This window comes from Humulus lupulus, chromosome 5 (genome assembly GCF_963169125.1).
Source record: "Humulus lupulus chromosome 5, drHumLupu1.1, whole genome shotgun sequence".
In the NCBI taxonomy this organism is placed as follows: domain Eukaryota; kingdom Viridiplantae; phylum Streptophyta; class Magnoliopsida; order Rosales; family Cannabaceae; genus Humulus; species Humulus lupulus.
In genome coordinates, this window is record NC_084797.1 from 91,030,087 (window position 1) to 91,102,175 (window position 72,089).

A 72,089-nucleotide genomic window follows, 5' to 3' on the forward strand; every position below is an offset into this window, starting at 1 on the left:
GTTTTCTTAAACACCCGCGACCCCACTGCTGGAGTACTCGGACCTAATTGGGAAGGACCTTACTAGATTGAAGTAGTCCTTCATCCGGGCACCTACAAACTTGCACGCCTAAACGGAGATCTCGTTCCACATTATTGGAATGGAGAACAGCTGCGCAAGTACTATCAGTGAACAGTCCTTTTTAAAGGACTGGCTTGTATTAAATTTTTTTTACAAGTTTAGCAAAGAGGGTTAGCCCGCTGTATGGCTAATCGCTCGAATATGTAAGATTCTAATTTAGAATCACTCGTAAAGACATGTTTAGTCCATTTTTAATACGAGATTATAAGGGACTGTGCGCAGCCAGTCATTCTTGCCAACCTTTGTAAATTTATATTTACAAGTATTTGTTCATTACATGTGTTGTTTTGCTGTATTACAAGTATTACTTTTCCACCCGAGCAGAAATGTTCGAACAGGTCATGGTCAAGGCAAGTGACCAAGGACCTAAAGCTCCTCGATCACTTGGGAGGCATATAAGGCACATCGATAGCAAAGCGTACCATGAGGTATGTAAACACATGAACAAAATGAGTGAAAGCATGCTAAAGTACTTAGAGTATTTTTCAAATTTTATATTTTGTTAAATCAAGCCAAAGTACTATGCTAAGTTCGGTCATACGGACAGATGTTATAGTAGATGAAAATATTATAACATTATAAAGCAATCTTTTACACCGCAAGCATCACTGCTTGGATGTAACTGTTCAAATAAAAGGAAAAGTTTGCTGCCCATGCAGCAAATTCAAAAAAGATATTGTCTTTACATCACGACCCGTGGGTCGTGTAATCAAAAGAAAGAAAAAATAATGATAAAAGCTCAAGAGGCATTAGGAGCAGGAGGGTCTTTATCAACATTCTGATTGGTCGCATCCTCAACAACTCCTTCTTCCTCTGCGCCAGCGATGCTTGGGGAAGCAAGGATCCTTGCTCTTGCCTCCTCTTCGGCCAGTTGAGCAGTGCAGCGGGCCAGCTCAGCATTTCTAACATCTTCTGAAAGATAACCGAAGTTGGCGCCCTGATTGTTTTTCCAGAAGTTATAAAAACACCGGAGCGTCGCATTCTTGTACCTTTCCAGATCTTTGGCATTGGAAAGCTTCAGCTGCTCTACTTGGCTCTCAAGAGTAGTGATGGCCTCGTCCTTGGACTTGAGCTCCTCGCTTAGTCTCTTGCATTCGCGATACTGGACTCAGCTGGCCTCCTGATACTCCTCCCTCTGCTTCCTCATAACTGCCTTTGAAGCTTCAGCCTCCGACAGCTTTGTCACCACAGCATCCCTCTGCTGAATGACCGCCTCCAACTCCTTCACATGCCTAGCCTCTGTAGCCGAAAGGTCCTCGGCTGCTTTCACCTGGTACCTCTCGATGGCCTTTGCCCGAGCCTGGTCGATGGTGGCTTGGGCGCAGGTACGAGCAGCAGTTGCAGTCAGCAAAGCCTATGGACAAAGGATGAAGTTAGAATTTGTTGCAAAGAGTAAAAGACGGAAGCAAAAAAGAGAAGAAACACTTACGCTGGCCATTTCATTTAGGGCCCTGTTCAGAATTTGGTCGACCCCCATAGTCTCTGCCTCAGCCATCGCCTCCTTGCAATGGTCGTACCTCACGATGTGTGCAAGGCGGTCCTTGGCCGCTCGCAGGGCGCGGTTCGAGAATTTGGCCCCGAGGGCTTCGTCCCGCTGAGTCTGTTCCTTGGCAGCTGCAGGTTGAGGAGTCTTCATCGCAGGCGGAGCTTCCTTTTCTGCAGGAGCCGAAGGCTGAGCAGAAGTTTTCCCAGGTTGCACGTCCTTGGAAGGATCTTCTGTTCGAACCTTCTTGGCAGGAGGTCCCTGGCTTGTTTCGCTGTTGTGTCTCCTGGACGAATTCTGCCGGACCAGAGGAACTTCTACTTCCTCCTCAGCCTGGTATAAGTCAAAAATGTTGGGAGTGGCCATATCTGCATACAAGTAAACACATGCAAAGTATAAGATAAAGGCAGATAAAAACTCTTTATAAAGCAGAAAAGAGGTCACAAAGTTAATACCCGAGCAACGACTACTGGTCGCTACACTATTGACTCTATTAGTCACATACTCACTATCTGGCATGAAGAAGTCTGGCCCTAGATTGGGAGTATATGTAAAGTTGCCCTCCCCGTCAAACAAGTGACAGGGAATTGGCAAGCTATTTAAAAGCGAAATTACTGTACCGTTTTCATCGGAGGATTCCCCTAAGTCCACAATCGTCTCTTTTGCCTTTTGTTTCCCCTTGCCTTGGGGAGCAGAAGGCCCTTCTGTAGAAGGATTGCCCGTGGGTTCCCTGATTGTAACCCCCGTCAGCCTCCTTCGTGGAGGAGACGCAGGAGGTTGCTGCTCGGGAACCCCCTCGGCAGTGGGATCGGCTACCACGGGTCCTCTTGTTTCATGGCGAGGAGCCAGGAGGCCAGACAGCCTCAAATTTTCATCAGTAACCAAGGACTTGACGCTTTTTTCCGCGTCTGTCATCCTGGCCAGTGCATTGGACCTCAACACCATGTCTGGTGTTAGGGTCGAACGTAACCATGGGCCTAAAAGACAGAGTATTTTAAGAAAAATGAAGGAAAAATCGCTGATGAAAGGTAACGACCAGTAAAAGCAGCACTTACCTCCTCGAGCGAAGGCCAAGTTGTTGCTGGTTATGTCCGAAGTAAGGAAGTACTCCTTGCTGTACTGCTCCACGTTGGATATGTGCGTGTTGTCACTCAGGAACGTCCGGTTTGTCTCCTGGTGACAAAGATGGAAGAAGCCCGTCCCATACTGTTGAGGGTTGGACTTGAGGTCAAAGAGATAATTGACCTCATGGGGGGTAGGTTCTGGCCATTTTTTAAGTTTGTACAGGATATAGAGTGCGGCCAGCATTCTATATCCATTTGGAGTAATTTGGAAGGGGGTGACATCGAAATAATTAGCCACCCCCTGATAGAAAGGATGTCGAGGGAGGATAGCCCCCGCCTCTATGTGGTACCGAGATCAAGCACTGTATACACCTCCAGGGAGGTTAGCCCTTTGGTCTGCAGCAGGAATTTTGAGAGTGACCCCTGTGAGAGGATACTTCCTAAGATAGTTAGCAAGCATCCGAGGAGTCACTAGGCTGGTCGGGGAGAAATACCACTCGACATCATGCAGATTCTGATGGCGAGGGCGGGCTCTAGTTTGGATGTGAGGGTCAAGAGCAGGATTTTCTCGGCCACTGGTCGAAGGAACCCTGGCCTGTGAATCAGGCTGGGCAGGAGGGTTTGGACTATCGTCGGATTCAGGTCTTTTCTTGCCTAAGGATTTAGAGCGTGCCACTTGAGGAGGAGAAGGACGAAGTCTGGAGGAAGATCGTGAAAAAGGAATCTCGTGAATTCGGTCGGACGGTTGTTCTTCGCCTTCGAGCAGCTGGGTGAGAAGATCGTCGTCGATGGGCCGTTCACCTCCCCACAAATCTGGCATCAAAGTCTGCAAACAGAAGAATGGGGAGGTGAGGATAGAGAATTTTTATAGGCTTTTTAGAATAACGCTGGTCGAGTATAAAAGTCAAGCTTTTATACAGCAGCATTCTAACGAAAGTTAAAAAAATTTCACACGAGCAGTTTGAAAAACGGATCAAAGGGTGAAAACAAAAAGTTTTTCGTAAAAGCTTTTCCAACTCCCCTAAGGGCGGGAAAAACCTATTTTTCGGCTGGCCTAAAAATCAAATTTTTACTTCGGTTTTACGTCCTAAAAGTATGATCCCAACTATCAAACTAACTCGTAACTTTTTTCACCCACAAGACATCCTATTGACAAACATCTCAATCCAGAAGATAAACTCAACATTCAACATACAAGAGCATGCATTACAAAAATACAAAACATAAAGATTCGAGGGCTTACCAGAAAGAAGATCGTGGAGAATGATATAGAGTCTTCGGAAATCGAGGAGCTCTCGGGCTGAATCTTGAGAGTGCAAAAGAACGGTCTCTGGGAGAAGACGAAAGCTCTGGTTTTAGGGTTTCTGGAATGAGTAATGGTGTGCGTAAAAAGAAAAAGAAGAGCTTCGGAGATGTTATATAAGTTTGTCTGTGGCATTAAAAAGGTGTAATCATCAGTTTCCACTTTTTCGAAGTATGGGGAAGCGAGATAGCCGTCGAATTATTACTGGGGAACCGAAAAGTCATGATTAGACAAGAGTAGGTTGCTTTTTCCAAGAACACACGAAGGGTTCCGACACGTATGGCGGGGTCACCGAAGGGTCGTTCACTCAAAAGTTTATTTATTGCTCGTAATAAATAAACTTGGGGGGCAAATGTTATCCAAAAAAACTGGCATTGATGATGCGGCAAATGATCCCTGGACACGTGGCTGACATCTGGAGGAACTTTGCTAGTGTATCGACCAGAAGATACATTATAGGCAGTAGGCGGCCCAGTCTTTCCTACGACCAGTCTGGTCGATGGTTCCGCATACAGCATGATGTTCCAATAAAGATCTTTGTAAATCCCGAAATTAACTCACACAACCTCCTGAGTATCCGATTATTTAGGAGAGAATATCTGTAACAATATCGTGTAATCCCCCTTGAGCCTATAAATAGAGAAAGATAGCTCAAGGAAGGGACTTTTGGCTTTCAAATTATTTGATACTAGAGTAATTCTACTTGAAAGATTGTATTATTCTTCAGAGGTCAGTGAAACTCATTGAACCCTAGTTCTTAGATCACCCCTTTGATTCTCACGTCAATAACAATCTAAGTGGACGTAGGTTATTACCAGATCCTGGTGCCGAACCACTATAAAACATCGTGTTCCTATTATTTTTGTCATTCGATTCTTTTCAATGCATTCATTCACATCAAGCATATTCTGACTCCTTGTCAGTTGACCAAAATCTGGGTCAACGGTAGTAGTGTAGAACATAGTGGTGCAGAGGCCGTGGTGTCGGCCCTGGTGCGTGGTCAGGAGTGCTCAGGTAGTGCCTCCACTCTTTGTACTAACTCTTACCACCACTACTTGTTGGATACGGATGTCAAAGTCATGCCTTAGTCTTCCTCAAGGTCTTACATCTCGTACCCATACGCGTGCTTTGTATCGGATGGTCCTTCTAACATTTCCAAGATACATCTTTTCGCTAAGCTTCCTTGTAAGTTGCTAAGTGTGGGAAAGCATGTTGTGAGAGGTCGAGATGTGAGGGTGCTTCGCTGGTGGCACCTACTTGAGGAAGAGAAGTAGGGCCTCTTCAATGGGCGTCCTCAGCGACCCTCAGCATCAGGGCTCGTCGAGCCTCTCAATGGAGGTCCTCATTCAAGGGAGGTCATTCACTCACACCCATAGGTTGGTCAGGGCCTCGCTCCCTCACTCAAGGGGGGAGATGTATCTACGTGGGCATAGGAAGGTAGCGAAGCCCTTGTGTGAGGGAGGTGGCACACTTATGCGCGTGTGCATGAAGGTTGGGCCTAGCTATGTAAGGCCCTTGTCTGAGGGAGGTCGCGCACTTATGCGCACGTAGGTGGTTGGTGCCTCTCTATGCAGGCCCTTGATACGTTAGGTCTTGTGCCTAGCGGTTTTATGCACGACGCCCAAGCAAGTTAGGCCTTGTGCAAGGATCACCTTGAGGCCCTCCTTATGTCATGCGCGCGTCTCGGTCCTAGGGCACACAAGGGTGCCAGAACTCGCTTGGTGAATTGGGCCTCGCATAGTGAGGCCCTTGCCTATCGAGCAGCGCGTCAAGTGTTCAGAGGGGAGTACATGTGCATGTCTAAGGCGAGGCCCTTGCCCCTTCAAGGCTCATGTACATATGCGCCTTGTGCCTTCATCGATGGATGCTTTTTGGGAAATTATTCTATATTCACAGCCTTCCATTCCCAAATTATTTCTTAATGTGATTGAAGAAATACTAGGTTATATTTTTTCCTTTTTTAATAATGAATCTAGCATATAGTAAATAAAAACAATTTTTTTAATTGCTAGAATCTCATTAATAATTTTTTTAATCATTTAGGTAGTACATGATCAAACAAAAATCTTGTAACCCAACATGTATTTTTTCTTAAAAATGGTAGTGAAACACAAAATTATCCTTCCAGAAAATAAGTAAATACTTGTATTAAAACATTCATTTCTCAATCTGAATTTTTAATCTATTTAGAGAAGCTTAAAAGCGCTTCCAGCAAGCCAATCTTGTTCTTTTTCTTTGTAGATGCAAATATCCTGTAATTAACTCAACCAAATAGTTATAACATTGTCAAATCCAAAAAAATATAAATATAACATTGTCAAACAAAAATAAAAGAACTAAAACTACAAAGAAGAGACCTTGTTAATTATATAATATGAGTTAACTTTTGCATTGGCAAATATGGGTCAAAGATCCACATATAATGAGAGGAAGGCATGTTATGTAATTTTATAGACATGCCTAATGGTGAACAAAATTAGCAAATTATTCTACACGTCATATGGCTTTTCAAACATATATCAGTTATTCTTTTATTTTCATAGTTTTTTAAAAAATAAAATAAACAAATAGTAGTGTTTAATGCGCTTAAACAAAACAAAAAAATAAACATGTTTGATAAGATAAAGGTTATGGGGTTTTGTTGTTGGAAGCATAAACGAAAGCTCTCGTAGAAAAAATGGTCATTTTTAATAAAAATGTTTTTTTTCTGGTTATTGGAGGTATCGATCTAATTTGATTTGACAAGGGAGAACAACTAATTTTATAACCCAAGTAAAATTAAAAGAAATCTCATTGATAAAGTACTACATGGAAAATCGAAGTTTAAGCAGCAAAGTTTAGGTCGAAGAAGCAAAATTCAGATAAGAGCTTTTAGTGCAACAAACTTAATGTATTCCTCGCAGAGGGTGTGTAACGACTCAAATTTGCTAATAAGGCTTAAGGGCCTTGATTAGCGTGCCCGGAGGGCATAATGGGAAGTATGCGTGAATTTTATGATTAAGACGCATGATTATGATTTTAAGCATGTCATATGACTATTTGAGTATTTGAGATGCATGATTATGTGTATTATGGTATGTGATGATTCTAGCCCGTTGAGGGCATACGTGTGATAATTATGTGATGTGATTTGTACCACGTGGGTGTGGTGATATTAATGCGATGCACGTGCCGAGACGGTCCTAGAGAGCTAGTTAACTCAAAAGTCACAACGGGATTTTATACTCGGCTCGGGAGGAGCCTAGGGGTATGTTGGGGATTTTGTAATTTAGTTCTTGTGAGATATTGGTAACCGGTGGTTTGGTAACTTGTGTAGCTGTTAGTAACCATAGAGAGTAACAAGATTGGTTAAAGGAAGTGGTAGAATTGCAAAGCTGGTGAAAAGACAAGTATGGCCTTGAGGTTTAGTTAGGAAGGGGTATTAGTGGAAGGGTAGAACAGTCATTTGGTAGGATAAATGATCATTAGCTGAAGGGAAAATATGTTATACGTATAACACTTGGTGGGGAATTGATTTATGCTGAAATGTGAGGAAAAGATAGAAGAAAAGAGAAGAAGAGGAAAGCTGAAGTTGGGAGACCTAGGAGGGGAGCTTTGATGGTTCTAGGCAACTAAATTGAGCATAAATCAAGGTTACTCAGAGGTAAGGGTTTGTCTATAATTTGTGTAAGTTTCAAGTCTGATTTTTGGTTGATAAGTGTGAATTGAAACAAATTGGTGGCTGGTTTTGTATGAACTCAGAATTGGGTAATCAAAGGGGAAGGAGGTTTAAAGCTAGAGGTTGGACTCACCACTCAAGGTAAGGTTTCTGTGTGATTATTAGGCTTGTTTCTGTTAAGGTTTAGGGAGTTTGGAGAGTGGTTTGTGTTTGAGTTCAAGTTGTTCTTAATTTTCTGGTTTGAGTTGTTAAGTATGAAATTCAAGAGTGAATTTTAGGATTGAAGGTGTGAGTGAGCTTGGGCATGATGTTTTTGAGTTGTTGTGAGGTTTATTAAGGGTTTAGAGTTGGTTTTGGGACTTAGGATGGAGTTTGTGGTGATTTGGAGAGGTTGGAGCTCGGGAAAATGCGAAGGAAAAAACCCAGAATTATGGGCTGCGAAGGCGTGCCGCGGCACGGGTTTTGTGTGCCGCGGCTTGGAGTCTCTGACTGTTGGGTGCCGCGGCACAAGGAAGTGGTGCCGCGGCACAAGGCTAATTTCAGAGTGTCACTTTTGGCCATTTTTGGCCTTTGCTCCGAGGGTTCGGGGGGATGTCTCCGGGGTGTTGTTTTAAGGTTTTGGGGGTTCCGAGAGTGTGAGTTAGGTTCCGGGAAGGTAGTTTTGGATTGGTTAATGACAAAGAATATTATGTTTGTGTTGTGATTAGGACTTTGGAGAGGCTCGGGGTAGAGGACCGTGCTTGTGGCTACGTGGCATCGGAAACCAGTGAATTGAAAGGTAAGAAAGCTGCACCTGAGTATGTGGTTAGATTGGGACTAAGTGTTCCCTATGTTTGTATGCATTATTATGTGAATGTGATTAACCATGTGGTCACGATGGGACTAAGAGTTCCCAATATTTGTATATCATGTCATGAGATGGTGTTATTACGCCATGGGACATGCGTTTGCCGGCCTAAGGGTGTCGGAATCATTATTTGCGCACTGGGGCGCGGCTCAGCCACTGGGAGCTGAGGCAGCTTATTTATCACTAAGCTCGGTTAAGCTGGCCGGAGTCAGTGAGTATTACACTGGGGGCGGCCCTATTGAGCCGAAGACAGTGTGTTAAATAGAGGGTGCGACTAAGGGCGCCAACCCTGAATGTTATTTGTTGGATATGACAATCTATTAGTTATGAACGTGAATATTGTGTTATGAATATATTTGATTGACTGTCTGGATGACAATTGTTATCACTACGTGGATAAGTGTTATGAACTGATGAACTTCTTATTATGCACTGTGGAATATTTGATTATTGATGTTAATCTTGCTATGTTATTATGCTTTCTTGCTGGGCCCTGGCTCACGGGTGCTACGTGGTGCAGGTAAAGGCAAGGGTAGGCTGAATCAACCATGAGTTGGAGAGCTCTGGGGGCGAGGTGTACATTGTCAGCTGCTCGGCCACCACGGTCGACAAATTGTGCAGGAACGGAAACCTAAAATGTATATTTTTCCATTAGAGTGGCTTGAACTATTTGTAACTTCTAGAATTTGTTGTAACTAAGACATCTAAACCCTGTTTCGAGTCTCCATGTATTAAATCGTCATTTTTAATGAAAATAGCCTGTTTGTAACCAAAATCTTTTTATTCCTACTCTGATAATGGTATAGAGTTTACACTTTGTCTGAATGACTTGATTAGCAAGTCTTGCACTATTTTAAACACACAGTGTAACGGTCTTGGTTATCCAGGGCGTTACAACTTGGTATCAGAGCCGTCTGGGTTTATGGGTTCCTGAAGATTAGCTGGACATGTACACTCGCCGCTAAAGACAAGCTCGACTCATGGGTTTGTAGTGGAATACATGAAATTGTATGTTTAAGTGCTTGAATAAAATATGAGTGTATTAATTGGTATGATTAATAGGGAGCATGAGATACTGATAGAGCCTGGTCCTTGACTACTGTGTGATGATATTAAGGCATGCTGATTAGCATTGCCCTTGCATGTGGATGAGTACATGGATGATGATGATATATGGATTGTGGGTTATTATATGTTTAAATTGAACGTATATGCTATACCTGTTTATTGGCATGAAGGGCATAATAGGTATGAATGCATTTGGTGATAAAGAAATTTGATAATTTATGTATAATATGGGTGCTTGATATGCTTTATGTGTGTTTGATTGTTATGATTATTTGGATCTGCCATTGAGATGGTTTTGGGTATAAACGTCAGGGCTAAGAAGTTTAGTTGGTAAAGACAGATTAACTCAGGGTGTATGTATTGAGGATGGTCAATCGGATTCAGTTTTGGTTTTGGTAAGGATAGAAGATGACAGTTGGGGGTTGGAATCCTCCACCTGCCCTTGGGATTCGTAGCGGATGGTTGCTGATGTATGAGTCAGGCTGTGAGGTCTGATGGAATGGGTTGGATGGACGTAAAAGGCAAGTTATTGAGGAGGAATAGACAAGAGTTATTGTAAGGAAGTATTATCCTCTAGTTTCGAGGAAGGTTTGGGTTTGCTCAGGAATCGGTTAATGAATGGGTGTGGTTGATTCCGTTCTTAGTGATATGAGAAGGATAAACTGGGACAAAGTAGTCGTACTAGGCATATGTGGTAAGAGGATGTCGAAAGTGGCAAGATAGCGATAGTACATATTGCTGAGTTTGGTGGGTTGGTCGGTCCACTTTGGATTATGGTATAAATGGATGAAGCCGGAAACGATAAGTCATTTGTGAGTTAAAATCTGAGATGGTTGTCTGTGCTTGGGCAGTAGGGAAAGGGCCTCAATATCTAAAATGAAAGAAGTATATGTGATGATATCTTTGTTTGTGGAAATGTAGTCAGTTTGGTTACTCAGTGATCGGAAGAATGAGAACCTTTGGTGGTTTTACGGCTCCTGGTTTGGACAAGAAGGGGGTTCAGTTTTACAGGTTGGCCGTCAAGACGGGGAAGACCGGGATAGCTTACTCAGCTAAAGCTCAAGGTTAGTTTCCCAGAGGTGACCAGTGAATTGGATAGCCTTTGCTTTGGTTGGGGAAATAGTTGAAAGGATTGGTACCGTGCGACTATTAGAAAGGATTCAGACGAGTATTTGTTGAGGAAAGTCAATATGTTATATAAGAGACAACCCTGGACAGTCATGAGTATCCCTTGAAGAATATTGATTGGACCGAATGGAAATTAAATTAGTCAACAAGGATGTAGATGAGAATGCAGCTTTCGGGCACAGTTTGGAACTCGGGTATGGAAGAAGTTGGTATCAGGGACGCAATGAGAGATGATATTAGGTTGGTTTAAGGAATTATCGAGTCACCTGGAAAAGTATGCGACTTGTGAGCGAATCGGGTAGAGTGGTGTGTCGTGGGATTCGTGGATATTGCCGGCTAGGGATGAAGAGTTTAAATGCCTCGTTACAAGACAGGACGGTGTCTTTAGGAGTTGATTATCGGTCTGGTTATTACTAGAAAAGGATCAAGGAAAGAGACATCTCAAGAAATTATTACTTGTACCAAGAGGGGTGTGATATGTTAACAGTAAGGGTTCCTAATTGCTTGGTACCTCAATAATATGGGCAAGTTTAACAGGCAGAGAATAGAGAAATGACATGGATGGGTTGTATTCAGATTCACTGGGATAGGGCTAAGCACTCCCCAGCTTGAGGTAGAACGTGAACGACTACCATACTGATGACATCGTGACTAAGTAGCAGGATCAGAGGTAAGGTTTCAGAAGGTATTAATTTCATTCTTCAAAGGTATTTAAGGTTAAGCTACAGGAAGAGAAGAGATCAGATATGAAAGAGATTTGATTGGAAGCACACTAAGACCAATGAACACATTAGCTACTACTTGAAGTATCCTCGAAGATAGTTATAACGTAAGAATTTTGAGTATGAAGAGTTGGTTAAGTATAGGGAATAGTGATGGAATGTATGAAAAGAGTGGTAACACTTAAGTTTAAAAGGGGAGATCCTTGCAGCATTTAGCAGTTGTAACTGGAGTGGAAAATCTGTTGTAGGGGAAAGGTCAGAACCCTAGCTAGTGTAACAGATACTACTTGGGTGGTATCAGTGGGACAAGATAGACTGGATTAGTTTGTGGGATTCCAGATGAGTATCCAAGAAGTTCTTCTTGAAGTACGTCTGCGTAAAGAGATGGGGTGACAAGATTGGCTTCAGTGATAGAATCAGATCTAAAGACGCTGTATTGAATGGTTTTAACAAAACGGTGAGAGTTAAGGTCTTCATTGTTGAGTAGGATGACATACTTCAGGAGGGATCTTTGATCTGGTTATTACCAGCTAGAGATCAGGAATAGTTGGAGATCTTTGATCTGGTTATTACCAGCTAGAGGTCGGGTACAGTTAGGGATCTTTGATCTGGTTATTACCAGTTGGAAATCAGGGAAGAGGATAGGCAAGGGGTTGCTGTTATATTGGATAAGAGCACTGAGGGTGCTGAGTTATGTGTTGAGGGTTTGGTCAATGCCAAATTATTTCCGTGAGATGGGTGAAAGGAGTATTCAAAGAATATCTGTATTGAACTTGTGGTTGTCTGGATTGACGGCACAATGATATAATCTGGTTGGAACGTCATTAAGGTTGAAGAATGCCTGGGAAGTGAGAGTTTCCCTAGGCGAACAAGATGGTACATGTGGTTGGGTTAAATTCCCTGTCTTCTTACAGATTAGAATCAATTGTTGGGTTGCTATGACACCTCAAGACAGGAGGAAGTGATGGTCTATGCGTGATGTTGGTTAAAGGACTCGACTGGAATTGGAGTAGAATTTATAGTTTGCTTGATAGCCAGTGGATACTTGGAATTATTATCGTACAAGGGAACAAGGGTGACAGCTAAGCAGATCCCAAATGAAAGGAATTAAGGGTAAGTCTTAATTGAGTTAGCTAAGGATTCTACCATGTTGTCTATAAGTTTATCATGATATAAGGACCAAATCTGGACTCTGATGGACATTGAAATTATACAGAAAATTCTGGATGAATCTCATACTACTCTTTTGGTCTTTTCATCCGGATATTAGGAAAAAAATACAACAACTTGAAGGTTTTGTATTGGAGGCCTAGGTGGAGAGGAATACAATGAATGAGGAACAAAAAAAAAAATTCGTAACTCGATAGTAGTTTGTGATAGGCATTGCAGCCTTTGAATATGTTATAATGGGAATAAGGAAATGTCGTGAAAGGTATCGTGGAGAGACTACCAAGATGGTTGGGTCATCATGGACCCGCGTCTGGGGAGAACTTGCTTTTGTCAGTAAGGATAATTGATACAACTGACCAGTACTCAGAACTCTGAGGGAGATGGATGGTAAGCCTCCATGGAATTTAGGGATTAATTTCATTGAGAGAGGACTTTACTTTATTCTCAGGTCTTGGGAAGGTTAAGGAAGGCGATGAATAGAGAATTGAAATCTGATGAATTTTATTACTTTCAGACTGATGGTAAATCAGAGAAAAAGGGAGTTATCCAGATGTTGGTAGAGCATTTGATAAGATGGGGTGTAATAAAGATTGTATATCATCCGTTCACTGGAATGAGATAAGTGAGATGTTGTATTTGGATCCGGAGATAGTTCAGGGAATCATTGGGATTATTAGAAGATTGGAATGTGGAAATTCATTTTTTTTTAAAGTAAATGGAAACACTTTACTGATTGGGAAACTCATATATTGATTGATGGGAAATTTGCAGTTAAGGTGGAGTTACTCCATGGGGAGCAACCAGTTCGATTATGAGATAGAAAGCAAAAGGTTTAAGGAACTGGATTGTACCTTGAGTTAAGGTAACGTTCTTGAACGGTAAGGTCAAGGAATGACCAGAGTGTTTGGATTCAGTTGTGTAGAATGAAGTACAGATAAAATTTCGAGGACGAAATTTCTGTAAGGGGGGAATAGTTGTAACGACTCAAATTTGCTAATAAGGCTTAAGGGCCTTGATTAGCGTGCCTGGAGGGCATAATGGGAAGTATGCGTGAATTTTATGATTAAGACGCATGATTATGATTTTAAGCATGTCATATGACTATTTGAGTATTTGAGATGCATGATTATGTGTATTATGGTATGTGATGATTCTAGCCCGTTGAGGGCATACGTGTGATAATTATGTGATGTGATTTGTACCACGTGGGTGTGGTGATATTAATGCGATGCACGTGCCGAGACGGTCCTAGAGAGCTAGTTAACTCAAAAGTCACAACGGGATTTTATACTCGGCTCGGGAGGAGCCTAGGGGTATGTTGGGGATTTTGTAATTTAGTTCTTGTGAGATATTGGTAACCGGTGGTTTGGTAACTTGTGTAGCTGTTAGTAACCATAGAGAGTAACAAGATTGGTTAAAGGAAGTGGTAGAATTGCAAAGCTGGTGAAAAGACAAGTATGGCCTTGAGGTTTAGTTAGGAAGGGGTATTAGTGGAAGGGTAGAACAGTCATTTGGTAGGATAAATGATCATTAGCTGAAGGGAAAATATGTTATACGTATAACACTTGGTGGGGAATTGATTTATGCTGAAATGTGAGGAAAAGATAGAAGAAAAGAGAAGAAGAGGAAAGCTGAAGTTGGGAGACCTAGGAGGGGAGCTTTGATGGTTCTAGGCAACTAAATTGAGCATAAATCAAGGTTACTCAGAGGTAAGGGTTTGTCTATAATTTGTGTAAGTTTCAAGTCTGATTTTTGGTTGATAAGTGTGAATTGAAACAAATTGGTGGCTGGTTTTGTATGAACTCAGAATTGGGTAATCAAAGGGGAAGGAGGTTTAAAGCTAGAGGTTGGACTCACCACTCAAGGTAAGGTTTCTGTGTGATTATTAGGCTTGTTTCTGTTAAGGTTTAGGGAGTTTGGAGAGTGGTTTGTGTTTGAGTTCAAGTTGTTCTTAATTTTCTGGTTTGAGTTGTTAAGTATGAAATTCAAGAGTGAATTTTAGGATTGAAGGTGTGAGTGAGCTTGGGCATGATGTTTTTGAGTTGTTGTGAGGTTTATTAAGGGTTTAGAGTTGGTTTTGGGACTTAGGATGGAGTTTGTGGTGATTTGGAGAGGTTGGAGCTCGGGAAAATGCGAAGGAAAAAACCCAGAATTCTGGGCTGCGAAGGCGTGCCGCGGCACGGGTTTTGTGTGCCGCGGCTTGGAGTCTCTGACTGTTGGGTGCCGCGGCACAAGGAAGTGGTGCCGCGGCACAAGGCTAATTTCAGAGTGTCACTTTTGGCCATTTTTGGCCTTTGCTCCGAGGGTTCGGGGGGATGTCTCCGGGGTGTTGTTTTAAGGTTTTGGGGGTTCCGAGAGTGTGAGTTAGGTTCCGGGAAGGTAGTTTTGGATTGGTTAATGACAAAGAATATTATGTTTGTGTTGTGATTAGGACTTTGGAGAGGCTCGGGGTAGAGGACCGTGCTTGTGGCTACGTGGCATCGGAAACCAGTGAATTGAAAGGTAAGAAAGCTGCACCTGAGTATGTGGTTAGATTGGGACTAAGTGTTCCCTATGTTTGTATGCATTATTATGTGAATGTGATTAACCATGTGGTCACGATGGGACTAAGAGTTCCCAATATTTGTATATCATGTCATGAGATGGTGTTATTACGCCATGGGACATGCGTTTGCCGGCCTAAGGGTGTCGGAATCATTATTTGCGCACTGGGGCGCGGCTCAGCCACTGGGAGCTGAGGCAGCTTATTTATCACTAAGCTCGGTTAAGCTGGCCGGAGTCAGTGAGTATTACACTGGGGGCGGCCCTATTGAGCCGAAGACAGTGTGTTAAATAGAGGGTGCGACTAAGGGCGCCAACCCTGAATGTTATTTGTTGGATATGACAATCTATTAGTTATGAACGTGAATATTGTGTTATGAATATATTTGATTGACTGTCTGGATGACAATTGTTATCACTACGTGGATAAGTGTTATGAACTGATGAACTTCTTATTATGCACTGTGGAATATTTGATTATTGATGTTAATCTTGCTATGTTATTATGCTTTCTTGCTGGGCCCTGGCTCACGGGTGCTACGTGGTGCAGGTAAAGGCAAGGGTAGGCTGAATCAACCATGAGTTGGAGAGCTCTGGGGGCGAGGTGTACATTGTCAGCTGCTCGGCCACCACGGTCGACAAATTGTGCAGGAACGGAAACCTAAAATGTATATTTTGCCATTAGAGTGGCTTGAACTATTTGTAACTTCTAGAATTTGTTGTAACTAAGACATCTAAACCCTGTTTCGAGTCTCCATGTATTAAATCGTCATTTTTAATGAAAATAGCCTGTTTGTAACCAAAATCTTTTTATTCCTACTCTGATAATGGTATAGAGTTTACACTTTGTCTGAATGACTTGATTAGCAAGTCTTGCACTATTTTAAACACACAGTGTAACGGTCTTGGTTATCCAGGGCGTTACAGGGTGTCAAGCCCAAACAAGAAACAGACTCTGAATTTCTTGGGGGTGAGGTTGTGAGCCGATCGAAAGATTGATAATAGTATGTAAAACTGAATAAAAAAATCCACATGAATGAAAAAAAATCCCAAAATGAAAAACTAACTAGTTACAGGTTGCTGGGGTAAATTGAGTATTTTAACAACTTTTAAACAATACATGCTCATGTGACTAAAAAAAAATTATAGGCTCATATCCAATGATGAACTTAGTCCCTCAAATATAATGGAGGGATTTAAGAATTGCCCTTTATAGATAGGGAAATTTCACAAATAATACTTAATAATGCCTAATATTACTAAAAAATCCTAGCACTATTAATCTTTACAATTTGATGCTAAACATTCCTCTCATACCCAAAATACCCCTCCCATTATATCAAAAATCCTAAAACCTTCTCTTCCTCTCTCTTCCCTCTCTCTCCCTCTCTCTCTTTCATTTTCACGAAATCATCCCTAAAACCTATAGATTTGTATGATTTTCTTGTCAAAATCATTGTTATCCATCTCCATTGTCTCTGTGAAGTCATCAATATCAAAGGCAACATCTATTTTGAGGGTTTTTGGAGTAAAATCATGGGTAATAAGATTGTATATTTTATGTGTTGGGTATTATTTGTTTATATTTTTATGGCTATTTTGAACAGATCCGAGCCTATATTAGTGTGTTTTTTTGGGTTTTTTAGAGAGATTCTGCGATCTGCATTTTTCTGGGTTTTCTGCAACTTTTTTGCTCGATAGGAGCTCAATAACGGTTCGATATGAGCTCGATGGTATGTAGAAGAAGGTCTTTTATGAGCTCGATTATAGCTCGATAGGTTTAGGTTTTGTTGCTCGATTGTGCTCGATGGCAACTCAATAAGGGTTCGATTGGACCCTAGAATATTTAGTGTAGTTGTTTTCTCGATAGGGTTCGATGAAGGTTTTGGTTAGATTTTATGCTCGATTTATGAAATGGTAGCTCGATACTAACTTGATAAGAGCTCGATTATGGGCTCGATGCTAACTCGATAAAGTTCGATGATAGCTCGATAAAGCTCAATAATGTTCTTTTTTCATGAATTTCCGAAAAAAATGACGATTTTCTTGACAATTTCAATTTTTTTTTTCCAACACAGGTTCTATTGTCTACGTTTTTGTATCCTACAATGGTGTTTGGGAATTACAAGGGAATAAGTGGATTTTCAAGGACCCTCAATGCATGGTGATACCGATGGAGAATACTGTAACGTACTTAAAACTCCTTGACATATTGCACAAGGAACTTAAAGTTGATAAACAGATGTATGGGTTGAAATTGGAGGTTCCTTACACATGCGGCGACCAACCGTTTACACCCGTTCATGTTGAAAGTGATCTTGGTGTTCGTGCATTCTTAGGAGTAACATCTAAAGAAAGGTTGGCCTTGTGTGTCACTCCTGTTAATTAGATTGTCATTGCAAACCCATATTCCACTCCCGGATCTAAGGGAGCAGCCAGTACTTTAGGATGTCCTATTGGTGACCTGAGGGAAAACCAGTATGAGTACAACCCCTATGTGAATGACGATCCAGTAGATGAACATTTGCAAGTAGAACAAGCACAAGAACTACCAATACGTCATATTGCACGAGCGAACCCACCAAGTCAAGGATGTCGAACACCTGGCACCAGCTCTAGTCGTCCTGGTGGAACAGAATATAACTATACAGGGAACATTCCAATATGTTCAACAGAAGATCACAGAAAATGGAGTGCTCCCATGTTCACAAAAGAAGATATCATGGCTTCTAGTCGTTCTGAATCACCATCATCGGGTGTAGTGTTGGGGGAATTACATCTTGGGAAGACTTTTGAGAACAAGATGGAATTGAAAACCAAAGTGGCTCTCTTCGCAATGAAGAATGATTTTGAGTTTATGGTTAAGAAGTCTGGTACTGATGTGTTGTATATCACCTGCAAGGATCCTGATTGTGGTTGGAGAATAAGAGGGAAAAAAATAGCGCGATCGGAGATGTTTGAGATCACTGTTTATATTAGTGTACATACTTGCTCACTAGAATTGCGACAAAAAGACCACCATCAAGCAGCACCTTCTGTCATTGGGCACCTTATCAAGAACAAATATTCTACTGATGGCACTAGCTACCCACCAAACAGCATAAAGGAGGATATGAATAATAATTTTGGGATTGATATGAGTTATATGAAGGCTTGGAGATGAAGAGAGAAGGCACTCAGTTATGTCAGGGGGACACCTGAAGAATCGTACTCCAAGTTACCTTCTTACTTGTACATGTTGCAGCAAAAGAATCCATGTACAATAACTGATTTTGTAACAGATGACAGTTGCTTTCTTTACTGTTTCTTCTCACTCGGAGTTTGTAGAAGGGGATTTACATCATGTCGTCCTGTTATATGTGTGGACGGCACTTTCTTGAAGTCAAGGTACGGTGGGCACATGTTGTGTGCTATCGCATTGGATGCGAATAACCACATTTATCCAATTGCGTTCGCGATTGTTGACAGTGAGAATCATGCTTCTTGGAAGTATTTCATGATGAAATTGAAGGAAGCCATTGGAGTTGTTGATAATCTTTCTTTTGTATCAGACAGGCATGCTAGCATTATTCATGATCTTGAGTTGGTCTTCCCTGATGCCTACCACGGTGCATGCTACCATCACATAAGTATGAATGTAATCGCTAAGTTCAAGACCGATCACTGTCACAAGGAGATGTGGAATGTGGCATATGCATTTAGGAAGTCAAAATTTCACAGGTTCTTCAACAATATAAAGCAAATGGATCCTACCATAGCTCAATATCTCGAGGGTATTGGCTTCGATAAGTGGACTCGTGCTTACTTTCCTGGGAATCGATACAATGTAATGACAAGCAACTACGCTGAAAGTTTCAACAACAAAACCAGAGACGCAAGAACCTTCCTAGTCACTACTTTTGTGGAATTCATTCGTTTCACAATTCAGTCATGGTTTGCCACGCGTCGTGAGGAGGTAGAGAAGTACACATCAAAATTAGCAATAATATATGAGAAAGATGTCTCAGGTATTGCGGATGATGCAAGGTACTTGAAAGTCCATCCTCTTGGATAGTTCGAATTTCAATGTGGTAGACCCAGAAGGTGATGGTGAGGTGAATTTGATGACCAAATCATGCTCTTGTGGCCAGTTTCAAATAATGGGTTACCCTTGTGTTCATGGTATGGCTGCGACCATCTTGCGCGGTGTCAACATTTATGTTGATCCCAAAAGAGGGTGTTTTAATAATTAAACTCGCAAGTGCACGAATCGTTTCGGAATATAATGTTCATGTAAGTACGAGGTCGAACCCATGGGAGTTGACTAACATCAAAAGAAACTATTTCAAACAAAGCAATAATATTCTAACCTAGTTCCAAATATTTGATGAGATTTTGTTTTAGAAAAAATAAAAGACAAGTAATAAAAATATTTAAGATTAAATAGAAAAATTGTTTTCAAATGATATATAAAAAATAAGATTATTAAGATGTTAGAATCCACAAAATGCAAGTTCAATAGTATTTATAAGTATATTGATTCCCAAGTTTTAATATAGTTGAAATAAATCACACTATATATTTTTTCAAAATATATTTTCTATTCAAGCACAAGTTACTCTTTAAAAAATGTAGGATTTTTCTTCACTTATATAAGATATAATTTCTAAGTATTAGTTGTGTTACAACCTAATGAAACTACAAAAAATCAAAGATATTATGTTTAGGCAAAATATGATACTTATGCTCTAAGAATTAGATGTGAACAATTTAATGAAAAACATTTAATCAAAGAATATCATATTTTTTTTTGCATAATGAAGAACTAAGTGTAATATGCTTTAACACTCAATAATAGATGAAAAATACATATCATTGATAGAAAAATCCATAAACAATGTGACACAAATGGGAAATCAACATACAATAAAAAATACTATCTAGTTACATTTTGCTTCATCATCATCTTAATAACCTTTGAAAAATATTAGAAGCTCATAACTAGATAAAAATTACAAAATAACATACTTGACATGCTCTTCAAAAGATGAAAATGGTAGAGAGAAACTAGTGAAAAGAAGAGAGAAAAATGTGTAGAAGAGGTTGAAAAATATGAAGAAGAAGAGCTCCCCAAATGGTCTTACAAGACTCTATTTATAGGCAAAATGTGGATATTAAATTAATCAAATTAAAATAAATAAATTGATTAATTTAATTGTGTTGGGAAGTGGTAGGATAAATAGAGTAAGTGTAAGAGTATTGGAAAAATGAAATGTTTGGTTGGGTAAAAGATTAGTGAAAAGCTATGGTAAAAAAAATGAATTAGGAATGTTTATTTAGGTGAGAAAAATAGGGAAGAGTGAATTGATATTTAAGTGAAAAATATTGGGAATGAAAAATGTGAATTTTGATCTTAGTTTTATGGCTATTGGTTTGGTTGTCTTGGCATGGCTGAATTGGTGTGGTCTTCGGAAGGCTGCAGAGAAAAGGAGACCGAAAATGGGCCTGGGCTTGAGTGATGTGCTGAAGAGGGATTCAGTTGAGGCTTCAGTGATTAAAGGGCCAGGCGAATCGGGCCCAGGCCTGGGATATGTGATGCTCGGCAGGTGCTTTGGAGCTGGCCGAATGTTGGTGGAAGAACCTTGGTGAGCTTCGGACAGCTGGCAGGAGAAGGATATGCTGAAGCTGAAGCATAGGCGTTGAGAGGGAATGCTGAAGGCTGATGGTGTGAGTTAGTGGCATGCATCAGGCGGGCCTGGCTGGTGAGTGGGCTTGGGCCCAGGTGCTTAGTTGGCTCTATTCTTTCAAAAATAACATTTTTTTCTCCTTATTCCTTTTTCTTTTCTTCACTCTTTCTTGGCTCTTCAAGAACCAAAAATAGAACCATATCCTACAAAATAAATGCAAATTAAGTCATAATAAAATATTTCCAATTATAAATAATTCATATAAATTCTTTGAAAATATTAATCATAACTTAATTTAACATTTAAGTTCAACAATACTCATTTATTTATTTATATAAAATTTTACAACAAAATAATTATAAAAATACATAAAAATCTATAAAAATTAAAATGAAACTAATAAATTCAAAAAGTAATTAAAACTTAATAATTTAATTAAAAACTTAAGAACTAAATCATTTTTAGCTTAAAAAATGTGGTAAAATAACTCTAATTTCTAGAGTTATCAATTTACTCACTGTGTTCACCATATTACACTACTGAAATGTGGAGGGAGTCTTACAAAGAAACAATTTACCCAACTAGAAACGAGGATGATTGGGAAGTTCCTGAGAACATAGAGAAAATTCAAGTTGGGGTTCTCGTTGAAAAACAACCAGTTGGTCGACCGAAGAAGAATAAGGTGGGAAGAAGGAAGACAAACCACTACCCATCGAGTGGCGAAATCATTCGCAAAGAGCGCAAATGTAGCATGTGTGGTGGGCTTGGCCACAACAAGGCTACGTGCAAAGCTAGGCTATAAACTCTTTTTTCACTTTTGGTCTTGTTGTATTAATAACCTATGTTGTTTTCCTTTCTTTTTTATTTGTGTTGACGCAGTTCTTCGCCAACAAGTAATTAAGAGAAGAAGAGAAAGGGATTAGTGCTAATAATGAACCGAAACAGATATATGATCTTAGAAAATGGAAAGGTGACTCAAGGCACGGTTTTTAAGTGGTTCAAAGGTTAAAATCCTTCTACTCCACTAGTCAATATTATTGCTCTATTCTGGGTGTATCATTACAGGATATTTTTTTACAAGAGATAATCCAACCCCTATCAACTCCCAGGGTCTCCATATTTATAGGAGAAGGCACATGGGAGTTGGTAAGAAGGTCATCCTGTGACCTTCTTACCTATCATATCAACTTTGTGACATTCATGATTAAATCCTAAACCTGACACATAAGTGTGGTCAAATCAATAGGTAAGGAGATAATGGGCTGCACGGCCCAACCCAGTCGTGGGTGTCTGAATACGCACGTTCCTGCTGCGTGTCCGAGAAGTCAGGGGCATATCAGACACGTGCACTCTGATATATGCATGTTTACCTTGCGTGTGTTAACTTTACAAAGGGTCATAGCCTCCATATCCAGCTCATACCACGAGCTAGATACTTAACTCAACCTTCGGCCTTCAGAGTCTGGACTCAGGTCTTAGGCAATCTTAGCGAACCCTTGGGTTACCTCGAGCTAAGGAGGTACGACCTTATGACGGAAGCTCCGGTCTTGGGGATGTCCACGAGATAATCATGATTAGGTCGCAGCTCAGCCCGCGAATCAGCCCGTGGGAAAATCAGGGCGTACAATTTGATTTTTCTTAAAAGTTATGTTAAGCTCGATGTAAACTCGATGAGCTCGATTGTAGCTCAACATTAACTCGATAGTAGATCGATATGAACTCGATAAATGTTTTTTAGCTTCTAAACTGAATTCAAATAACTCGATAATAGTTCGATAATGATTCGACATAACTCGATAGTAGTTCGATATGGCTCGATATTAGTTCAATAACAAAAGTCTTATGGTTATGAAAATGATATTGCTCTATTGAAGCTCGATATTAGTTTGATAATAGATCGATATTAGTTCGATAATGTTCGATATGAACTCGATAACAGACATATGTAAGTTACAAAAAAAATGGGAACAAAAAACTGCACAATTAAAGACCCTGTATATATACAATCATCAAGGTAACAAATTTTGATACCACAAGCTTGTGGTCCAGTTGTTCCCGAACACCTCCATATTTTCATCGTAGATAGTTTCCAATGGAAGGTCGACCATTAGATGCTCAATATGCTTGATAGTATACACACCACAACCCCCACTGTAAAAAAAAAGTAAACATTAACTGTACATTACTATAATTTTAGTTAGAAACAAATTTAGTATGAAGATGATGTTTGTTACCTTCTCTTTGACTGAGTGAGCTCGTGTTTCTGTTTGTGACACCATGTGAACTGATGCGGCCTCTTTCCTGCTAATGGAATCTTCAACATCAAGCTATCAGTAAACAGTTTACTCTGCATTAACAGAGAAGGAAGCAAAAAGCACTATGGATTCATAATTTCCTCCAGCTTTGCGTCACTAATCACCGAGTTGTCTGAATCGTAAACAGTGAGGGTCCAACTAGAAATGGAAGCCTCAATGGCAAACCAATGTTGTTGTCCATAGTTCTGGCACCAGTATACATCCTCAACTCCTCCTCAAGATGCCAAGAACTGTTGTTCGATGCCAGCCAACATGGACATAACGTCAGAATCCCATGTATACTTTGTTTTGTTGGCAACTTTCTTGTACTGATCATATCGGGTAGGTATCACTTGTGAGAAATACATGTTCATCACAACTACATTCTGTCGATATATATTGGGAAAATACTTGCGACGCATACGAAGCATGTGTTCTACCGCATCAATATGCTACAAAGAGAGTACGATATAAAAAGTTAGCAAAGACCATCATTAATTGCTTCTGTCGAGCTCCATCGAGCTCACATTGAACTACTATCGAGCTCACATCGAACTACTATCGAGCTCCATCGAGCTAATCTTAAACAGTAAACAACAATCCTATTTTAACATCCGTATCGAACTACTATCGAGCTCCATCGAGCTCACATCGAGCTAATCTCAAACAGTAAACAACAACCCTATTTTAACATCCGTATCGAACTACTATCGAGCTCCATCGAGCTCACATCGAGTTAATCTCAAACAGTAAACAACCTATTTTAACATCCGTATCGAACTACTATCAAGCTCCATCGAGCTCACATCAAGCTCATCTAAAACAGTAAACAACAACCCTATTTTAACATCCGTATCGAACTACTATCGAGCTCCATCGAGCTCACATTGATCCTAGAAACTCCCATAAAGCTCCTATCGAGCTATCATCGAGCTCATATCAAGTCAATAAAAACAGAACATGTAAAATTGAAAACAAAACATAATTTCTACCACTATCGAGTCATTAGGTATAAATGGTTTACCCCATCATTGAGCCACGATTGGGGTGTCTTCCATGTCAGAAACCACGCTGGACCGTGATTCCCAGTCTTTACATCCCTCGGGGTCTTGTTGGGCATGTCTCCAAGTAGCCACTTGCACATTGTCCTATACTGTTTGGGTTCTGGCTTCTTGAGAAAGGTCCAGCACCTGTGTAGCCTCCTCTTCTGGTGCAGCTGCATCAGTGCGAGGTCTTTTCCTCGTGGGATCAGTGTAGTCCTTAAACCAATCTAGTTTGCATCTTTGGCGCCTAGTCCTCTGAAACTAAACCCCAGCAACATCCTCAGGGTTGACAATAACGACTCTCGGAGTCCCAGCATCAGGTGTCACAATGATGGTAGGAGGCGTGGTTGGATCATCAACATAGTCCAGAGGAATAACAAATGACTCTGAGTCTGAATCTTCATTGGAGCCCCTCAGTTTCTCCTTAATAAATATCAGGATCTAACTGACTACGTCCAAGATCACTGACTGGTTCTTCAGGAGGGTCTCTTGTCGACCCTCGACTCTGTCCAACCGCTCAATCAAGTCGGCAAGCTCAGGGTCTGAGGCTGAGGCTGGTGTTGGGGTTGGTGTTGGGGCTGAGGCTGAGGTTGGGGTTGATGTTGGGGTGAAGGTTGAGGCTGGGGCAACAGGAGGGGTGGGATTTGCAACCTCCTCCCCCAGGGCAGCATTATCAAATATCTTAGCTGCCTCGGCTGCCTGAGAAACTATCTCCGCGATTTTCTCAAAAGTTGCATCCTCCTCCTCATCAGCCTCCGAGGGATCCTGGCCAAGCCCAGGATAAAGGGGAAGATCTCCCTCTGTCAAAGACAGATAATAGTCTTTTTTTGTTGGTCGAGGCTTCAACATCAGAAGGACAATCAACTGCAAACAACATAAAACATTTGGTTAACTCAAATAATTATAAAAGATAAGCATATAGTTAAAAAAAAATATAACTTACATTCTTCTTCAATAACATCGGTGAGATGACGGACTTGGTCAAATCCTTGTTCCTCCGATGCGACCAACTAAGCATCCTCGGGACCATGTTTCCTGAGCTCACAACAAACTCCGTCGCAAGCTGCTAGATAGCCTCATATGCCCAGTACTGTAAGGTCAGGGCATAACCATACATACTGTATTTGGACTCTTGCTGCCCCTTGGCATTCTTCTTGGCATCATAGTTGGCCTTTTGCTTCACCATGTCCTTCTTACAAGACTGCAATAGCCTCCTATAAGAGTACTTCCCCCATGGATAGCTGAAGAAGTACTCTACGTCCTCAACAATTTTCAGAATATCTCGCCAAATTTGCAACTTGCCCTCAATGGCATTCAGAACCCCCTCAACCAACAAACATAGACCAAGCTTGTACACATCTTCCACAACAGTACAAGTCTTGAAAGCATGGTCCACATGTGAGAGCTTTACTTTCTCAGCATCGTTGAAATACTCCTTTATCAATCGGTCGCTGAGATTACGCCCTTCCAACTCTTCTGGTGATGGGAAGGCACTGAAATTCAACCCCGTCACCAGGGCAAACTCTCCCATGCCGAATCTACAAGACTTCGACCCCAAGAAGAAATGCACCTCATCTTCGTTGTTGCCTGTGATTTTTCTCAACAACAGTTGATGCACCAAGACTCCGGAGAAATTAAACTCTGAAGCCAAAAAGAACTGCTTGAAAGGGGATTCCTTAGCCCTTTCAAGCAGCACGAGCTCCACAAACCTAGTGTTAATGTAATTTAAAGTGATTATGGAGTGAATATTCGAGATCTAACCTTTGATTTGATTAAAGTTTAGACTTCGTCTGTCGACCGTTGGGTTCCAAAGGATTGTGTGGCCGTGGGTCGCCTGAGATGCTCTCGACCGGGGTTGGAGCTTGATAGGGTATGGGGCTCAACAGGGTTTGCGGATCGACGAGGTTGGGCTCGATGGGGGTTGGGGCTCGACCGGAGTTGAGGTTCGATGGGTTGGGGCTCTTCGGGATTTTGGGGTTTTTGTTATGTTTGAGAGAGACAGAGAGAGAGAGAAAGAGAAACTAGGAGTGTTGATTTTTTTTTGGTAGAAAAATGAGAGAGGTATTTTGGGTAGATGAGATATGTTTAGCATCAAAATGAAATAAACAATAAAGGTGGTATTTTTTTTGTAATAATACACACTATTATGCATGAATAGTGATATTTCCCTTATAGATATATGCCTTTTTTATTTATTTATTTATAATTACTAAAATGCCATGCATCCCTGTGATATCATAATATATTTATATATATATATATATTCTTGTTCACCAAGTCAACATTAATCTTAATTTCCATTTTGGGTAAGCAAATTGACCAATAAGAGAAAGTCGAATCACATCCATTCACATTATTCTTTTGGACGGTACCGTCCGACACTTATAATCCGTGACTAGTTCCTTATCATAGAAGGATTGAAAGTGTCAAAACCAAACTATTTCCTCTCTCTCATCCCAATTAGCATGTAAACAAGGGTCTTAATCTTAGCCGTTAGATAAAGTCTTTTTTTTTTCTTTTTCGCTCAAAATTAGATAAAGTCTTTTCCTTTGACTTGGCAATCATCATCATCAAATATTCTCTTCTTTAATTAATTTCCCATGTACCCTTTTTTTGCCGTCTTCCTATCTAAACTATATTTTATACATGTACATATACATATAACCATCTAATTAAAATCAAAGGCTCCTAAATATTATTAACAATGTCGACCACCACATGAAAATCAAAAAGCCCACACTTTTCTCTTCAACAAAATACATCTCATACAATTCAACACTATATATAAAGGCAGAGAAGTTAAGGTACAAATAACTTTATTTCTACACACAATATATAGATATTAATGATATTCATAGATTCACACCAAAACAACAAATGATCTTGAGTTTCTCTATCCTTTATTACAACCTTTTCCTATACCTTCTCCAAGGCCTTATTAAAAAGGTAATCACCACTTGCATGGCTCTAACCCTAAACTCTCCACCTCCTTCAAATCTCTCATGGGTCAGGTCGCTTTTCGTTGGACCTCTAACAGTTGATAATTCTCACGATGATCATAACCATCATGAACACGACATTAAGAACATTGAGGCGCACAAGGAAGAAGAAGAAGATATAAATCTACATCGTCTCTATCATCGCGAGAATATTCATAACGGTGCAAGATCAGAAAAGTTGCGGTTGATAGGGATTGCAACCATGAAAGAAAACGAAGGTCTTGAAATTAACTATAATAATCAGTGCTACTTATTGTCAGACAATAAAGGATCGGTCAGCAGCGATGGCGGCGATTGCAAGGCTAAAGAGGCCGCTAGTTGCAGGTTACGAAAGAGGCCTTCAAGGCTGGTTGTGCCGGAATACCTGGCAGGCCAAGAATTTTGTGAAAATGGTAGAACAAGAAAGTTTGAGAACGAAGAAGTTGAGGTTGAAGGCAGAGATTTCTCTTTGGTAGCAAAAAAAGGAATGAGGATGTCTATGGAAGATGGATATGGAGTTTTGCTTGATATTATGGGAGATCCAAAGCAAGTAAGTATATCATTTTTTTTATTTGTTTTCTATTATTATTACGAACATTTATGCAATGTAAATTAATTGCTAAAGCCTATATTTACACAGATTTTATGATAATAAAATTAGAGTTTATTTTTCAAGAATATTATATATATATATATAATGGTATGATCTATTTGCGGTCATGTACGGTACGCAGGCCTTTTTTGCAGTAATGGATGGGCATGGAGGGTGTGCAGCCACTGATTATGTTGCTGAAAATTTAGGAAAGAACATTGTGAAAGGGGTTGAACATATTCCAACAAATAGAGATGAAGATAAGGTAGAAGAGGCTATTCGTAAAGGATACTTAGTAACAGATAAGGAGTTTCTTAGTCAGGTAAGCTAACTAACTACTATTTAGAGTCTAGTATCCTCTAGACACAATTGACACACATATTTCTCTATTTGAGCTTCTCTATTGACTTGGTCTTTACAATATTTGTTTTTTTTTTGAACAAATTCAAAATAATTTATAGCTATTGATGAGCTGGTTACTTATTATATAAACTACCTCTCCTATAATTTGAGTTGGCACAGCCAAACTTCGTTAATTTGACTTTTTTTTCTGCTACAACATACTTTAATTAATTAGTTTTGACTTTCGAAATATCATTAATTGTTCGTCATGCCGACCGTTTCTAAATAATGTGATTTTGAAGACACCAAGTTCCATGCAATATATATGGAAAAAATTATATACAGTACCCGTTTTTAATTAAGTGCTTTCCTTTATACCCCCAATTTAAACTTTTATTAAAATGCCCACTATTTCATATGATATTTCTATTATACCCTCTAAAACAGAACCCCTTTAAGTTTCTTCAACACTTATATACATATATATGATATACTATTTCATATTTTCATATGATATACATATTATATGTATATAATATTGTACGCCCTAAACACCCACGGGTTATTAGCGAGTTGGAAAATGGCATAATTTTATCCGCCACGTGGAAGCCTCCTACCCGGAGCTGTTATTACGAGTCTCCACATCTGTAGCCCGAGCTAATCAAAGGGCTAGCAAGTATGCTCGAAGGCATCGGATCAACAGTGTAGATATCACGAGCTAATGCTACATCAGGCTCGAGGTGCGGCATAGATCTGGCACCCCTGTCCATTTGTGAAGTCAACCACGCAATGTAAACGTGCGCATATCAGACATCACGTGTCTACTCCATTCCTGAATTCTTGGACACGCAGCATAAACGTGCATGTTCAGGCGCCCCATGACTAGTTTGGGCCATGCGGCCCATTATCCCCCTTACCTATTGATTAGACAACACTTCATTGTCAGGTTTTAGGAATTAATCATAAGTGTCACAGAGGTGACATGATGGGTAAGAAGGTCACGGGATGGCCCCCTTTACCAACACCCAGGTGTCCTCTCCCTATAAATATGGAGACCCTGGGCGTTACAAGGGTTGGCGTCTAGTTTGTAAAGAAACACCCTGTAAGGAATACTAGAGAGATATCAATAATATTGACTGGTGGACTAGAGGGATTTTAACCTTCGAACCACCATAAAGGAAAGGAGTCATAACCTTCCCCCTATACTATTTTCACCAGTTTGGAATATAAATATTTATATATTACGGTTCATTATCTAGCACTAATCCATCCCATTTATTCGTATAATTATCTGTTGCCGAAGAACCGCGTCAATAGTTTGGTGCTTTCATTGAGAGAATTTAGATTGATGCTATTGTAGAAACCCAACCATGGTGGTTACTCGCTCGAGGGATGGCAATGAAGCGGATCAACGTGATGGGCAGGAGGATCACCATGCCGCCATATCCGATGAGCAAAACCCCGAGGTTCAGCAGCAACCGGGAAAGCAGCCAATGGGCCAGGGCGACACTGGAAGTTCGGCTCCCCAGCCGCCAAATTCGAACCCGAATTTTTACACGGCGATAGAAATGGAAATTGAACAGCTGAGAAGTCAGCTGTCGAAAGCAAACAAGCAAATCGAAGAGGTCTTGGCCCGATTACCCTCTCTTACAACCGACGCTAACGTCGGAAAGAGGCGTAGTGGGACTCATAAGTCCCGCCGGGGTAACCGGTCTAGGCCCAGCCGATCGGTTAGAACCTCGACTCCGAATTCTACTCCCACGTCTCACCCCCAGGAAACTGTGTTTGAGGAACTTCCTAGGGCCGATCAGCAATTCAGCCGATCGGTCCGGACCTCAACTCCTAGCTTGATTCCACTCTCGAGTGCACCCAGGAGGGCCCAAGGCAGCTCGCAAAGGAGATCCGGGGAGGGCTCGCGGCGACAGCCCGTGTAACGACCCAAATTCGCTAATAAGGCTTAAGGGCCTTGATTAGCGTGTCAGGAGGGCATGATGGGATTGATGTGTGATTTTAATTATTTAAATGCATGGTTATGATTTAAAGCATGTTATATGACTATTTGTTTATCTGAGATGCATGACTATGTAAGTTAGTGTGCATGTAGGCCCGGATCGTGTTAGAAGGGCATAATTGTAATTTTGGCCATGATTGGGCGTAACTGTATTGATATGTGTTGATTGTTGAGGCCACAGTGGTATGTGGATGTATCTGTGCTTTGTGACTCAAGGCGATCCCAATGAGCAGGCTAGCGGAAAGTGTTGACAGGAATTTATACCCAGCTCGGGGCGAGCCTGGGGGTATAAGCAGGAATTCAGAGAAATGGATTGAGATTTATTTTGATGATGGGGGATAATTATTTGGTGATTTATCAGGTATTGGGAAGCAACGGGAAAATATTAGAGACACTTGAGGATTAGCGGGAATTGGGTGAATGACTAAAATGGCCCTACTTGAACAAAAAGGATTTAGAATTTATAGGGAGGGCGTTTTGGTCATTTGGCTTTTGGAGATAGGTTTTTATAAGGCTTTATAGAGAGAGGGAATGCTGAAAGAAAAAGAAAAGAAAGAAGAAGGAAAGAAAGAAAAGAGGGAAAAACAGGTGGGTTTTCTCAAGGAACGGTTTGTGCGTTCTTGCACCGTTCCTCTCCGTTTTTCTTGGGGAAAATCTCGGTGGAGAGTAAGGGTAGGCTGAGCATCAAGGATCTTGGGTTAGACTTGAAGATTTGGCAAGAACACATCAATGTTTGAGGTAAGTTTTAGAGATTTTCGGTTTTAAGGGTTTTGATGGTTTGAGCTGTGTTTTGAGCTGGATTGATGGGAATCTCAGGGGATTTCTGGGCAAGCTTTGAGGGAGAGCAAGCTAAGGAGGCCTAGGGTTGATTCAAGGTCGAAATTTGCAGCAATGGTATGATTTCTAAGACTTTATCTTTGTGGTTTGCATGAATTTCTGGTTTAGGGTTGTTCATGGTAGATTTTGAGATTTGGGATAAATGATCTTGGGATTTGAGGATTTGGGATGCTTGGGATGAATGGAGAGTGTTCATAAGCTTGATTTTGAGTTTGGTAAAGATTTGGGGAAGTTTGGTTTGAGATTGGGTGAAAGAAATCGCAGAAATGCGATTTTGGGATTTCTGGGCTGCAACTAGCGCTACAGCGCTAGTCAGTGGGCGCTGTAGCGCTAGTCCCTGTTTCTGGAGGGGTGTTCTGCTTGTAGCGCTACAGCGCCCTCTTTAGAGCGCTGTAGCGCTGCACTGTTCACAGAGGGGAATTTTTGAGTTTTGATGATGGATTTTGACCTAGGGTTCGGGGCTTGTTTCCGCCACTTTGTTTTGGGGATTTGGGACTTCCCGGGGGCTCGGGATTGGTCCCGAGGCTAGGTATTCGGACTTGGGGTTCGGTGTTGACTTTGACCTATGTTTGTGCCTAGGTGTGCGCTAAGGCTCGGTTGGGATCGTGCTCAAGGAGTCAGGTGATCTAAGCTATTGATTGGAAAGGTAAGAAAACTATAACACCCGAGGTTAGGGCATGGCCCCAGATTGTATTATGTGCAAATGTTTAAACCTTAAATGAATCATGATGTGTGTGAATGATTATTTCGAATGTACTATATGTGTGATTATGATGAAATGAGCGGCAAGGGCCGAGTACGGCGTAAGCCGGGGCGGCCGTGGGCCGAGTACGGCGTAAGCTGGGGCGGCCGTGGGCCGAGTACGGCGTAAGCCGGGGCGGCCGTGGGCCGAAAGTAACACCTAGCACATGGGATGCTATAATCAGGGCGGGGCCCGGTGGATACATGTGTTTGCTTAGTCTAAACGGTTGACTTATTTATTTGTGGATTATCTGTTATGATAAAACTGTATACATTGCATATGTTATGTTCTGCATGAGTTTTCTTGCTGGGCTTCGGCTCACGGGTGCTCTGTGTTGCAGGTAAGGGCAATGACTGAGTCAACCAACCATGAGTACGGAGAGCGTGAAGCGACGTGTACATGTTTGGTCTGCCCGACTGCTTTGGTTGGGGGTTTATTCGAAAATGGCTGTAATAATCTATGATTTTATGATTTCTCAACTGTAACCTTATTTCAAGATGTAATTAGTTTTCAAACCTTATTTTGGGATCCCAAATGTTTAATAATAGAATTTTTAATGAAATGACGCATTTTCAAAGATTACAGCCTTAACTTTTAATTAGTCACACTTTTGTTTCAAAACCTCGGTTAGCGAGTCCATTGCACACTGTTTTGTCTTAAAAACTCACTTAGTAACGGCTCTAAGGAAGTAGGGAGTTACAACTTGGTATCAGAGCGAGCCAAGGTTTATTGGTTCTGGAGATCGACCGAACATGTACGCTCGCTGTCAGTGACAAGCTCGACTCAGGGTTGGTTGGTATGATTAATTGACATGTCTGAATATATGTTGACTGCCCTGTTTGCCTGCTTATTTATATGGAGCATGAGGAATGAGATGACATATGCATGAGATACTAATAGGGCCTGGCCCTTGACTGTTGCATGTTGAGATCAATGTGTGCTAAATAACATTATTATGCATGTGGATGAAAATTGGCATAATGGTTCGCATATTGAGCGTATGTGGTTAGTTTTCTGAATTAAATTCATATGTTATATCTGTTTATTAGCTTGTATGAAGCATGATGAGCATGGATATACTTAGTGATGCTAAATCTGGTAGCTAAATGTATATCATTGTGGATTTGAACTAGTATATGCTTGTGTGTGCATTATACCTGTGGATATTTGGACCTAGTGGTGGTTTGGTTCAGAGTAGGAACCACAGAGTTCAGGAGTTGGGTCAGTTTTGGACAGATGAACTCGAGTTGTTTGTTCCTAGAAGGGTTTGGGGACCTGACATTGTGTTATGAGGGAGATTCTAGATTTAAGTTGGAGTGGAGAACTCCATTTATCCCTGAAAGCAGCAGCGGAGGGTCACTAGGGTGTGAGTAAGCTGCGGAGTTTGTTAGTTGAGATGGGATAGGAGAACAGCGGATTTCTCTGGGGAAATGGCTGCTTTAGATGTTTTAACAGTAAGGTTACCAGTGCTGGTTTACTGTGAGGTATGGACAGATAAGGGTACTATATGAAAGGCGTATAGGATGTTATCCTCTAGAGTTGAGGAAGGTACGAGCTGACAAGGAATTTATCAATAGACGGGCAGAGTTAATTCCACCCATGGTTAAGAGGATGAGAGATCCTGATTAGAGGGTTATGTTAAATGATGAGGTAGAGGGATGCCTGGAGTTGGTACTCGGACTCAGGTACTGGCTTAATGGGTTGGAAAGAACCTAGATGATGAATGGTTAGAAGAGATTTTAAAGACATGGTTTGAACTGTGGAGACTGGTGGACTTATAAGTTTGGTTTGGACTGTTGGGGGTAACAACAGCGTAGATCGATGGGTATGGTGATTTGGGTAATTCATTTCGGAAAGTTATACTGATGGATGTATCCTGAATTGATGGCGACCCATTTAAGGATTTGAGATCGGGAATGGTCTAAGGTATTTGGGCTGCGCTGAGGTATGAGGCTATCGTCTGTATGTGGATGGCGGAGAGGGCCATGATGTCGAGGAACTGATGGTTGATGATTAGAACATGAGTGCTAGGGCCGCAAGGGCAGTGCTTCCTTTGATGGAATTAGTAAAGATAGATTCGGGACAATCAAGTTAAAAGAACCCCGGATAGGGTTGTGGCTTCTGTAATTGCCAAGAAAGGGGAGAGGTCTGGGTGAAAGGATGGTACTGCTATTTGATAGAACGCAGCAAGGTTGGATTCATGATTGTCGAGGTAGAAGGACCCCAGACAGTGCTTGGGCACCTAATTTGAGATTTGAAAGAAGCTTGATTGCTAAGGTGGTTGTCGAGCTGGCGACAGGAACCAGGGAGGTTAGTTAGTATGCGCTTGGGGGAGAGGATGCCACCTGAGAGGAGGTCAGGTGAGGACATGACTTCTACGTAGAATGACTCGAGATGTTGGAATGGATTTCCATGGTGAGGGAACGGAGAACCAGAGTGCAGCGATACATTCAAAGTTCGAGGCTGAGTCCTTAAGGGTGAGTATTTAACTGACGAGCTTATGCTTTGGTCATGTAGCGAACTGGAAGGATTCGGTGTTGTGAATGCTCCGTGAGGGTGATGGACCTAGAGAGGTTGCCTCAATGGTACCATTCGAGAGGCTGAGGACAGTGATACTTATTGAGAAGGAATTAGAAACTCTGGCAGATGGATTGTTGAGGATATCATCTGGAGTACGTAAAGGAGACATAACGGATCAGTGGGAAAATTACGTGGGTATGTAGAGAAAAGATTTAGGGGATACTTCAAGGTCAGACTACAGATAGGATTGGTATAAGGAATGTTGTAAAAGACGGTTTGGCCGACAGAAAGTCTATTGAAGAAATCGAAGGAATTGATCTTGGATTAGCCAGAGTGTTATACTGCGGGGATTGCTAGTATCGTCGGGTTAGGACGAAAAGTACAATGTTGGATACAAGGTGGGACGATGTCCCCAAGAGTTGATCTACGACCTGGTTATTACCAGTTGGAAACCAAGGATAAAGAATTTTCGTGAATTGATTAGGTTGCACCGGGCAGGGTGTGAGGAATTGGTAACAAGGATTCTGGAACGGTTCAAGCTGCAGCAGCACAGGTAAGTTCTTTAGACAGAGAATGCATGAACGGTGTGGGCAAGTTCCCTTCAAGTTCACGAGCAATACATATGGATTACTCCCAGACAGAAATGGTGAGCAAGTGACTATGCAAAAGACGTTTGTACCCAGAAGGCGAAGTCACAGGTAAGGTTCTACGGAGTGTTAGTTTGGATGTCGTCAGGAGTTCTCAGATTACGGCTGCAAGAAGAAAGGACAGGTAAGAGAAGAATTGATCTGAAGCCGCAAAGAAGCTAATGATGGGCGTTTGAAGAATTGAAAGCATAACAAGATTGGTAAGCACGTCATCTATTGCACAAGCATCTCCGGGGACAACTACATCAGAGATGAGAAGAACAGCAAAACTTGAGGTTAGACGGACTGAGTTTGTCGAATGAGAAAGAAATTCAGAAGACAAGGTAAGAATTGATTAATATCTAGGAATGCTGGAATGTGTGTGTGTTATGGCTAAGTTAAGAGTGGTGGCATAAAGGACTTGGTCTATGATGAGGTACTTGAGTGTTGGGTATTAGTAAGAAGGTTAACGTTGAGACCCAGATGCGGTGAAAAGTAGCAGACGGACGACCAGTGCTGGAAATCCTCGATTGAGCGAGGGGAGATATAATTGGAGGCGGAGCTCCTAGCTGTGAGGCGTGTTTCAGTCAGGGAATAACGCCATAGATTGTGATGGAGGATATAAGGCAATGACTGAGATCGGCATAATGTCAATAGGTAAGGGTTAGCTGGTGAGTGCCACTGAGCTGTGGAATCCGAAGTGTTGGCTTGAGTTGAAACAGGGAAGGACCCTGTCATGGTGTTACAGTAGGGTACCAGGATCGAGTGAAGGATCCAGGCAGGATATGGTTTTGGATGAGGATTCTGAATGACATCATTCCACCTCCTAGGGTACGTGTACCGGGAGGGCTGAGCGGGTGACAGTGTTTAGGTGATGTGGTAGTGTATCATGGGGATAGACCACATTAGACCTTAAGTAAGGTATTTAGACATGAAGAGTTTTAACTCGGTTGTTTGAGTTAATGTTGATTGGGTCGAGTGAACTGGTTTCAGGATGGAGCGTCGATGATATCGAATTGAGACCCTTTAGTAGTTTAAATTTTGGAATGGGCCTAGAGGACGAAAAGAGCAGAGTAGGAATCTGGGATTACCAGTGGATTGCAAGTGGAATGGCAGTCTGAAGGTTTATCAGACATCAACTGAATCGAGCGCTGAGTATGCGAAAACTTGAGATTTTAAGGGAAACGTTATCCCTGACGAGTTAGTCGTGGTGGCAGTTATTGGTGTCTTGTTCATGTAACGCGACATAGGGCTTGGCTTTAGTTCAGAGAGAAAGCCAAAGAGGTCGTTGAAACTTCTCAAGGCAGGGGTGTCTGCCTATTTGAAAGAATAAAGAGCTGGTAAATTGTTAAATGTTGAGGAAATAAAGTTTCGGAAGGAAAGAGTTGCGTCTCTGCGTAATAACAGACGAGGATCTGTAAGGTGTTCAGAGAAAGAAGGGAGAGTTTTGACTCCTATTTCAACATGAAATTCAGAAGTTGTGCTAAGGGTTAGGCCGGCGGGGCCTACAAGCTGATCCCACCTAGTAGAGGTGATGACTTTTGAGTATCTCCGGAATCAAGAATAAGACAGTGAAGTGGTCATTGTAACCTAGGCAGACCCTGGGCTTCGGCAGGGTTGCGGTGTAACGAGAGGCTATCAAGAGTATGGCTATTAGACAAGATCTTGTGGGGCAAATTTGTTACTCTTGTAAGAGTGTGGTTGAAAAGTAAAGTAAAGGCGGTGGACCTTGGAAGTATGGTCAGAGTTGCGGGTTTACAGACTGATAGGTTGGATAAATTTCGAGGACGAAATTTTTATGAGGAGGGAATAGTTGTAACGACCCAAATTCGCTAATAAGGCTTAAGGGCCTTGATTAGCGTGCCAGGAGGGCATGATGGGATTGATGTGTGATTTTAATTATTTAAATGCATGGTTATGATTTAAAGCATGTTATATGACTATTTGTTTATCTGAGATGCATGACTATGTAAGTTAGTGTGCATGTAGGCCCGGATCGTGTTAGAAGGGCATAATTGTAATTTTGGCCATGATTGGGCGTAACTGTATTGATATGTGTTGATTGTTGAGGCCACAGTGGTATGTGGATGTATCTGTGCTTTGTGACTCAAGGCGATCCCAATGAGCAGGCTAGCGGAAAGTGTTGACAGGAATTTATACCCAGCTCGGGGCGAGCCTGGGGGTATAAGCAGGAATTCAGAGAAATGGATTGAGATTTATTTTGATGATGGGGGATAATTATTTGGTGATTTATCAGGTATTGGGAAGCAACGGGAAAATATTAGAGACACTTGAGGATTAGCGGGAATTGGGTGAATGACTAAAATGGCCCTACTTGAACAAAAAGGATTTAGAATTTATAGGGAGGGTGTTTTGGTCATTTGGCTTTTGGAGATAGGTTTTTATAAGGCTTTATAGAGAGAGGGAATGCTGAAAGAAAAAGAAAAGAAAGAAGAAGGAAAGAAAGAAAAGAGGGAAAAACAGGTGGGTTTTCTCAAGGAACGGTTTGTGCGTTCTTGCACCGTTCCTCTCCGTTTTTCTTGGGGAAAAGCTCGGTGGAGAGTAAGGGTAGGCTGAGCATCAAGGATCTTGGGTTAGACTTGAAGATTTGGCAAGAACACATCAATGTTTGAGGTAAGTTTTAGAGATTTTCGGTTTTAAGGGTTTTGATGGTTTGAGCTGTGTTTTGAGCTGGATTGATGGGAATCTCAGGGGATTTCTGGGCAAGCTTTGAGGGAGAGCAAGCTAAGGAGGCCTAGGGTTGATTCAAGGTCGAAATTTGCAGCAATGGTATGATTTCTAAGACTTTATCTTTGTGGTTTGCATGAATTTCTGGTTTAGGGTTGTTCATGGTAGATTTTGAGATTTGGGATAAATGATCTTGGGATTTGAGGATTTGGGATGCTTGGGATGAATGGAGAGTGTTCATAAGCTTGATTTTGAGTTTGGTAAAGATTTGGGGAAGTTTGGTTTGAGATTGGGTGAAAGAAATCGCAGAAATGCGATTTTGGGATTTCTGGGCTGCAACTAGCGCTACAGCGCTAGTCAGTGGGCGCTGTAGCGCTAGTCCCTGTTTCTGGAGGGGTGTTCTGCTTGTAGCGCTACAGCGCCCTCTTTAGAGCGCTGTAGCGCTGCACTGTTCACAGAGGGGAATTTTTGAGTTTTGATGATGGATTTTGACCTAGGGTTCGGGGCTTGTTTCCGCCACTTTGTTTTGGGGATTTGGGACTTCCCGGGGGCTCGGGATTGGTCCCGAGGCTAGGTATTCGGACTTGGGGTTCGGTGTTGACTTTGACCTATGTTTGTGCCTAGGTGTGCGCTAAGGCTCGGTTGGGATCGTGCTCAAGGAGTCAAGTGATCTAAGCTATTGATTGGAAAGGTAAGAAAACTATAACACCCGAGGTTAGGGCATGGCCCCAGATTGTATTATGTGCAAATGTTTAAACCTTAAATGAATCATGATGTGTGTGAATGATTATTTCGAATGTACTATATGTGTGATTATGATGAAATGAGCGGCAAGGGCCGAGTACGGCGTAAGCCGGGGCGGCCGTGGGCCGAGTACGGCGTAAGCCGGGGCGGCCGTGGGCCGAGTACGGCGTAAGCCGGGGAGGCCGTGGGCCGAGTACGGCGTAAGCCGGGGCGGCCGTGGGCCGAAAGTAACACCTAGCACATGGGATGCTATAATCAGGGCGGGGCCCGGTGGATACATGTGTTTGCTTAGTCTAAACGGTTGACTTATTTATTTGTGGATTATCTGTTATGATAAAACTGTATACATTGCATATGTTATGTTCTGCATGAGTTTTTTTGCTGGGCTTCGGCTCACGGGTGCTCTGTGTTGCAGGTAAGGGCAATGACTGAGTCAACCAACCATGAGTACGGAGAGCGTGAAGCGACGTGTACATGTTTGGTCTGCCCGACTGCTTTGGTTGGGGGTTTATTCGAAAATGGCTGTAATAATCTATGATTTTATGATTTCTCAACTGTAACCTTATTTCAAGATGTAATTAGTTTTCAAATCTTATTTTGGGATCCCAAATGTTTAATAATAGAAGTTTTAATGAAATGACGCATTTTCAAAGATTACAGCCTTAACTTTTAATTAGTCACACTTTTGTTTCAAAACCTCGGTTAGCGAGTCCATTGCACACTGTTTTGTCTTAAAAACTCACTTAGTAACGGCTCTAAGGAAGTAGGGAGTTACAGCCCGCCCCGGCCAGCCGTCCTGCACCACGGTCAGACCACCGAGCGTAGGACGCGGGGAATGGTAGAACGGAGCGGCCGCGACCTAGCTTAATCCGCCCTGACGGGACTAGGATCGCGTCACCAGTTAGGCATCCCCCGTCACCGATAAGATACCCATCTCCTCCCCGTCCAGTCCAAGACATTCCGGCTCATGGAAGCAGCAAGAGAAATCCTCCTTCTGCCGGACCTTCACATCGCAGTCGAGCGCATGGGGAAATCCTGGATCCTCACCCTCAGCGGCGGGCTCCGAGTTTTTCAAACAGGAGTTACTGGACTGGGAGTCATCGAAGTGGCATGTCTGGCGAAGACCTGCGCCACCGTTTGAGTTCGGCTCAAAGACCTCGGGCCACCCCGAGGGCCGACCTTCGAGATCGCCTCAACTCTCAGAGAGGAGATCCAGCTAGAAATGGTAGTCGTGCTCAACAAGGGGAGGGTCTATCGGAAGTACATGACAGCAGGAATGTCCCACATAACCTAGCTCAAGCTAGGAGGGACGATAACCCGCCTAACGCATACAATGGAACTGGAGCTGTTGAACAGCCCCAGACAACCAAGGAAGTAAGGACCAAACCCTGAAGCGTCTAGCTCAGATGGAGGTGTTGATGAGGAAGCTCTTATCAGAAAAAGAAAAAGATGAGTACGACTCAGGGAACGAACTCGAGCTCTTCGCCCCCAGCATAGCAGCCACGGCGTATCCACCTGGTTTTTGTATGCCCCTCTTGTCCAAATTCGATGGGGATGGAGACCCGTCATATCATTTGGGTATGTTCAACACCCTGATGATGGCCCACAACATCGGTCCCGAGCTAAGGTGTTTAATATTTCCTTCCACCTTGACTGGGCCAGCTAGGCAATGGTTCAAGAAGAATAAAAAGCAGTCCATCAGCTCGTGGAAAACCTTTTCTGCTGACTTCAAGAGGGCATTCCGAGCTTCTCAGGCTGCCCTCGTCAATGCCGACACCCTGGCAAACGTAAAGCAACAGCCCGAGGAACCTTTGAAAGCTTACCTGAGCAGATTCGCAAATGTCGCGGCTCGAGCCAGGGACGTAGATGATAGTTCCAAGCTTATGGCCTTGAGGACTGGGATCCTCGTTGGGGGAGGACTCAGGGAAGAGATACAGAGAAAAGGTGTCAGCACCGTGAACGAATTCTTAAATAAGGCACAGGGATGGATAAACCTGGAGGAGGCGCGAGCATCGGCCACGGGAACCAGCCAAGCCTCTGATCAGCCTGCTGGAGTGGGAACGGATGTCATGACAGCGGCCCAAACCGTTACACAGAATAACCAATTTGGTGGAGGCAAGAGAAAAGGGAGCGGCGAGGGCGACCAGCACAACCCGAAGAAGAACAAGCCTGGAGAAAATTTTAAGCCAATCTACGCGACTTACACCGAGCTCACAAACACTAGGGAGAACATTTTCCTAGCAAACTCTGCTCGCCTTCCCTGGAAGAAGCCAGAGCCTTTGAAGCACCAAAAGGCTAAGCGAGACCCCTCCAAGTTTTGTCGATTCCACAACGACATTGGCCACAACACTGAAGATTGTAGGCATCTGAAGGATGAGATCGAGACTCTCATCAGAGTCGAACCCTTGGCTCAGTATACGTGGAATAGGGTTCCCGCCGGTCAACCAGCTCCAGAAGCTCCGATAAGTCAGCCCGGGTCTCGGATAAATCAGGACACCCCTCCTCCTGTGATAGGAGGAGAGATCTCCACGATCTCCGGAGGCCCCCATCTGGTCGGCATGAGAAGAGGTGCCCAGAAGAGGTATGTCAACGAATTGAAAGCTCATAATGGAGTGGAGTTCGTCCCAGAGCAGCATCTACCCAAACAACAACGACTAGAGAGACAACCAATCATATTCACCGAGGAAGATGTCGGCCACGTCCAGTTCCCCCATAATGACCCTCTGGTCATAGCCGCCCAGCTCGCCAATCGGAGAGTTAGGAGGATACTGGTCGATAATGGGAGCTCGGTGAACCTGCTGTTCCGGTCTACGCTGGAAAAGATGGGTTTATCTATCATCGAGTTGAAAGCCACCTCCATGATGTTATATGGATTTTCCGGATAAGGATCGGCAGCAATAGGGACAATCGAGCTGGTGATTACTTTGGGAGAGGGACCCCGGACTGTCTCAAAACTCCTCGAGTTTGTGGTCATCGATTGTCCCGCTGCGTACAATACGATTTTGGGCTGACCTACCTTGATAGCATTTGAAGCCATAACCTTCATCCGCCACCTCGCGCTAAAATTCCCCTCTTCCTCGGGGATATGCGCGGTCCGAGGTGATCAGCTCACTGCCAGGGAATGTTATAGCATTTCCATGAAGGGAAAATTAAAACCCGCACAGCAGACAATGACCATCCAGGGTGGAAGTGAGGAATCTCAGGAAATTGTACCTAGTCCTGAGATAGAAAAACCTCAGAATTCCAGAGGGGAGGGTATCATCTTAAATAATGATATCGACCCCAGAATAGGCGAGGACAGATCCGAGCTCCAGGCCATCGAAGAGCTCGAGGAGGTAAATATCGACCAACAAGACCCCTCGAAGGTGGTGAAGCTCGGGAAAAACCTATGTAGCGAAAGGAAGGCGGAGCTGATTAGGTTTCTGCAAGGAAATCTAGATGTGTTCGCCTAGTCTCATGGAGACATGATAGGGATCAGCCCGAGAGTCATCATGCACACCCTCCACTTGGATAAAAACGTGCCTGCAAAGTACCAGAAACAAAGGCGCCTAGGAACGACCCGAGCTGAGGCCCTAGAGGAGGAAGTAGCCCGGCTCTTAAAGTGTAGCTTTATCCGTGAAGCAAAGTTCCTGATCTGGGTAGCCAATCCTGTGTTGGTCCTGAAGCTCAACGAGAATGGCGGACCTACATCGAATTTTCCGATCTGAACAAAGCCTGCCCCAAAGATTGCTTCCCTTTGCCAAGGATCGACCAATTGGTAGAAACCACGGCGGGGCACGAGCTCATGTCATTTATGGATGCATACTCGGGCTATAACCAGATCGCCATGAATCCCGCAGAATAGGAGCACACTAGCTTCATGACCCTAACTAACGTTTATTGTTACAAGGTCATGCCTTTCGGGCTGAAAAACGCGGGAGCTACGTACCAGAGGTTGGTAAATAGGATGTTTACAAATCAGATCGGGAAAAATATGGAAGTGTATGTTGACGACATGTTGGTCAAGTCGAAAACTACCGATAACCATGTCTTCGATCTGGAGGAATGCTTTAAGATTTTGAGAGAATACGACATGAGGCTAAACCCCCAAAAGTGTACTTTCGGGGTCGCGTCAGGAATATTCCTGGGTTTCATTGTCAATACCAGGGGAATAGAAGCGAACCCCGATAAGATCAGGTCGCTACTCGAGATGCCATCACCCCGGTCGCGAAAAGACGTTCAAAGTCTGACAGGAAGGGTGGCGGCCCTTAATCGGTTTATTTCTAAATCTACCGACAAGTGTTTGCCATTCTACAACCTGCTCCGGGGAAATAAAAAATTCGAGTGGACTGAGGAATGCGAACATGCCTTCCTTGACCTAAAAGCACATTTAGCCGAGCCGCCCGTATTATCCAAACCAACGGCTGGAGAGCCTCTTTTCCTTTACCTAGCTGTCACGGAACATGCGGCTAGCGTCGTACTAGTCCGAGAAGAAGACCGGTCTCAAAAGCCAGTCTATTACATCAGCAAGAGGCTTCTCGGAGCTGAATCCCGGTATCCGTTGATGGAAAAGATGGCCTTTTGCCTTATTACAGCCTCCCGAAAGCTTAGGCCGTATTTCCAGTCCCACTCAATACGCGTCATAACCGATCAGCCTTTAAGGCAAGTTTTGCAGAAACTTGAAGCATCGGGACGTCTGTTGAGGTGGGCTATCGAACTCAGCCAATTTGAGATACTGTACATACCGCGAACTGCTATAAAAACCCAGGCCCTGGCTGATTTTGTGGCAGAATGCACAGGGTTCCGAGAAGACCCAGTGGAAGAATTAGCTCAAGCCTCATGGAAAGTCTTCGTAGATGGCTCGTCTAACGAGAACGGCTCCGGGGCTGGAATCATACTGATATCCCCAGAGGGACATCGATTCCACTCGGCGTTACGATTCGGATTCAAAGCGTCCAACAACGAGGCCGAATATGAAGCTTTATTGGCTGGGCTAAGGGTGGCCCAGGAGCTGAGGGCCAGCTCCGTCCAGTGTTACAGCGATTCCCAGCTCATGGTAAACCAAGTGTTAGGAGAATACCAAGCACGGGGAGCCAAGATGGCTGCTTACCTGGCCAAGGTAAAGAAAGAGCTATCTGCATTTGAGCGCGGCTCAATCGAGCAGATACCTCGGGAACAGAATGCCAACGCGGACGCCCTGGCAAAGCTCGCTACCTCTGGGGAGGCGGAGACTTTGGGGCTGGTACTGGTAGAGTTCTTGGAAAGACCAAGCATAGAGGAAATCAGGGTAGAGGTCGAGAAGATCGACGACAGACCGACTTGGATGACTCCCATCCTCGAGTATCTCACAGTAGGGAAGTTACCCAAGGGGCGAAATGACACAAGGAGGGTACTTTACCAGGCTCCGAGGTATACAGTGATAGATGGGATATTATACCGATGTGACCTCTCTTTACCTCTCCTACGGTGTGTTCTACAAAGCGAGGCGAAGACCATTTTGCAGGAGGTGCACGAGGGCTTTTGCGAAGATCACACTGGGGGGCAAAGCCTGGCCTTGAAGATATTAAGGCAAGGGTACTATTGGCCCACTCTGTCAAAGGACTCGATCTCCTACGTCCAAAAATGTAACAAGTGCCAACGATTCGCCACAATTGCCCGGGCTCCTCCGGTCGAGCTGAAGATGATCTCGTCCCCATGGCCGTTCGCGGTCTGGGGGATTGACCTGGTTGGTGCCCTCCCTACTGGGAAAGGAGGAGTTCGCTATGCGGTGGTGGCTATCGACTGTTTCACAAAGTGGGCAGAAGCAGAGCCTCTGGCGACGATCACTTCAAAAAGGGTCATCGACTTTGTGGTCAAGAATATTGTTTGCCGATTCGGGCTGCCAAAGAAGATCGTATCAGATAATGGAACGCAGTTCGACAGCGATTTCTTCACCGAATTCTGCGAGAGGCACGACATTGTTAAAAGCTTCTCCTCCGTGGCCTATCCCCAGGCCAATGGGCAGGTCGAGGCTGTCAACAAGACGCTAAAAGCAAGCCTTAAGAAGAGACTGGATGAAGCCAAGGGAGTCTGGCCCAAATAACTCCGCCAGGTACTGTGCGCATACCGGACCTCGCACTGAACTTCGACGGGTCACACTCCTTTCTCCCTGGCTTTCGGGAGTGAGGTCGTCCTTCCTGTCGAAGTAAAGGTAGCCTCGCACAGAGTCCAGGCATTTGACCAAGACCAGAACGACAAATTGCTCTGCGCGTCCCTCGACCTAATTGACGAAAAACGAGAAGCTTCACAGCTGTAGCTCGCGCATTATCAACAAAAGATCACTCGTTATTTCAACCCAAAGGTCAAGAAACGCGTCTTTAGCATAGGCAACCTGGTACTCAGAAGAGTCTTCTTAGCCGGTAAGGATCCCAAGGACGGAGTTTTGGGACCAAACTGGGAAGGGCCCTATCAAATAACAGAGATCGTGAAAGAAGGAACCTTCAAGCTAGCTCGGCTTAATGGAGAAGCAGTCCCACGGACTTGGAACGCTATACACCTGAAGAAATATTATCAGTAATATCTTTGTAAGGCTTAACTAGGAAAGCCACCTTTTGTTTATTAAATAATGAGAGAGTCTTTTCGCGGTGTCATATATGTTTGTGGATGTAATGTCAAGTAACCACGAAAGGCCCCTTCCTGATTACTTGGGGGGCATATGTCCTGGATACAACCAAGTCCGAAAACTTAGAGGTTGATTCAAATTGATTAATTGTTGTTTTTCTTAAAAAGCGCGAGATATCAATAAAGGATTAACGCGAACTAAGTTTTTTAAAATTAATGTCCTGGATACAACTAGGTCCTAAAACTTAGAAGTTGATTCAAATTGATTAATCGATGTTTTTCTTAAAAAGTACGAGATATCAATAAAGGATTAACGCGAACTAAGTTTTTAAAATTAATGTCCTGGATACAACCAGGTCCTAAAACTTAGAGGTTGATTCAAATTGATTAATCGATGTTTTTCTTAAAAAGCGCGAGATATCAATAAAGGATTAACGCGAACTAAGTTTTTAAAATTAATGTCCTGGATACAACCAAGTCTTAAAACTTAGAAGTTGGTTCAAATTGATTAATCGATGTTTTTTCCTAAAAAGCATGAGATGTCAATCATAACACCAACAGAAACTAAGTTCTCATCAAATGCGTTAAAGAGGAGTAACAATAAAGTTAAACCACAAAAAAATATAAATAGATTAAAGTAAATATGAGGAAACCAATTGTCTCGAGGATAAAAAACCTCGTGATAAAAAGTTACAAATAAAAAATAAGAGAAAAAGGAGCAAAAGTCCTAAGCCCCACCAGGCCGCTCTGAAGAAGTCACCCCTTTGGCGTCCTGCTCGGCTGCAGCAGAAGTCTCCCCAGTCTCAGAGGGCGCCTCCTGTTGAAGTCAAGCCTTGAACTTCTCGAGGAAGGGCTCCCACACCTCCGGTCCCGGGAAGGAAAAATCACCATCCTGGTTGAAGGCCCAGCAATGATACAGCATGGCCTCCATGGAGGAGCTGGAAGATGCCCTCTCTGCCACCAGGGCGGCCTTGGCCTCCTCAAGCTCAACCTTCGCAGCATCCAAGGCGACTTGTGTAGCCCCGGCCTCCAGCAGCTTGGCCCGGGTTACCTCCAAGTTGGCCTGCGCAACAATCAAAGCGGCCTGCGCGACCTTCTCGCTTTCCCTGGCAGTCGTCAGGGCAGCCTTGGCATCTCGCTCTTGTTGTTGAGTAGATGCAAGATCGGCCTTGGCAATCTGGAACTCGCCCTTGACCTCGTCAAACCTGGCCCGTGACCGAGCTATGCTTCGGTGTAGGGCCAAAGCCGCCTACAAGGTCAAAAGATGATAAGGCATGTGCTTTAGAAAAATCAAAGAGAACCATCGGTAAAGCAAACTTACCGTGAAGGTCATCCCCAGTGAAGACTCCATAACATTCTCGGGGCTCCTCATCTCAATCTCCCACAGATCCCTTGGGGTGGCATTGTAGCAGTGATCCACCATATAGGTCGCGGTTTCATAAACCATCCCTCGAAAGGCCTCGGGGATTTTCTCCAGGGCCTAAGTGTTGACTGGGATGCGCACGGTGGGAACCGGAGCTGGCAAGGTCCCGGTTGGTACCTTTAGTTCCCGGTTAGAGACAGGAGGTCGCGGGGGAGGTGGAGCCATCTTCTCTATAGCGGGAGGGGGTGGAGGCGCCTTCTCTATGGCGAAAGGACCCTGGCCCCTCCCCTTGGTAGGAGACTTGGAAGTGGTCCCGGGAGGGGGAGTTTTCTTGGTCAGCCGGAGCTTCTTAACCAATGGTTCGGACGACCCGGAGGAAGGATTCCCCCCTGGAACATGGATCGCAGAATGTTGTCCCCGGGGTGTGACATCTCCTCGCTTGAAATAAAGACAACGAAGCATCAGTATGCATGTAAAAATATTTGATCACAAAAAATCTAAAGAATGTATTGAAAAAGGTCCTACCCTCCGAGCTAGAGGAGGAATCTATTGCCACGACCTCCAGCCGCGGAGCTTCTATGGGGGAGTCTAAAATTAAAACTTCATGAATGAGAGGGGGCTCTGGGTCCGGATCCGCCTTACGACTAGACTCTTCTACATACTTCCTAAGCCCCGGAGCTACTATACCCCCCAGAAGGGAGGGCCATGACCTAAGGTTGGTCCCGTACTCCTCAAAAAAAGCCGACCTAAAGGTCAGGCTATTGTCTACTACTACAGTGCCCCTAGGTCGGCCCATGTCATAGCGCAACACTAGTTGGTCAATGCACTGGAGCAGAGTTACGTTACGAGCTGAGTCATTTTGATGACAGTGAACGAGTTGGCTGGGGTTATACCTAGCAAGTCGTAGGTCTGCGGTAGCCCTGTCTAAATCCTTAAACAAGTATGGGTTACCTTGGCCGGAGGGGCCGGCTGCTGCCCCGGACTGGATACGCTCCACGTTGACCTCCTGGGCGATCTCAAGAGCCCGCTTCCGACGCACGAGCGGCACCTCGTCTTCCTCGTCCTGCTCGTCGTCATTCGCAGCACCCCGCTCAGGGATGGGTGCCATCTCACGAGCTGCTGGGACGGTCCGCTGCCTCCTTAAGGCTAGGGTCTGGCCCGAAGAAATTAACTTACACGCCAACATCATCTCATCAGACATGAGCTGGCAGTAGTCTTTTTCGCTTGGAGGGAGCGTGGCCAAAGTTTCATATTGACCCCCAAGGGTCACCGATTTAGCCGTCTTCGCGAAAATAGCTGCACGACGGTATTCAAATCAATACGTATGGAAAGAAATAAGTCAGCAACGATTTCGCGAGCTAAGGATAGAAAGAACTTACGAGGACGGTTAAACTAATGGTGTTCGCAGTTGCAGAACCCCGTCGACATGAAGAACTGGTCCTTGAAGTCGTTGGGGTGGCTGGGCAGCTCGATGACTACGGCGGAGTTGGGGAAACGGGTCAAGTAATAGAACCCGTCGCCTCGTCCCCATTGATCCGGGCTGGCTTTGAGGCAGAAAAAGTAGCGAATGTCCGCCGGTGTAGGGACCTCCCATTCCTGCTTCAGGAACAGGTACCTCATCCCCGCAAACAGACGGTAGGAGTTAGGGGGGAGTTGAAAGGGGGCCAGCTTCACGAAGTTCAGGAAGTCCATGAAGTACTGGTCCAGAGGAAGAAAGGCCCCGGCCTTGAGGTGTTCGTCGCTCCAGGCCGCGAACTCCTCGTCGAGCGGTGCGCAGCTCCGCTCGCCCTCAAGGGGAGGACGAGCAACAAGAGCGCCTGTCCCTATGTCGATGATGTGGGAAAGCAGGATCTTGTTGACCTTCCCCAGAGTTGTAACCTTCGAGGCAATCCTCTCGGCCTCGAAGAAGACATCAGGTCCCACCTCGACCTCTTTCTCCACGGTGGGACCGAAGTGAGGGATAGGGGAATCTGCTACCACCTCCTTCCCCTTGCTGGTCTGCTGGGATGACGAGCTGACAGCACTCTTCTTGGGCATGTTTTTCCTGGGTCCCATCTGGTCACCTAACGAACAAAGATGAAGAAAATTTAGAAAGGTGACCTAAAAATAAGAAAGGGAATCTAGCGCGAGGAATGATTTTCCTTACACGGGCTGAGGTAATCTCAGCCCGCGGTGCGTGAGGCCACGCGGTTCTATGAACGCGCGCCTGTGCTCCCAACGGGTCCCCGATTGCTCGAAATCCGTGTGTCAGGAGGGTCAGGATAATGCTTGCCTTGGAGGGAAAGTTTCAAAAGAAAAACTGCCTGGGAAGCGTGACCCCTAAGCTACCCAGTTTTGCACCCCAGAAACTTGTTGTCTTCCCCTCTCCAAATAGGAGATTACCCAGAAAAGTCACCCCAGAATTATCGTGTCCTATGCGTTATATTCCTAAGCATTTTCTCCTATGGTTGATACCCCTAGGATAAAAACCTACGCACAAAATACCACCAAAAAGAAAAAGAAAAAATACAACCTACAGTGTGCGACTAAGAAAGAAGTTTACATAAACAAAGAAAAAATGGAAACATTTAAACATACAGTAGGCAGAGGACTTACAGAGGTTTTTGCTGTGTGAAGATCGAAAAGGGCGTAGGAATCAAAATCCTAGTGGAGCCTTTAGAACTGGAGTCACGGACAAACCCTTGTGTCTGGAACTCAGAGACTTCTGGAATGAAGACCGGAAGGAAAAAGGTTTCTGAGGCTAAGAAGAGAGAAGATGAAGAAAAATTTTCAAATAAAGGGTGGCTCATGCGGAAGGTGGCCAACCTTGTATATATGTAAAAGGCAAAGGAACGAGGACCATTCGATCATCTTAATGCGAGATACGAGGGTCACAACTCGAAAGATGAAACGACGGCCGAAGATAGGCTAGGCCATTTAATGCGATTCTCGGAAGACGGTCCGTCACCAACCACAATGCTCCACATATCCGATGCCAGTGCAATAGGCGGGACATGAAGAGTCGAAAAGGAAGCCTAAAAGCCCCCACTGTGGCCACAGGTGACATCACGTGCCACGAGCAGGGGCTTGGGGGGCAAATGTACGCCCTAAATATCCACGGGTTATTAGCTAGCTCGAAAATGGCATAATTCGATCCGCCACGTGGAAGCCTCCTACCCGGAGCTGTTATTACGAGTCTCCACCTCTGTAGCCCGAGCTAATCAAAGGGCTAGCAAGTATGCTCAAAGGCATCAGATTAGTAGTGTAGATATCACGAGCTGATGCTACATCAAGCTCGAGGTGCGGCATAGATCTGGCACCCCTGTCCATTTGTGAAGTCAACCACACAATGTAAACGTGTGCATATCAGACATCACGTGTCTACTCCATTCCTGAATTCTCGGACACGCAGCATAAATGTGCGTGTTCAGGCGCCCCACGACTGGTTTGGGCGATGCGGCCCATTATCCCCCTTACCTATTGATTAGACAACACTTCATTGTTAGGTTTTAGGAATTAATCATAAGTGTCACAGAGGTGACATGATGGGTAAGAAGGTCACGGGATGGCCCCCTTTACCAACATCCAGGTGTCCTCTCCCTATAAATATGGAGACCCTGGGCGTTACAAGGGTTGGCGTCTAGTTTGTAAAGAAACACCCTGTAAGGAATACTAGAGAGATATCAATAATATTGACTGGTGGACTAGAATGATTTTAACCTTCGAACCACCATAAAGGAAAGGAGTTATAACCTTCTCCCTATACTATTTTCACCAGTTTGGAATATAAATATTTATATATTACGGTTCATTATCTAGCACTAATCTATCCTGTTTATTCGTATAATTATCTGTTGCCGAATAACCGCGCCAACAAATATATATATATATAATACATACTACAACAATACTTAGAACCATATGCTCAAATAAGAGTAATTTGGGAAGTCTCATAATAATAATGAGTAAAATTTAACTAAATATATTTAGTGTCTAATTTTACATAACTATTCCTAAAAGTAGGTAGTTCTCAACTTTTCTCATATATATGAGATTAAATACATTATTCAAGCTGATTTGAATTTTATAAAAATCACCTATAAATAATTATTAACACTTATAGCATAATCTATACCTTAAAACAAATTTTTTTATTATTTTTTTCTCTTTCTTCAAATCTATACATTTTTCTTTTATCTTTTTTCTAGAAAACTTAAAAATAAAATTACAGTCACACCGCTAGTCGATTGGGCTCAAAAATGATATCACCGTGACTTGCTCTTCAAAGTGATCATTTTGATATGTGGGAATAATATGTTTTTTGGTCGTTACCGGAGAAGAAGACCATAATAAAAAGCAACATTTTAGTTTCTTTTTTATATTGTATTGACCAAAAAGTAACTAAATTTTAAACTTAATCAAAATGTAATATACTAAAATTTGTATTCTTATTTTACATTTAAAAAATACTATATTGTATTATAAACAGCTTAAATTTATTTAAAAATATTCCAAGTAACTTTTTTAAAATAGATTTTTTAAGATATTGTTTGGTAATATTAAATAGAATATAAAAAAATATTGTATGGTATACTAAAAGTAATTTTTAATAATAAGTTATATAGTAATTTTTCATATTTTATTGTAACTCATTAGTTTCTAAAATATAACTAATCGGCAACGTAAAAGTATCTTAAGTAATAAGACACCATAATATAACTTCAAAATGATTAATTAGTATTTGATTTCCCTTATCTACAAACTTTTTATATAGAAGATATATATATATATATATATATATATATAAACGAGGTGGAAGCAACGTGCAATGCATGTTTGCTTAGTTTTAAAATTGTAAAGATTGTCTATAATTTTAATAAAAATTGGTCGACTGTTTTTTTTAAATGTATATATATATATAATAGAATGAATTATAGTTATATAGTATATATAAATATTTATATCAATAATTCCTACATATATGACATTTAAACACAACGTTGATATAAATATATATTTACATGGCTACATGAAATATATATATATAAAATATAATAATATTTAAAAAGAAATTAATAAAAGAAATAAAATAAGAATTATGAAAAAGTCATAGTATAGACAAGTCTACATGCATCAACTATTTTAGAATCTAATGTATCTCACAATGTCATTTGGTGAAATTGATGAAGAAAAAGAAAAAAAATGATATGTATGACTTTATTATTTTTAAATAAATATGATTTAATCATTTAAATTATTATAAAATATCTTTAAAATATTCTATTTTAATTTATTTATTTATTTTTGTTTAATTTTATATGTTTGTTGTAGTTTTTGAATTTAGCAGTCACAAAAAAATATTAAATATTATATGTTTAATATAATATTAAGTAATAATTATTATTGTAAAATTTCTCAAAATTATTCTATTTTAAATTTTTTATTTATTTATTCTGTTCGAAGATATATATATATATATATACTAGATACAATCAATGTGCAATATACACGTTTGCTTAGTTTTATTTATAGAATTTATTATTATTTTTATTAAATTTATATTAATGTTATATAAATTTTGAAATAAACATCATATTTTAATTAAATAATTTATTTATTTTTGTTTAACTTTATGTTTATTCTAGTTTTTGAATTTGGGAGTGACAACAAGAGATTATATATTATATGTTTAATGTAATATTAAATATTATACGTGGATTTTAAATTTAAGTTACTTGTTAGCTAGTTTTTTTTTAAAATTAATTTGTTGTTAATTCACAGTAGATTATATTATATGTTTAATATGATATTATTCTAATAAGTGAGTTTAAGTTTAATTAAATTTTATTTAAGTTATAAAACGTATGATATTATTATTTTTAAATAATTATCATTATAAAATATCTCAAAAATATTATATTTTAATTTATTTAATTATTTATTATTGTACAATATTTGAAAAATATTATATTTTAATTTATTTAATTATTTATTATTTTTAAATAATTATTATTATAAAATATCTTATTTTAATTTTTCAATTATTTAATTTATTTTATTTAAATTTAAGTATTTACAAATTATAGTTAAATATAAAATTATTCTATTAAATATAAGAATATTTTTTAATATTAACATTAAAAAAATAAAAAAAACTGTTAAAACTAACATGAAATCTTCTTAAACGTACAGGGAGTAAGTAGTGGAGCTTGTGCAGCCAGTGTGTTGCTCAAAAATGGAAATTTACACGTAGCTAACGTGGGAGATTGTAGAGTAGTTCTCAGTAGAAAAGGAGTAGCTGATGTATTAACGAACGACCATCGTTTGACCACAAGAGAGGACGAGCGCCTTCGTATTGAGAATTCCGTACGTTAGCTTCTTAATCATCATCATCTGCTTAATTATTATATGGCACAAAATTATTTTGCTTAATTATTATTATTATTTATTACATAAGCAGGGAGGTTTTGTTCACTGTCGCAATGGAGTTTGGAGAGTTCAAGGGTCACTTGCAGTCTCAAGAGCAATTGGGGATCAACATTTGAAAGAATGGGTTATTTCTGAGCCAGAAATCAAAACTCTTCCTTTAACTTCTGACTGTGAATTTTTTATAGTAGCCTCTGATGGACTGTGGGACAAGGTATATATAATATTTATTAGATGATGGATGATCTTACAATTATACATATTTATTTATGTTGGGGTATATGACAATGTAGGTATATGATCAGGAAGCGGTGGATATTGTCCTAAGAGAAAACTCAATATTGAAGGCTTGTAAAAAGCTTGTAGATATGTCTTCAAGTAGAGGGAACATGGATGATATTACGGTCATGGTGGTCAACCTTCATAATTTTGTGCAAATATAGCAACTTGTTAGTGATCCCAAAATGTCAATATTACGCCCTCGCTATAATTTGCTTAATTAATTATTTATAGAATATTTGGTACATATATATTGCTGGTTCTTAGATTTTCTGTATCGGAACAATTTTGCCCCAAACTAGCTAGAATAATGCACTACTTTTGTTTAATTTAATTCGCCCCAAATAAGTAGAGTAGCTGAAATTATTCAAATTTTGTATGCCAATATACGTTGATTAGAATTTTTTTTTTTTTTTTTTATCAAGAAGAAGGTTATTTCATAACAATAAACAGTACAAACAATTCTTACAAACCAAAACCACAAGGGAAAACCCTCCAACCCATGCTAAACACAAGCAGCCAAAAGACCCCAAACCAGATTACATGATTAATCTATCCATAAATTTCTGCTCTTGTATTGATATTTTCCTATTTTTTACATTGAAAATTCTGTACTTAATCCTATACTTTATCTCAGTAGAAATGCTATGGGCTTACCAAGAACAACTATAAAAAACACATCTGTTTCGGTTCCTCCAAATACCATACACTACTGCTGCTAGAACCGAATTAATAATGTCAAACATTATTCCAAGCCTCCTACTGGAGAGCCAAACCAGCCAGCTAGAAAAATCAGCAGGCCAAGCTTGAAAACCCAACCAGCCAAATATGATGAGCAGTATCTGCCTAGATAGACAGCAATCAAAAAATAGATGGCCATGAGTCTCAATAGATATTCCACAAACAGGACAAAGCAGGGAATCAATTACCACATTTAACCTAAGCAGATTATCACAGGTTAAGAGCTGAGTGTTAACTGTTTGCCAAAGAAGAAATCTATGTTTAGGTATGGAAAGTCGGCACCAAACAGCTCTATGATAGTCTATTTGTTGTTGACATAGAGAGCTATTATACAGCTTAGAAGGGTGAAATTTTCCAGCACTACCAGCAGCTTTTATCGCTTCATAGCTGTAGATATCCCTGAGATTACACAGTTTTCTCCAATACCAGCTAGTGTCAGGGGGAAGCCTATAAGACCAGACCTCAGATCCTTTTAAGTACACAGAATTTAACAACTTAACCCACAACAAATCATGCTTCTCAGTTATAGCCCATTGTACTTAGCTAAAATTGCTTTGTTCCAAGCTGAGCCATTCTTGAATCCAAGTCCACCATAAACTTTCGGGAGACAGACCTTAGTCCATGATGCCAAATGAATTTTACTCCGGTTACCATTAACTCCCCAAAGAAAGCCTCGACATAATTTCTCGATCTCCTTAATAATACTTTGAGGAAGAATAAAGATATCCATCCAGTAGTTTCTTAGACCAAATAGGACAGAATGTGTTGACCCTGATTTTGGTCAACTGACACGGAGTAAAAAATGCTTGATGTGGACAGATATGTTGGAATGAATATAATGACAAAAACAGCAAAGCACACAAGAATTTATAGTGGTTCGGCCCCAGAAACTGGTAATAACCTACGTCCACTTGAGCTATTATTGATATGGGATTTCAAAGGAGTGATCAAAGAACTAGGGTTCTATGAGTTTCACCAACCTCTGAAGAATAAACAATATATCGTAGTGTATTAGCTCTAATTCTCTCATAAATCTATACTCTCAAGTAATCAAAAAGCCAAAAGTCTCTTCCCTTGAGCTACCCTTTTCTTATTTATAGGCTCAAGGAGGGTTACAGGAATCTGTTACAGATATTATTTCCTAAATAACCGGATACTCAGGAAATCATGGGAGACAAACTCAGATATGATCATAACTGCCCAAGATTCTCTCCAAATATAGTGAGTATACGACCAAGCTGGTCGTGCATAGCGTTTGAGCGTTGCGCCATAGGAATCTTTCTGGTCGATGGTCGAACAAGGCTTCTGCCAAGTGTCAACCACGTGTAATAAACGCCTGCCACGTCACCCATGCCTGTTTTTTGGATAACAGAATGAATAAGCTGGATTCTACCAGCAAATGAAAGGTGCCTACTAGCCCAGTTATGAATTCACATTCTAAATTTTTGAATTATGATGTCACAATCTCCATGCTTCCATTTAGTTGGTCTCATAGGGACACCAAGATATTTAAGGGGAAATATACCTTCAGACAGCTGTAACTCAGCAGCTAACTTCTTCCTGTCAACAGTTGAAACCCCTCCAAAATACACATGTGATTTGCTAGCATTAATTTCCAGCCCAGTAACAGCACTAAACTCCTCAAGAGCACTCTTTAGCACTCAAACTGCAGCCATAGATCCATTACAAAATAAGAGTAAATCATCTACAAAACAAAGGCTCAGCAAATTCAGGCTTTTACACATCGGATGGTATCTGAAAGATGAGTCAAGAGCAGCCAATTGAAGCCTCTGAGTGAGATATTCCATGATTAGGACAAATAAAAGAGACGATAAAGGATCCCCTTGCCTAAGCCCCTTTTCACCCTTAAATTTTCCTTGAACTCTACCATTCATGAGCAGAAAGTAAGATGTGTTTTTCAAGCATGTCATTATCCATTTGATAAATCTCTCAGGGAAACACAAAGCTGTTAAAAGATCTTCAATGAACTACCAATAAACTGTGTCATAAGCTTTACTAATATCAATTTTAATTGCACACCTTGGAGAAGTAGCTGATCTCCTATAATTCTTGATAAGGTCTTGAAAAATCATTATGTTGTGGGCTATTGATCAGCCTTTTACAAACGCTCCTTGATTAAATTGAACCAAGATAGGAAGGACCTTAGCTAAGCGAGAGCAGAGCAGCTTAGAGATACATTTGTATAAGGTAGAACAACATGCTATAGGCCTATAGTCCACAGCCCTAGAAGGGTTCTCACATTTGGGGACCAGTGATAATGTGGTATCAAGAAGCTCCTCAGGGATTCTGCCTGATTCAAAAAACTGACTTATAGCTCTACATATTTCATCTCCAATATCCTGCCACATGACCTTGAAAAAACCCAAGCCAAATCCATCGGGACCCGGGGATTTGATAATAGGTATACTGAATAAAGCTTCTCTGATTTCCTTGTGAGAAAACGGCTTCAACAAGGAAAGTTGCTGGTCCACATTGAGTTTGGGACCCAACTCAACACAATGGACATTTATCTTCTTATTGGCTGAACAAGGCCTACCCATAATACTCCTGAAGTGGTTCAAAAAATGAGCAACCACTTTAGAGAAGTTATCCACCAAACTACCTTGCTCATTAACAAATGAAGCTATCCTATTCTCTTCTTTTCGTTTCTTCAGACAAACGTGGAAATAGGCTATATTCGAGTCTGCCTTCCTTAACCATTCTATCTTACTTCTTTGAGTCAAAAAACTATGATACATCTGTTCCTGCCTAATATAAGCTTCAGCAGCAGCCTTGACATTATCTTGGAGAGTTAAATCTCTAGGATATTGCTGAGCAAGGAGACGGGCATCCTGAAACTCAACTTTTGCCCTCTGAAATTGAATTCCTATATCTCCTATATGATCCCTATTAAACTTTTTCATCTTGTGTTTCAGCAGCATAATCTTAAGGTAAATGGCCTTTAATCCAATCCCCTAAATAGGCTTTCTCTAGCTATCAAGAACCATTTCTTTAAAATCTTTATGGTCTGCCCAGAAATTATAATACCTAAACAATTTAACTCCCAAGAGCTCCATGGTCTGAATAGAGAGAGTACAAGAGCAGTGATCTGAAATTGTTTCCCATTTGAAAACTGTTGTTGTATTGGGAAACATATCCAGCCAGTTCTCATTAGCAAACACATGATCAATCTTAGAATAAATTCGAGCATGGCCATCTTGATTATTCGTCCATGTAAAAAAAGAACCCGTTTGTTTAAGCACATCAATATGGGAACTAGCTAACCATTGAGAAGAATCGAATAACTCAGCTTTAGAAACAGACTTTCCTCCTTCCCTATCTTTAGCTTTAAAAACTGCATTAAAATCTCCCAACATTACCCAAGCATCAGCTAAACTCTTAGGTAAATTTTGCCATAAGATCTTCCTTTCCTCTAAAGTGTTACGCCCATAAACAAAAGTAACACTAAAAGGATAATTCAGACCAGCCATTCTAACTTTACAGTGAAAAAATTGACTTGTCTCTTCAACCACAGTAACCTTGACAAAGACCCTCCTCCATATTATTAAAATTCTTCCCTCAGTAATCGAACTAGAGTAATAATCCCAGTTCAAAAACTTATTAACCATCATCTCAGTAACTTTAGATCCCCTTATTTTTGTTTCCAAAAGAGCACCAACTCCAACTTTATTCATACTACAAAGATTCAAAACTTCAACCTGCTTTTTCGGACCATTCAAACCCCTTAAGTTCCAGCTCAAAATGTTACAGTTATCCATGAGATGAGCTAGCTTCACCTAATCCTCCTTTCTCCCTCTCTATCTGTTCTCGGAGAACCACAAAATAATTGGACTGAGTCTGACCCGGCTCAACTAAACATTTGTTATCCCTCTGCTTTCTACTCTCTGTTGTCCCCTGTCTATATACCACTTTCTTAGGAGATTGTCAATCTTTTTTACACACAATCTGGCCATTATCAGCTGGCGGATACTCAGTAACAAGCTTAGGCATATCAGGAACTACTTTCTCATTTATACTTCTCTTTTTCAAAGAGGGATTCCCAGAAGAAAGACCAGCATCTTCCTCACCCTTGTCTCTCCCTGTCACAGGGGGATTCTTTGAAGGAGTGTCCTTCTTAATCCCCTAAACTTTCTGCTCCTTACGGCAGTCAACCATACACGATTTGCACTTCACTGGTAACCATTCATATTCTACCCCTTGTTCTATTAACTGACCATGCTCATTCAAATAATGTATTGTCCTAGGCGGATTATCTGTGATTTCCATCTCCACCATGATCCTAGCAAACTGAACTCTAGAACGTTCACGAGTAAACTTGTCCACCATGATCGGCTTGCCTATTGTACTAACAAGAGCACTGAGGCATTTGCTTCCCCAATATTGAAGACCAAGATCTTGTAACCGGATCCAAAGAGGCACTGAACGAATCATTCGAATAGCACTCAAATCTGAAGACCAAGGCCAAATTATCACTGGTTTTCTATCAAAGTGAAGGATGCCAGTTTCCAACACATGATCTCTTGTAGCATCATCATTAAACTTGACCATAGTCAATCCCATTGTCATCCTGGCTATTTGCGTAATCCCTAAATGACCCCAAACCCTTTTGATAAACCCTTCAAACACAGCCATTGGCGGGTTAGCTCCAAGAACCATGCAAATGACAGCAGAACTCCAATTAGCCGACTGGCACTTAACTTCCTCAATATCAACTTGAGCAATTTTCTTACCATCTTTAAACAAAGGCTCAGTATATTCAAGATTCGGGTCAGAAAAGGAGAGATTACCCGAATTGAAATGCTGCCAATGGTTTTGGGCTGAAGCTTGAAAATCTCCTGCCTCCACTGAGTCCGCCCAGCTTGACGAAGCAGCCTTTCTAGCAGTCGCAAGCTCACCGTTCTTGTTTATTTCATCTTCCGTCAAACCCATCTCTTCATCAGATTGGGGCAAATCAAACTTCTGTTCGTGACCATCCACCAGTATTTCTTCATCAACAGATCTTTCCAGTGTAGACTCTTCTTGGATTGAAGGCAAGCTCTGCGAAACCGAGCGAGTAACAGGCTTCCGAGCCAATTTCTTCCTCTTCGCCATGGAAGAGAGGGAAACGAGCCTTCCGAGCCTTTGAGTCCTATTTATTTATTCCGTTGATTAGAAATATTTTATTATTATTTAGTTTTGTACTTTATTATGGATTCAAATCGCCTGTCCTATTTTTATGTCTTACTTATTGTGTCATTAATTAAATATTGCTATGTGCCTATGTCATTTGTTTTTTAAACTTACAGCCAATAGAATATACTTTTTTACGGAGAAAACTCCTCAACTAAGTTAGATTGGATTTTTTCTATAAAAAAAATAATTAAAATGGTATGATATAAAAACTGTAAGATGAACTTTGGATCAACTTTCCAAAAACAAAATAAAAACAATGGATAAAATATGATGAAACTATGGCTGCTGATCATATTGATTTTCTCTTGTGATGTTTCATGCAAGTTTTTCTAATCCTCTCTAACAGCATCTCTTAATTATTGAGTACAAATTAGTGATGATGTACTATATATATTAGTATAATATAACACTTTTTAAAGAAATGCTTCTTTAATAGTATGATATATGCTATAATCTATGCCAAATTTGACAAGTACTAAAAAAATATGTCAAACTTGGCACGAGAGATACACTACAAGAAAAAGTTATATCAGGGGGGACAAGTATCATCGCTGAAAATGCCCAATTTTTCTGCTGATACAAATTAGGGGCGACATGTCACCGCAACTGGGTTGCCGCTAATAAGTTGTGCCTAAAATTCATTATTAGCGGCGACATGCTGCCTCACCGCTAATACTAACTTTCAGTTGGGACGGATGGAAAAATCGCTGCAAAACTGTGTCGATGTGGTTTGAGCCAGGAAAATATTTGCAAAGACTTTATTATTATTAGAGGCAAACTTTGTCACCCCTAATATTTATTTTCTTCTAAAAAAATAAAAAATATCATTTTTTTTAATAATAAAATATAAATAATTAAAAATTCAAATATTACAAGAAATCAATAATTATAAAATATAGTAATTACTTCCATAATTATAAAATGTAACTATAATATCCCTAATTATCTATTAACAAAATGTTGTCATTATAGTTAAGTACAATAATATACCACTCATCCTCTTCTAAAAAAAAAAATTAGTAGCATCATCCATATTGTTACCCCGTGGTGACTGCAGCGGCTACGGTGGATGTGGCGGTTGCGGTAGAAGTGCCAGTTGTAGTGTATGTGGCCATGGATACTGTGGAGGTAATGTTAACGATCCTGGTCCAAACAGATAGTAAGGATATGGCGGAGGCTACATCAACGATGCTCTAAACATGTAAGAATAAGTTGGTGGAGGTTATGATGGTACTGCTCCAAACATGTAAGGAGATCCCATGGGTTGTGATGAGAGCGGCGGCGGTGCTCCGTACATGTATGGATGGATCGGGAGTTGATGAGAAGATAAAGCTGTAGACGTGTCCGGAGAGACCGAGGGTTGAGACGAAGAATTCTGTGGAGACTGAAACTGCACATTAGGTCCACTTGGAAGAAATTGAGACGTGAAATTGACTTGCTCAGTCAATTTCTTTACCGTCTCCACCAAATCACCATATTCGCTAGTGGATTGTTGAGGAGTTGCCTGAGACTGGATGTTTTGAGAGGGCTGGCTAGAGGATGGCCACTACAAGAAAAAGAGCCTACAAGGACGACTTTTGTCGTCACTGTAGATCAAGAAATCGTCGTTATAGGTATATAATGACGACATATCATCGCCAAAACAACGTCGTTGTAGGTTCGTATGTGTAGTAATCTATGGTGACGACAAAATGTAGTCGTCGCAGTAGTGTTTTACTATAGCGATGACATGTCAGTCGCAGTAGGAAATCATTTTTTTCAGTAGGACTGAGATATTGAGACGACATGTTGTCACTGTTGGTGGTTGCAAAATTTGAAATTTTGAATTTCAAAAACTTCTACAGCAACGACGCCTGGTCGTTGTAGGTCCGTCGACCGCTCCATCAACAGCGACGACGTGTCGTCGCAAAATAGTGTGTTGGTTTATATGCCTTCAGCGACGACATGGCGTCACTGTAGTGTCACGGAAACTCAGATTTTTGTATTCAGCGTTCACCATGTCGTCGCTGTAGGTATACAATTTAAAATATATATATGTTTAATTAATTATATTAATTTAATAAAATATTAAACATTAATTAAATAAATAAATAAAACCAACTTATTTAATTAAATAATAAAACCAATTTAACAATATCCATAGTCTCTAAAATGTAAGATAACAAAACATAAGTAGTACTGTCTGCAAAATAAAAAAAACCCAAAATATTAATAATTTAAAAATAGTAATATAACAAAACTAAATGTCATCAAAATCGATTCCAAAGTCATTATCGTTGGGCTGTTATGGTGGCTGTGGTGGTTGTTGTTGTGGTGGTTGTGGCTGTTATGATTGTTGTGGTTGAAAGCTTGCCATCATGGATTGTATCATGTTCATGTCAAGTTGACAGGCTGAAATTGTGGAGGTTGGATGCTCGGATTTGTTGTTTGAAAATATTGTTGCATTTGTTGGAAGTTGTTGTTCTGGGTCATAAAGGCTTGACTGAAGTGTTGAATCATGGACTGAAAAGCCTCAGGTGGTATCGTTGGAGGGCCAACCGTGGTGGAAGGAAACAGTGATGCCTCTGATTGTGAAGAGGATCCAGTGGCGCTTGAGGCAAAGGTACTAGTGCCCTACAACTTCTGTCCAATACCTCGGTTGTGGCCACGACGTTGACCAAGTACCTTTGAGACAACTTGTGTCTCATTGACAGTGGCACTTCCTGCTTCAGATTCAGATTGAGATTGAGATTGTGGCTGGACTTCTTGCTGCAAGGCATCCTGCACTTTAGAAATAAGACAATTAATACATAAGATAATTGAATAATATACATAGATACAAAACTTAAAAATTTACTTACATATGCATCCTTAGCATTCGTGTTCACCCATCCTTGTGTCAGATGATTGTGCATGTCATGGAACATATAGATAATGATGGGCAGTTCCTTGGTCTAAAGATTCATCTTTAGAAAAAAAAAATTAACAAAATCTCAGTTAAATATTGAAATTATTATTAAGATAACTTAAAATATTTCAAATTATCTATATATTTTTATTTACCTTCTTAAATCAAGCATAAGCATAAGAAGTCGATCCATGGATACTTGGATACTTCTGTTTTGCTCTGTTGGCCGCATTTTCCTTTGAGCGTGCCATGAACTGTGGAGTGGTGAAAAGGTCAACCAACTTCTGCCAACTTTCGTTGTCAATGTCCTCTGGTGGATTCTTTCTGGCTGTCTCAATATCATCATACCATCCATGTTCATCGAAGTGTCTTTTCTTGCGACCTTTTCTATCCTTGTAGCAATCCTTAAACTCTCGCTCAATCACAGTCTCTATTAGTCGCCACTCAGGGAGAGCTCGGGGAAGAATGAAAAATTCCTTCAAAAAAAAATGGTGAGATGTTTTAAATTATAAAAAAAAAAAACATTACATGTTAATAAGTAGATAAATTTACCTCAAGTTTTTGTATCAATCCAATCTTGTGCTCATCCGGGCCACTCTGCCACGAGTCATAATATAATGGAACATGATGACCAATAAGGTTGCCAATAAATCTCGTGAGCAACGTCCCAAAATCACCAACTGCTTTGTAGGTTCCATCATTCAGATCAAATTGTAGATTCAATGGACCTTTATTGTCGTTGACGAGCTGCTGCAAATTTTTAGATCGAGACCTACCTCTTCTTTTTGCGACAGCCGCTGCACATGTTAATTAAACAATACAATTAAATTGAATAAAATAATAACAATTTTTCATTTATTGATAAAAGATAGACTAATTATAGTATATTACTTGTCTCACAGGAAGTGTGAACCTCCGCTCCATCACCGCCATGAGAACGAGCAACAGTAGCAGACATATATTTGCAGTTTAAATAATTATGTCAAAAAATGCTGGAGGAAAAATTAACTCCAACTTGCAAAAAAATTGTATCACTTGATCTTCTGCATTCTCCATGTCCTTAACAACCAATGTACGAGCACAAATTTGCTTAAAGAAATTGCAAAGCTTAATGATTGTCTTCAAAATAGACTTATCTAAGTAGCCTCGAACTCCTACCAGCAACAGACGTTGCATAAGAATGTGACAATCATGAGATTTCAACCCACCATTGTTGCCATCATTGTCAGTTACTTTCTTAGAGAAATTTGAACCGAAGTCATCAGGAAGTCTAACTCCTTTTATGAACTGACAAAAAAACCATCTATCATCCGGTGTGAAAGAGTACATAGGATGTGGTTTGATCAACTTCGTAGGTGCAACTCTTCTTGGATACCCCGATTCTTCAAGTCTACTTGTGCACTGGTGGTGTCTTTAGATTTCTCATTCATAAGAAAAGTACCGAGTAAACTGTAGCAAACATTTTTCTCTACATGCATCACATCTAAATTGTGCTTCAATTGAAGTTCGGACCAGTACTCAAGTTCAAAGAAAATACTATTTTTACTCCAATTAAGCTCTTTTCGATCTCACATTCTTTTCACACCCCCAAAACTGGCATGTTTACCCAGCAAACGATTTGGAACATGCGTTAATTGTTCGAGTATGTATTGACTACTGAATTTTCTTGGAGGACGTCTTTTTTCATAATTCTCATCAAACAAACGATTCTTCCTCCACTTATGCATAGAAGATAAGAATCTTCTATGACCAACATAAGTTGTCTTTCCAATTACCCGACATGAAGTAGTGTCTTCGTTGCATGAAGGACATGCCATATATCCTGGGCCACTCCAACCAGACAAACTACTATGGGATGGAAAATCATTGATAGCCCATAATAGTGATGCATGCCTTCTTAATACACTATTCGTTGCAGCATCTCTGGTTTGAACTCCTTCATCCTACAACTCCTTCAATTCGTCTACCACAGGCCTCAAAAACACATACATTCTTTAGTCCGAAAGGCATGACAAGGTAGCAGTATACACCATTGTCCGTCTAGAAGCTAGTGTGTTCTTGGTCAGCTACGTGCATTGAAATCTAGTTGTAGCAGGAGTAGGCATCCATGAAGCTTAGCTTCTCGTACCCGGACATGGCATCCACTATCTAGTCTATCTGAGGCAGAGGGAAACAGTCCTTTAGACACGCCTTATTAAGGTCTATGAAGTCTATGCAAGTTCTCCACGTCCCGTTTGGTTTTGGCACCAACACTGGGTTAGCTAGCCAAATGGGGTACACTGCTTCCCGGATGAAGTTAATCTAGGATAACTTCTTGATTTCTAGTTTGAGGGCCTCTGCCCGTTCCGTGCCCAGTGGCCTTCGCTTCTTCCGGAGTGGAGTTACATTTTCCTCGATATTCAGGGCGTGACATATGATGTTGTTGATGGAAATACTTATAGTGGACCTTATTTATTTTCATGTAAATCATATATTAAACAAATTAATATAAGAAAACCTAGAACATATTTCTATTATTGAATTTAAATAGAGATAATGATAAGAACACTTACATTATGTGCAGCAAAATGAATAAGTCATTCCTTCAGCTTCTTTAACCCTTGTATCCTTTATATCACAGGGTATCACCAAGAAACTGAACCGGTCTTCAAATTTCTTCATAGTCTTCCAAAGTATCCTTAGAATCACCTAGACTAGAGTGAAAAATTCTCAACACATGAGATGGATACAAAGAGAAGAAAAGATAAGAATATAGATGCTTAGAAAAGGACTTTTGTTGTAGACAGAGTCTAAAACCCTAAAGCATCAAAACTAGATGTTCTGATCATCTGTTTTCAACTCTTACTTAGCATTCCTTTTATAGACTCAATTAGGTCACTTATTTTAATTAAAAAAAAAAGCAATAAAATAATAGGTAATATCAACCATTAAGTCAAAATTATCATGAGTTTTAGGCCCGTGAAATTTCCCATTTAAATATAAGCCCATTGAACTTAAAATCAAGACATGTATTATTTTCTATTGATTAATTAATTAAATAATTATTTAAATCATTTATCAAATTAATTATTTATAATTTGAACCATGATTTAAATTTATTTATTAATTTAGACACCAATTTGTCTGAATTAATAAATTTGCCCTAAAATCTCTTTTCTTCTCTAAATCACATAACTCTGTGAAACTATCCAAAATTGACCTAGTCAACATTGATAATTCTAATTGATAATTAAATCAATTAATTGAGACTATCTAGATGATTTTATCCAAGGTAGACCATGGGCCTATGAAATCAAGCTCCAATAAGTTATGACAAATTTACAAATAAATTTACTAAGTTATTAATTCCTCGTGACTCCACTAAAGACTCAGAATCGCACTCTTGAATTCATAGAACGCTCTATAAGCAATATAGATACGTTATTAGTTATCCATTGTTACAACCATAATTATCACTCATTCCTCTATAGACGGTCTAGAATGAGATGAGACTAAAATACTGCTTTACCCCATATTGTATTTTATCCTTAAAACACTTAGTTCCTTGTAAATGATATTTCAGTAAACTAATATTAATTACTGAAATGAGATCTCTATCATTTAGCACCTCAAACCAAACTAAAAGGAAACCATCGTTTTACTTTTTCATCGGAAGCTATAGATGTTTATATCTATGACTCAATTATACTACCGAGTTCCCAAGATGTAAGTATGGGCTAGTTCGTAGGGTAAGCTTGTAAGGAACAAGTCAAAGAACTCAAATAATACAATCTGTTAGAATATTAACCACTCACAATTGAGATTGAATTGACCTATGGTCAACTATATGATATGAATAGAATAAATAATAACTATATGTTTAATTATCCTATCTACTGTCAATATCGGTCCAGTCCGATGTAACAAATACATCTGATCTTATCTACTTTGCTAATGTTCTTGAAAGACATAACACTAAAATGTGTAAGTAGATTCTATCGTAGAATGACAAGTCAGTGTAAATCCTGTGCACTGAATAATCTTAGGACTAACTTATGTTTGAACATATAATCATATATTATATTCCACTGTGATTACGACACTATAAATATGATTAGCTATATGCTCAGGATTTAATAGAAGTTTATATTACACAAATAATCATGAAAATAAATCATGTAAGCAAAGTGATTGACAAAGTCAAATTGATTTCTATACTTATTGATAATCAAATGAGATTACAAAAAAATTGGGTTTTAATTAGGGCATAAAACCCCAACAAACTCCCACTTGCACTAATTGAAACTAATGCCTTGATTCTACTAATCTCATTTCCTTGATATGCTTATCAAATGTAGCTTCTGGTAGTGCTTAGTTCTACATCTCCTTTGGTCACATATTCTCAAATTATGTGATACTTCCTTTCTATATGCTTACTCCTCTTGTGACTTTGAGGTTCTTTCGAGTTGGCTATCGCTCTTGTGCTGTCACAAAACAACACAAGTGGTTTATGCATATTTGGAATAACACCAAGATCTAAATAAAACTTCTTTAGCCAGACTATTTCCTTAGTTGCTTCAGACGCAGCTATGTACTCAGCCTCCATGGTGGAATCTGAGATCGCAGACTGCTTTACGTTTCTCCATATCACAGCTCCACCCCCAAGAGTAAACACCATTCCAGAAGTAGACTTCATGTCATCGACATCAGTCTGAAAATCTGAATCGGTGTAGCCTACAGGGTTCAGAACACCACCCTATTAGACTAACATATAATCCGTAGTTCGCCTTAAATATTTCAGAATATGCTTAACTGCTATCCAATGTTCCGGTCCTGGGTTTGACTGATACCTGCTCACTACTCCCACTGCATAACAGATATTTGGTCTAGTATACAACATAGCATACATCAGACTTCCAACTGCGGATGCGTAAGGAACTTTTCTCATTGCATCTTCCTCTTCAGGAGTCTGGGGAGACTGGTTCTTTGAAAGATGAATTCCATGGCAGGACGTTAGACGTCCTTTCTTGGAATTTTTCATTGAAAAACGTTCAAGCACTTTATCAATGTAAGCTGCTTGAGATAGAGCTAAGAGTTTGTTCTTTCTATCCCTAATGATCTAGATACCTAAAACATAACTTGCTTCACCAAAATCCTTCATCTGGAATTGAGTGCTCAGTCAATTCTTCACATCTGATAATTTCTTAACATTGTTTCCAATGAATAAGATATCATCTACATAAAGAACCAAGAATACCACTATTTAATTTTTCCTTTAGTTGGTAAACACAAGGCTCATCAATATTTTTTCCAAAGCCATAGGTTTTGATTATCTCATCAAACCTAAGGATCCAGGAACGAGAAGCTTGATTGAGTTCATAAATGGACCTATTCAACTTGCAAACTTTTCCTTCCTTTCCAGCTACTTTAAATCATTCTGGCTAATCCATATAAATGATTTCACCAAGCTTCCCATTAAGAAAATTTGTCTTAATGTCCATTTTCCATATCTCATAGTCGAGAGCGACTACTATGGATAGGAAGATGCAAATGGACTTGAGCATGGCTACGAGACTAAAAGTTTCCTCATATTCCACACCTTCTCTTTGGATATATTTGTTTGCCACTAATCGAGCTTTATATGTTTTGATCTTTCCATCAGCACCTCGTTTCTTCTTGTAGATCCACTTGCACCCAATGGCCCTAAAGTCACTAGGTTCTTCCACAAGATCCCAGATGGAATTTGAGTACATGGACTCCATATCCTATTTCATGGCTTCGAGCCATAGTTCCTTTATAGGGCTAGCCATTGCCTATTTGAAAGACAACGAATCATTGTCACCAGTGTCACCAACAACCATATTGGTTTCACCTTCCAAACCATAGCGAACTGGGTTCCTAGAAACCCTCCTACTATGACGATGCTCCGTGACTATTTTCTCAGGAACAATGGTACTTTCACGACTTGCGTCGATTAGGCATGAAGACTAGAAATTTCATCATCAACTTGCGTTGATGAAAATGGAACATTTGTTGGAGTCAATTCTTCAACCATCTCCTCTAAAACTACTTTGCTATACTGTTTGAAGTTTTTGACATGGTCATTTTCCAGAAAAGTATCATTCGTAGAAGTAAACACTTTCTTTTCTGAATAACTATAGAAAAGTCCACCCTGAGTGCCTTTAGGATAGCCAACAAACATGCAAACTTTGATTTGCGAATCTAGTTTTCCTTCCTTTTTCCTCAGGACGTGGGCAAGACACCCCCAAATTCTATAATGACGTAAACTAGGTTCACGACCATTCCAGCGTTCTAAAGGTGTTTCGAGGATTGATTTGGACAGTACGACATTTAGAATGCCATTTACTGTTTCAATTGCATGTCCCCAGAATGAAGTTGGCAGAGTTGAGTAACTAAGCATACATCTAACTATTTCCAATAAAGTTATGTTCCAGCGTTCCGCTACACCATTTTGTTGCAGAGTACCCAGAGTAGTAAGTTGTGATAAAATCCCCAAGTTCAGTTAAATGATCTTGGAACTGCATATCCAAATATTCTCCAGCCCTATCAGATCGCAAGATCTTTAACGTTTTACCTAATTGGTTCTGTGTCATAGCTAGGAATTCCTTAAACTTTGAAAATTCTTATGATTTCCTATGCATTAGATAAAGACATGAGTATCTAGAGTAATCGTCAATGAAAGTGACGAAATACTCAAAACCACCCCTGGCTTGTACATTCAAAGGTCCACAAACATCTGAATGTACAAGTCCAAGTGGTTCTTTGGCCCTATCACCCTTTGCAAAGAATGGACGCTTGGTCAGTTTGCCTACTAGACAAGATTCACAGACTGGTAATTCACCTAAGGTGAGTTCCCTCAAAGGCACATCCTTTGTAAGTCTTTGAATTCTATCATAGCCAATGTGACCTAGTCTCAAGTGCCATAAATACGTCATGTTATCGTTATCATTCTTTTGACGTTTATTGTTCCTAGGATTAGCTACTTTGAATAAATCATTATTAAACGCGAAGGGTTCGTTAGGTTGCAGAATATAAAGCTCGCTTTCCAAACATGCAATACACAATTGTGATCCATTGAAAGAAATAGATATATTAGAACTTATGAAAGTCATAAAAAATTGTTCTAATTGCAACATGGAAACTGAAATTAAATTTCTACTAAATTTTGGAATAAAAAATACATCTTTCAAAATTAAATATTTATTTTCGAACTTCAAGCGAGCCCTTCCTCTAGCTTGGACCGCAATGAACGCTCCGTTCCCAACTCTAAGCTTTAAGCCTCCTTCGTCCACTTCCTCCCACAATTCAAGAAGTTGTAAAGAGTTTCAAACATGGTTAGTAGATCCAGATTCAATAGTCCAAACAAATGTATCATTCTCTAAAACACATGTTTCTAAGATAAATGAACTATAATCATTACCTTTATTTTTCGCTGGTAGAAACATGGGCAATCCTATTTCCAGTTCTCCTTCTCATTGCAGTGAAAGCACTTACCTTTACCTTTCTTGTTTTTCTTTTTCTTCCTCTTAGGCGTTGTGCACTCGTCTTTGCAGCCTTTGCAGGCCTGGGGTTATTGTTTTGTCCACCTTTCTTCTTGTTTCCAAGTTTCGAAGATGAAGCTAGGTTAGCTTCAGCCTTAGCTGGATTAGCAATAGCACCAGTAGTCTTCTTTTCTCCTCCCTTACTTGGTCTATCTATGATTGACTCGAATGTTTGAAGCTCGTTCATGAGCTGCGCCAGACCATAGTTGAGTTTATTCATCACATAGTTGGTGGTGAACATTAGGAAAGGTGGAGAGAGACTGTTGAGGATCAAGTCGTCCTCATCTGGAACTTCTGGGATTCTTCAATCATAACGAACTTGGAGTTGTCACCAATCAACACTATGTTGATGTTCTGCTTCCACTTAAGGAAGTTTTATGTAACGTCCCAAATTTGTTATTAAGGCTGAGTGCCTTGATTACTATGCCTGGAGGGCCTAATTGGAATTATATGTGCGATTAATGGATTATACGTGTGATTATGTAATATAAATTATTTGTGTGTTAATGTGACTAGATATGCATGTTTATGTGTATTAAATATGCATGTGGGCCCATTTCTGTAAACTGGGGAATGTTTGTAATTTTGGTCCATTAAGGGCATAAATGTAATTATGTATGTGTTATGAGTGATACCCCAATGTTATGGGGATATATTTGAGACGTGTGGTCTGAGGAGGTCCTACGGAGCGGATTAGAGGAATAGTCACAACGAGGACTAATACCCGACTCAGTGTGACCCTAGGGGTATTCTAGGAAACCTAGTGAGTATTCGGGATTTATTAGGTAACAGGTAGTTACGTGGTGATTAATTGGGTATGTCGGGATTTATTGAGAATTTATAGGACCACTTGAAGATTAGTGGGGAGTGCGATAGATGACAGGTTTGCTCTTAAAGGAAAAAAGGGGCTAAGGATAAGTATAAGGGCATTTTGGTCTTTGGTGTTAAGAGACAAGCTTGGGAAAGCATCAGGAATCAACTAGAAAACATCAAACTCTCTCTCTCTCTCTCTCTCTCTCACACACTCTCTCTCTCCCTAGTCGGTTCTCTCTCTCTCTCTCTCCCTTCGTGTGCTAGAAGCTTAGTGGAACTCTTGGAGAATTGGTGCAGAAGTTGAGGATTTGAAGCTTGGGGACTGAGGAATCAAGCTAGGATTACTTGCGAATCAACTAAAGGTTAGATTACTGCCAAGGTACGGGTTTTATGCTAGTTTTTGTTGAATTTCTGCTGTAATTTAAGGGGATTTCTAGAGGGTGAACCTTAGGCTGGTTTTGGGATTTTGATAAGGCTATGGAGTAGTTTTGTTGGGGTAGTTATGTTGATCATGTTGCACTGATGTGGATTGTAGGCACAATTTTGAGTTTAGGTTTTCATTTGGATGGATTTTTGTGGAATTGACTTGAAAAAAACATATGGGATTTTTGGGATTTGGGCTCGAGACACGGTCCTGTTCTTCAGGCAATGCAGCCCGTGTGTGCAAGAAGGCTTGGCAGCCTCTGAAATTGCCCAGGCTCTGCGGTGCAGGTAGAGGCGCGCCGCGGCTCGTGTCCCCTAAAAGAGAGCTCCAAGGCTCTCTGACTTGTAGCATGTCGCAACCCTAAGGGGCTTGACTATTGATCAAATAGGAGATATTGGCCAGTTAAGGGTTTTAAGCTCAGGAACTAAAATCTTAAGGCTCCAGAAGGATTCTACTACCCGGTTTAGTAGAATTCGAGGTCCCAAAGGCTAGTATGTTATTCCAAAGGATTTTAATTGATTTATATTGTGATGGCTATTTATCATTATGTTTTGACTAGGTTTTATCACTAAGGCTTGAGATTAGGGATCGTGCTCGGGATCCCTTTGGGTTGTTAGCTCGGGACACAAGGTAAAAAAACTATCTGTGCCCGTAGAGCTATATTGTGCTTAGTATTGTGTGTATTGTTTGCAACTATTACGTCATACGCGTGTTTGTGATGAAGTGACAAAGGCTGGGAACTGCAAAGGTCGGGAGGGGCAAAGGCTAGGAATGGCAAAGGCCAAAATCGGGAGAGGTCGGGAACGACAAAGGTCGAGAATGGCAAAGGCCGAGATCGGCATTAAGCATGTCGAAGGCAGGCCGCCAATGTGAGACTCTCTAAGGATGTTGTACACACCCGCTCAGTTAAGACCATGAACATAGTGCCCGGTAACACACCCTGATTGGCGCAGGCCGCTATTGTGAATTCCAATATGAACTTGTAATTTTTTCGTGCTCCATTAAATATGCATTTGTTGAAATAAATTATTGTATGTTGTGCTGTGAAGTTTTCTTGCTGGGCTTCAGCTCACGGGTGCTCTATGGTGCAAGTAAGGGCAAAGGAAAGGTCGACCAAGCATGAGTTGGAGGGCATGGAGCGGTGAGTACATGTCTGGCCTACCTGGCCACCATGGTTGGGGTAGTTTTGAGGAACATGTTATAAATGACCGATTTTGTTGCCTAGGTCGACTGTACAAAGACTTTGAGTTGTAAATATGTTTTAAAACAATGGGATCCCAACATAACACCTTTATGATTTGAATGAATGTCCAGCATTTTATATTTAAATTTCATTAAACGAGTCTTTACTTTAATTTAATCACACTTTTTGGTCTGAAACCTCGATTAGCGAGCTAATGGCACATTTTAAAATCACATGGTAACGGCTCCAGGGTAGTAGGGCATTACATTTTCTCCAGTGAGTTTCTCCATAGAAAGTTGAGAAAGGATGGGAGTAGACACAGCCATAATAATACTACGTATTATCAATAAAATAGAAATCAATCACATTTGCTCAATAAAACTTGTATTCACTCTAATTTCAAGAAATAGCACAACATATACCATAAATATGTAAGATATAGAAAAAATATCAAAATAGTCATATCTCTATTTCTTTAGGTTTTTAACTAATCT

At 40.9% G+C, this 72,089-nt stretch overlaps 1 protein-coding gene across 2 annotated transcripts; it reads left to right on the plus strand.

The window, feature by feature from the left end:
• Window positions 1–26,814: 26,814 nt before the first annotated feature.
• LOC133777515 (probable protein phosphatase 2C 2) lies at window positions 26,815–53,147 on the plus strand. 2 transcript variants are annotated; one of them, XM_062217164.1, is made up of 5 exons: window positions 26,815–27,635; window positions 27,820–27,999; window positions 52,301–52,474; window positions 52,569–52,748; window positions 52,840–53,147. In XM_062217164.1, exons 1-5 carry the CDS (start codon window positions 26,985–26,987, stop codon window positions 52,975–52,977), a joined length of 1,323 nt encoding a protein of 440 aa, XP_062073148.1. In that variant the 5' UTR covers window positions 26,815–26,984; the 3' UTR covers window positions 52,978–53,147. The 2 variants fall into 2 exon arrangements, with proteins under 2 accessions (XP_062073148.1, XP_062073147.1); XM_062217163.1 differs by having other exon boundaries at window positions 26,817–27,635; window positions 52,828–53,147.
• Window positions 53,148–72,089: the final 18,942 nt, after the last annotated feature.

What these genes read in the sequence shown, in the direction of transcription:
- LOC133777515 (XM_062217163.1), top strand. Translation starts at nt 26,985, where the DNA reads ATGATCTTGAGTTTCTCTATCCTTTATTACAACCTTTTCCTATACCTT. An exon ending in TTATGGGAGATCCAAAGCAA is followed by an intron (nt 27,636 to 27,819) that starts GTAAGTATATCA and finishes TACGGTACGCAG; the next exon opens with GCCTTTTTTGCAGTAATGGA. An exon ending in CTGATGGACTGTGGGACAAG is followed by an intron (nt 52,749 to 52,827) that starts GTATATATAATA and finishes ATGACAATGTAG; the next exon opens with GTATATGATCAGGAAGCGGT.